Below are 72089 nucleotides of genomic sequence, written 5' to 3' on the forward strand. Positions count from 1 at the left end.
GCTTTGGGGGCGCTACGATGTTGGTATCAGAGCTCACTATTAGATCTTATGGGAAAAGATGCAATTAGCCAGTGCTAGTTAGTGAACTAAATTAGTTTAGAAATGGGTTGGGTTGTGAGATAAATATTAATCACTAAAAGATTAGTAATTAAAGATTTATTTGATTGATTGATTTGTTTGTTTTTTTGTATATGTAATGAAGTAAAAATTGTAGGGTACACCAATAACTTTAGCTAATAATGAGAGACTAATTAGTTTAAAATTATGAACACGTACACAATCCATTATTAGAAAAATAGTGAAATTAGTATTATTGATAAATCTTGAAAGTCACAAGAAACTTATTGAGCACCTTGACTTATACGTAGAGTCGACAATTTAAAATTACATAAATGTTAATAATATTTTTGGGATTCAATAATATTTGTAAAAGTAGTTAGATAATAGTTCAACCATGATTGTGAATAATAAAATATAATAATAATTAAAATGAAAATAATAATAATAATAATTTTAATAAAGTAATGTTAGCATTTATGAATTAGTACCAATAAAATTTCAATAAGGATATATAGCGATAAAAATAATAATTATGATTAATTAAATAGTTATTGAAATTAATAGCGTTTATCTACGGTTAAATTTTGTAAATTAAAAATGACAAATTAGAAATATATGTCGTGCGTTTAAACTAGATAGTTAATATGATGCTAATTAGGCGTTAGACGTAAAAATATGAGGACATAATGTATAAAATAAAAAAGAATCAACTTGTTAGTAATTTGTACCAAAATTATCTTTAGTAAACAATAGTCTAGTACATCTTTAAAATGAAACAAATATACACGAAGTTAATAATAGCATTCGAACTTAGTATAATATTCGAATTAAAAGAAAATAAATTCATATATTAATAGGATACTTCACATTAGTAGTAAAATCTAAAGATTGTTAGGATATTATAATTTTATGCAGACTCAAATTTATGTCATATTAAATTACCAATGCCAAAATTTAACAAGATATAGTATATGGATTCAATCGTATGGAAAAAAATCTGTTACATCAAGCTTTACGTGAATGTATAATTATATTTAAAAGATTAAGGTTTTAGTATACCAACTGGACTAGCAACTTAAAATAATGATAATATCACAGTTGATAATACTATTTGAGTAATTAAGCTAGTAGAAATCTGTAGTAATAGTATTTGGAAAATTTAGTTTATATATAGTATTACACTAAAATTAAATATTAGATATTATAAATTGACGTAAAATCGAATTGGGAATACTTATATTGATAAAACAAATAAATAAAAAATAAAATAAATAATTTTGATGATTAAATTGCTTAAAATGATGTGAAACTATTTATTATATATTTACGAAGTAATTTATCACAATTACACCAGTTAAGATAGAAGTTAAAGACTAATTAATTTTAATAAATTAATACTAGTTAATCCAGCACTGGGGATGTGAGGTTAGTAATTTGATGTGTTCGGGTGATACTTGTTACGTAGGAAGGCATTGTCAGGCGCGAACCAGACAGAAACTGCATCTTGTATCACTAGGCATTGAAGGGAGACTTACTTCTATTAGTGAACTGATAGATCCCAAATTTTATTTAGAAGCTTATAGAATATTTTCTCTCGTAATTAGAACCAGTGAACTTATTGAAATAGAAACTAGTCTTTTGAGCCTAGATCCAAAATTTAGTTGTAGAAAACTATATAGGTTGTTGCTTTGTTTCATGTTGATTGCGCTTAGTCAAGAGATGGAATTATTTATAAGGTGGGGAGTTTTCGAAGGCCAAAGGATGGTTTGATTTCAAAGAAAAATGTATAAGGTGGGGAGAATGTAAAGACCCTCAAGCTCGTCAATGCCATTAGACTAGTCAAGAGACGATTTAGGCGATAATAACTCGACTAATTTAACACGAACGTTAATTAATAGGAGTTAATCTAACAATGATCTAGATACGAAACTAGTGTCGTTATATAGGTCTCGAAAAGTTATGCGAGATGGACTACTCGAACGTATCATTCGGATATCGGACGAAAAGATATCACAGAATTGTTTGAAGGGGCAAATTAGTCTTTTTGCTAATACCGACTTGGGATTCCCTTATCAAAGCAAGTGGGTGTCCTAGTAATATTTTCCTTGGTATTATCTAAATTTGTATCGAAGATAAGACCATTCCTCCTTCTTTCTCTTTTCTTTTCTCTTCTTCTTTTTCTCGTATTTTCTGTTCTTCTTCTTCTGCTGCTTCTGTTCAAATCCTCCGGTAATTTTGTGCAACGATTCTTATGTCGAAATCGAATAGAAACTTAGGGAAAACTTTAAGGTTTGGTTATTGATGATGGGGTTGATGTTAGTTGAGCACGGAATGAAGAGGATAGTGTTGCTGTCATAATTGTTGTTAGGGTTTGGAGATTTAGGTTTGGTATTGATTAAAATTGATCAGTAATAGAGTTGTTAATAGTTAAGGGACGAAGGGTTTGATGTTTAATTGGAGTTGTAGAGTCGTTTGATGTTTAGGCATAAGATGGCTTGTGCTGTTGTTGTGTGTGTGTGTTACTGATTTGGGTTAGTTGAAAATATTGGTGAAGTGAGTTGTTGGATGTCGGTATGATAGATTACATGGGTTCTTGTGAGTAATTGATTAGATTACATCAATTGGATAAATGGATGTGTAACTAGGATTTAGTAGTGATTTGAATTACAGGGTTCTGTGTGAATTCATTTGGGTATGAAGTTGTGTTGGTATTGAATTATGGATTGTAGATGCTTATGGTTGAGAATGATATTGCAGCAAATAGAAATGATGTTTAGGCATAAGATGGCTTGTGCTGTTGTTGTGTGTGTGTGTTACTGATTTGGGTTAGTTGAAAATATTGGTGAAGTGAGTTGTTGGATGTCGGTATGATAGATTACATGGGTTCTTGTGAGTAATTGATTAGATTACATCAATTGGATAAATGGATGTGTAACTAGGATTTAGTAGTGATTTGAATTACAGGGTTCTGTGTGAATTCATTTGGGTATGAAGTTGTGTTGGTATTGAATTATGGATTGTAGATGCTTATGGTTGAGAATGATATTGCAGCAAATAGAAATGATGTTTAGGCATAAGATGGCTTGTGCTGTTGTTGTGTGTGTGTGTTACTGATTTGGGTTAGTTGAAAATATTGGTGAAGTGAGTTGTTGGATGTCGGTATGATAGATTACATGGGTTCTTGTGAGTATGGTGCTGAGGTCTGGTGGTGTAGATGTGTATGTATGAACTGTAAATGAATGGCATGAATTGGTAGTGGTGGTGTTGCAGTTCATGAAGTTTGCAGTGTCACTGAGGTGGGGATATGAACTATTGTAAGTGCAAGGAGAATGGAATTAGCAGGGTAATGAGGTTGATAGTATTAAAGATGAACCTGGAGGTGTTGTATGTGAAAATGAAGCTTGGGTTGAAAAAATAATTGAATCAAGTAGTGATGGAGTTGTTTGTGTTGCAGATTGAAGTTGAATTATGGTTGAGTGCATGTCTAATTTGAGAAGATCCAGAATAGTGAAGTTGTTGATTAATATCAGTGAAAACTGAGTTTGAGTTGCAATTGGAGCAACATTGGAATTGGTTATAGCACTTAGATTTTGTATATGCTAGCTGATAAAATGTGTAAGCTGAAGATGAGTGTAATGTTGTTTTGGCAGTGATCCTAGTGAAAGCCTGCAAGTGCAGATCAAGGTAATCTTAAAATATAATTGTATTAAACTATAGAATTCTGTTTAAATGAATAATTTGTGTAATGTTACATTTTTTAGAATTAAATTAGTAGAGGTTATGTAACTGTGATGAAACTTAGGCATGTTAGTCATCTCAGTTGGATGTCTGACCGGTTTGTTGTTTCCTGACTTAGTTAGTCTAACCGAGTTGAACCTGAGTTGACTCACCGATTCCCTATTTGACCCAATGGACCTTGACCGAGTTAACCTTTGACCGTGGACTGGACTTTGACCTTAGGCTGAGGTTTACCGTTAGTTGACTCAGCTGACCGTTAGAGACCGTTAGTTGACCAGTTGGATCAGGTCTTTGGTTAGTGGGTCTATTTAGTAAATTGGGGTTTAGAACCAGTTTTCCAATTGAACATGAGTTGGACCCTTAAGGTCCAAACTAGCGTCCAAACTAGCCTTTGGTCCCGTACATAGTTGTATGTCTTCTTAGGACTTAGCCATTGGACTATAGAACCAAGCTAATTGAATTAGTAAATCTTAGATATGCTTAATATGGACAATAAAAAGGTGTAAAGTCATAAACGGTCTTAGAACCATTAGATAGAATTGTATGATCCTTGTGTGAGCCATTTTGGCTAGATTCTTGGAGTTCTTGTGTGATTAATAGTTAGTCTATATTAACAACGATCGATTCAAAGGATGAACCAGTGGATCGTGGATCTCGAGGTAGGCGTGGATTGTCATCAACAGAGGTGGGAATACATTGAACTCTTTTGTAACCATTTATGTTTTCTTTTACAAAATTTTATGTTTAACAACTCATGCATTGTCTGTTTATGCATTCCAAGTTTTATTTAAATTGCATTACGATAATTCTGTTAATCTTTCCATGGTTTAGAAATGACTTGTAATGTTGTTTGTCATATGAATTGTTATGGGAAATAAGAATTTCCACGTGTGGTATATAGGATACGCTCCTTCACATTTATACCTACTTACCTTCTGTTTTTATACTATGGCTAGGGCGATACACCACAATATTATTATCTAGGTGTGGAACTGGTTGACACCATATTATATATTTTTTGAAGAAGGAGTTTGTCCTAATATATGTTTGTTTATTTTAGTGACTTGGTCACTTTTTAATATTTGGGAAAACATTATTGTTTTCCAAATCTTGCCATGATCACTTGAAAGTTAAATGTTGTTTCCACTGGGCATCCCTTTTAGGGATGATGTGCTCACCCTTTCCCACTTTCAGTTTCAGAGACAGATCAAAGTTGCGCAGTGGAAGCTTCGAGGAGTTGAGTCCGTTAGTAGGTTAACTACTGCTATGTTTATTATGTCGTATTTTTCTATTTGTAAACCGAATGACTATTGTATATGTATTATTTGAGAGCAGTTTTGTATATATGTTTTCCAGAGCGGGGCTAGTTTTTGGGTTAAGTTTTGTGGCAGATTTCTTAATTGAACGCTTAAGTATATGATTTAGATTCTTAGTGCCTCTATGTTTAGTTAATCTCTTAGATAATTCAGCTGCTAGCTTTGGGGGCGCTACAGTGAAGAAGTAGCGAACTACAACGACGACATCATCCTTCCACTTGAGGTTAGTAATATTGACTTGAACTATTTAATTCCTAACGTATCTTTCAAGTCGTGCTATATTGAAAATATAACTGTGAAGCTGTATATACTGTACATATTGAATAATACTCTAGGGATGTGACATTATCATAACAATATGATTATAGTATTAGGGAATTAGACTACGAAGTATAATGCTTATCTTTTGAACTTCGTAGATATGACATCGACATAATCTTGTATATATTGTTATGATTATGTGAATGGGTTATAGTGAAGATGCCATCCTAGGAAACAATGTTTTACATTTGTTTAAAGGAAGTACATTCATGAACTTTTTTTATAAATCGAAAGGTAATTCATTAGGCTTATTGGTCCGACTATTCATTGCAAATCTTTGGATGACCAATATGTGTGAGATGGTAGAACCGTTCTTAACTTATGTTATGTATCTTGGTATAACTAATCAGAATGCCTGACTTTTGATTTGGTATGACTAGTTTTTATTAATTGGTGTAAACGATCCTAAGTAATCACCATGTGATGGTAGGATCGATCCTTGTAATTGGTGTGACCGATCCTAGTAATTGGTGTTACCGATCCTAGAAATTGGTGTGATCGATCACGAGTGTTATGTGATTGATCCATGTAATTGGTAACCGGTCCTGGTAACTGGTGTGACCGATCCTGGTAACTGGTGTAACCGATCCTAGTGACTGGTGTGACTGGTTAAAAGTGTTTCCATATTTAGGTATAACCGATCCTAGTGATTGGTAGAACCGATTAAACCCATGTATGTGATTTGTTATTTGATCAATTACATAGTAGTATTGGAATACAGGAGAACCAATTCTAAACTTTTTTGAAAGTGTGGTATAACCGATTCCAAGAATGCAAATCCATGTAAATATGAAATAAGGATTTGCAGTGAAAAGATGTCAACATACTTTGAACACGAGCGGTAACTCTTATCATTTATTGTTCAAAGATATTCCTTAGTACTCAAGGTGATCCTCTGCCGAAATAAATTAAGAATCTTTTAATTTAGGTTTTTGATTTTATATACATTAATTACCAGCAATTAATGTGTAGCTCTAGAAAATAAAAATTGGTAATGTGCATTTACTAGTTGGAGATTTTCTATTGAGAGATTTCGGAAATATTGGACAAGCATTTATTGGAACTATGAAAACCGAATTTTTCCATTCATTGCATATCTTGAGAATATTTTCGATTTTGGAAATTCCTTGGTGTCCAAACATCCTTGATCTATAAATACCTAAGTTTGCATTTCTAGCAAACTCTCCTAAGATCCAGGCAAACTTCATTTCTTTTTGTTTCTGGTGGATCCGTCTATTCGGAGAAGAAAGTATCTTAATTAGGTGAAATCTCTTACGACCGCTCGTTTAAATACTTTTGTGGGATCAAGAAGATCTACGAGTACCGTTGGTGGGAAACTAGACAATTGCAGTGTTATTAGTTTTCGAATGATTTGATTGACTAACGGTTGTTGAAACTTTGATTGCACCTAGTTTTTTTATTCTTGAGAATCTTCTCTTCTGATATAAGATTCACTCAAACTAGATCGAAGTGTCGACGGGATCTTTAGAACTATTTGTAGATCTAAAGACATCATATGATAATCCATTGTTAACAGACTCCGTTCTGTGCGTGATTGATCACAAGAGATTCGTGGTGTTGTGCAGGTTATTGAAGATTAAAAAAGATTTGAAGACGGAAAAGATTTCTTATTGGTTTTTGTATCTTGTGAATTTATGTGCACAAACTTTGATCGGATGGGATCCAACAAGAATCGGTTTATTCTATTGATTAGTTATGTGAGATCGGCATTCTAAATATATCTCTTTGAGATTTATTTTGATTGAATGTGAATCTATACTTGACTATTTCGGTAGTCAGGGTTAGATTGATTAAACGGAAGATCCTTTGTCAAAGACTCATCTATATCTTGTAGCAAAGATTGATTAGAGTGGTTACCAAACAGATTCTTCCTTTGTTGTTTGGAATACGATCCAAAGGACTTGCTATTCACGTGTGTGACTCTAGAAGTCGAAAGCGCAGGGATATTGAGGGAACTAAGTAGCTAGGAGTAGTCTGCTTGGTCTCAACTATACAAAGTTGGTTTAGATTTTGTATAGCGGATTAATTATAAGAGTATTCAAACTAGACTAGGTCCCGGAGTTTTTCTGCATTTGCGGTTTCCTCGTTAACAAAATCTTGTTGTGTGATTTACTTTACTTTTCCGCAATTATATTTGTTTATACAATTTAAAGTAAATATACTTTTACGTTAACTCTGATATACTTGATAGTAGTCATATAGAGTTTGGATATTACCGAACCTATTATCAAGTATCACATTTTGATTGTCGTATCGTCTCGATCTTGTATCTATAGTCAATCACACAAGTTATCTTGTTGTCGTATTGTCTCGATCTCGTATCCATAGATGATCACACAAAGTCTAAATACCTAAGTTGTTGTATTGTATCGCCTTTTCCATAGACGATCACACTTGGTAAGAGGACTTATAGGTTGATAAATAAAAGATTGTGGTGTATTTCGGTACCCTCGTCTTTTCAATTATTACTGCAACTTCTTCTTTAACAAAACCATTGAATCGTTATGCTCAATCCAAGCCATCAATAACTGTACCTTCTTCTCAGCCTCAAAGGAATACCTTACCTCCAGGAGCTAAGCGTTTATCATGGTTAGAACAGAAGTACCAGCTTGAGAAAGGACTTTGTTTTAATTGTGATGAGTTATATAAACCTGGCCATCTCTGTGTGAAGTCCTGTCTATTATACTTGGAAGGCGCTAAAGGTGTTACTATTACAGAGCTTGACCATGATTATAGCGGTATAGCTGATACAATGGTGGTGACTGAACAGGGTAATGATGAACATGTTAAGGATGGTGTATTGCACATGGTGACTAAACATGCGAAGGACGGTGCAATTTCATTACATTCGCTCATGGATTCTCCTTCTCCAAAGACGATGTTCATTACTGGTTCTATAAAAGGGAAACCAATTACTATTCTCATTGATATGGTTTCCACTCATAACTTTCTACATCCTACAATTGCTAAATAATGTGGTTATCCCATTCACTCTAACGATGGGACAATGCGAGTTATGGTAGGGGATGGTGGATTTCTTGAAACTCGAGAATATTATGCCAATGTATCAATAAAGTTACAAAACTATAGTTTTTTGACTGACTTTTTCCTATGGAAATTAGTGGTTGTCAAGATGTGTTAGGGGTTCAGTTGCTCCAAAAATTGGGTACTATCAATTGGGATTTCACCAAATTACACATGAAGTTCAATATATCAGGTCATGAGTTCTTATTAATAGGTGACAATTCTCCATCCACTATGATCTTAGACACTACTTCTGTACAGTGTTTAATTGGTCGTGAGCAGCAAGGTATCTTCTTACAGTTATCACCAGTGTTAACTTCAAATATCACGACTCTTCCACAGGTACCTTCTCAAGTTGCAAACTTGTTAGTATAATTTTCTAACGTATTTGGCTCTTCGGCATCTTTACCACCAATACGTACTCATGATCACCGCATTCTTTTGGTTCCGAATTCTTCCCCGGTAAATGTTAGATACTATGGATACCCATATTTTCATAAGGTGGAAATTGAGAAGATGGTTTCGGAATTACAAGAGGCTGGTCTGATCCGTCCAAGCTCTAGTCCATTTTATTCACCAGTATTTTTAGTTCGTAAGAAAGATGGCTCTTGGCGAATGTGTATTGATTACAAAGAATTAAACAAGATTACTGTCAAAGACAGGTTTACTATTCCTGTAATGGACGAATTACTTGATGAGTTGCACGGCAAAAAAATCTTTTCCAAAATGGATATGCGTTCTGGGTATCACCAAATTCGTCTACATGATGCGGATATAGATAAAATAGCATTTCGGACGCACGATGGGCACTACGAATTTCTGGTAATACCATTTGGTCTCTCTAATGCCCATGCAATTTTTCAAAGTTCAAGGAATGATATATTTCGGCTTTTTCTTTGTAAGTTTGTCCTTGTTTTCTTTGACGACATATTGGTGTACAATAATTCTCTCTCGGAACATATTCAACATTTGAAACTTATTTTCGAGATATTATATTCTAACAATTTGTTCTTAAAAGAGTCAAAGTGTGAATTTTCTAAACCCACTATAGGCTATCTTGGACACATAATTTCAGCTGATGGGGTTTCCATGGACAGTGATAAGATTTACAGTATCATCAACTGGCCTATTCCGACTTCAATTAAAGATCTACGAGGGTTTTTAGGTTTGACTGGTTATTATCGTAAGTTTGTCAAGGATTATGGAAATATAAGTGATCCGCTTACTCAACTGCTGAAACTAAATGCTTTTATTTGGTCGAGTAGTTCTACTGAGGCTTTCAAATAACAACCACTCCTGTACTGGCGCTTCCTGACTTTTCAAAAGAGTTTGCATTGGAGTGTGATGCTTCAGGTAATGGATTATGAGTTGTTTTGGTACAAGTTGGTCGACCCATTTCTTATTTTAGAAAGTCATTATCAGGTAAGAATCTAAATCTTTCTATCTATGACAAAGAAACACTTGTTGTTGTGTCCGCAGTTCAAAAGTGGCGACCATACTTACTCGGTCGACATTTTAAGATTTATACGGATCACCGTAGTCTTAAATATTTCTTGGAACAAAGGTTTTCGTCAATTGAAAATCATAAATGGTTATCCAAACTCTTAGGTTACGATTATGAGATCATATATCGTTGTGGTACAAAAAACAAAGATGCAGATGCTCTATCTCGTGTTTCTGATTCTTAGTTTTTGGCTATTGCAACTCCTATATTTTTTTTGGCATCGAAGAAATTATTCAAGATTGCACAGTGAAAATGAGATAGCTGACATTATCAAGAAGTTGGGTCAAAATCCAGCATCTACACCAAATTATACGTATATTAATGAGTTTCTTCGTTATAAAGGTCACATAGTTGTAGTTTCAACTTCTCCATGGTGTTCTAAGCTTCTTCATGAGTTACATTCTACTACTATTGGTGGAAACTATGGTTTTCTACGCACTTGCAAGCGTCTTCAGCAACACTTTTATTGGAAGGTTATGAAAAGTTTGACTAAAGCCTATATTGCCCACTGTGATGTTTATCAACGTAGTAAATCTGAGGCTATTGTTCCTCCTGGACTTATCAAACCTTTACATATTCCTGATGATGCATGGCAAGATATTTCATATAGATGGGTTTCCCTCCTCTAATCGGAAAACTTCTATTATGGTTGTTGTGGATCGTCTAACGAAGTATGCTCACTTCATTGCTATTTCGCATCCTTATACTGCTAAAGTATTTGCTCGTGAAGTTGTGCGTCTTCATGGCATGCCAAAAAATATAGTAAGTAATCATGACCCTATATTTTTGAGTAATTTTTGGGAAACGTATTTCACCCTACAAGATACTTAATTATGTCGCAACTCATCATATCACCCTAAACTGATGGGAAAACTGAGGTTAGTAATCACACTTTAGAATTCTATCTACGATGTTTTGCTGGACTGAAACCCCATGAATTGTCTAAATGGTTCTCTTGGGCAGAATGGTGGTATAATACAACTTATCACTCAGCCATCAAAATGACTCCCTTCCAAGCTTTATACAGTCGTCCACCACCTAAGATTATTGCTTATATACCTGGTTTTACACCTGTCCACACTGTTGATGTTAGTTTACAAGCTCGAGACCACACTCTCCAGATCCTAATGTCACATCTACAAGATGCTCAAACCATAATGAATACTTATGTTGATGCTCATTGCACGGAACGCAGTTTTGAAGTAAATGATGAGGTATTTCTTCTTTTACGTCCATATCGTCATACTACCATATACAATCAATCATTCTCCAAACTTTCACCTTTGTTAGTACCTAAAAATTACTTTCACGTAAAACAAATGCACCGCTGTGGTACTTTCTTTTAGGTTCGAAAATCAAAATCTAATAGGACAAGCCTAAACCTCGATAGTAGCCATTCTGTCCTGCTTCAGTCACGATGGAGATGAAGATGGGTTGATCTTAGGTGAGGGAAGCAAAAAAGTTTGAGAAATTGATAATGGTATTGAATTGTATGTGTTGGGTATTGAAAACTAGGAACAATACAGAGCTTCTGGGTATGAAAGCTTGTTCTGTTTTCTGAATAGGCTAAGCCGCCTATTTATAGTAGTTTTTAGAATATGCAATGCCAATCTCATAAGTTGTGGAAGTCGTGGGTTATGGAGAAATGGAGATGATGGGATAGTGCGAGATAATTTAGGGAAGCTTATGGAAATCCCTTTTTATATTGGGCCCACTATCTCTCATAACTGCCATGACCGTGCCACTACTCTAACTTTTCACATGGATTTTTGCCACGCCGATGTTGTCGTAGACCACCAGACCAATACCCCATGAATAATCCCTCATGTGCGTATTTTTATGCTTTGTAGGTGTTTTTGATGAATCATAGATCTTACATTACTTAGGATAAATCGTAGCAGTTGATATGCCATATGAGCGTGTTAGATTAAAGTTGTTTTGAAAACAACTTAGCCAGAGACATACATGGAATTTGCGCGTGCTCGTGCCTTGTTGTGGCATACCATAATAGCTTGGCGTAGTGGCGGCTAGTTAATGTGTAATATTTAGTTTGGTATGCTAGTGGCATGGGTTCGAGCGTGTTTTATGCCACAACGAGAGAAATATTCCAGGCCGTAATTTGTGCGTCAGATAATTGAGTACTGAATTACCGCGTGGCCTTCGGTTGGCCTATTTTTATGGAGATAAAATAGCAAATGGCATAGTGGCCCAAGAATAGCGTGTGTTAGCGCCTGATCTAGTAAGTCGCGGTTTCCATGGTTTTGGCCGCGACTGTCAAATACCGAAAACAACGCTTGGTATCGTGTCATGGCCGATAATGGCACACGAGACCACGCCATGTCCTTGGCCAAAGCTTCCAAGGCCGAGAGTGGCGCACGAGATGACGCCACGGCCTTGGCCAAAGCTGCCAAGGCCGAGAATTAGGTGCAGGACCTTTCCATGGCCTTGGCCACATTTCCACGGCCGAAAATGGCGCTCGGAACCTCGTTGTGACCTTGGGAAAAGTTTCCAAAGCAGAGAGCGACACACGGGATCACGTTAAGGCCGATAATGACGCGCGAAACCACGCTGTGGCCTTGGCCAAGGCCGAGAGTGACGCGCTGGACCTTGCCATGGCCTTGGACACATTGCCAAGGCCGATAATGGAGTGCGGGGACACGTTGTGGCCTTGGCCACATTTCCAAGGCTGTGAACCATGCGCGGGATTGTGTCGCGGCCTTGGCCAAAGCTTCCAAGGCCGAGAATGACGCGCGGCTTATGCTGTGGCGCAGTGGCAGGCATGCCACAAGCCATATTTTGTCAAATTGTGGCACGTACTTAGCCAATATGTCTCAGTACTCACGATGTGATCATCATACAACTATATCCTATGGTTTGAGTTTACGGAAATATGCCAGGTCTAGATTTTGAGGCGTAGTGCTATTTTAGTATATATTTCGAATACGATAGTGATGCTATAGTATATTCAAGGAACTCGTTCGTGGGAGTTTGTGACTTGAGACGATACTGATATGACTATGTGCTAAATATTATACTCTCGATAGCATGTTAACCCGAGAATGACGTTCAATCTCATTCTGATTATGAATAATGCCATGTATATGGCATAAAAAGGTGTGTGTATTGGCGTACATGGAATAATAAGGATTCTGCTGGGGAATGCCCTGAAATTTGGCATGCATATACATTTTCAAAATAGATTTAGGACTACTGAGTTCGTTAATTGGATACGTGAAAAAGCGGGGGTCTAACAACCACACCCAATATTTCATTCGGCATTCTGTATGGACTAAATCCAATATAATACCAAGAAAATCAACTAGACAGTTAGATTCAATTAGGGAAATATATCCAAGAGTTATTTCTCAATTTCTCAATACAATCTGCAATCGAACATATTGAGATATGTGATCCTGATTGATATGAGAAATAACTTAAACGGTACCAAAGACCAATGTTCAAGTGTCAATCAATTTCAATCAACAATTAAAGGTTGGATTTACAAATTGATTGAACTACGCACAACCTGTGATATTTCAATTATATAAACAAATATAATGCGGAAAAGAAATAACACAGACACCGGAAGTTTTGTTAACGAGGAAACCGCAAATGCAGAAAAATCCCGGGACCTAGTCCAGATTTAAACACCGCACTGTATTAAGACGCTACAGACACTAGCCTACTACAAGTTAACTTCAGACTGGAATTTAGTTGAGCCCTAACCAAGTCTCACACCGATTAAGGTACAGTCGCGTTTCTTACGCCTATGAATCCTTGCGGGACTCTACACACTTGATTCCTTTAGCTGATCTCACACACAACTAAGAGTTGCTACGACCCAAAGTCGAAGCTACAGAAAAGTCTATTCTGATAGATAAATCAGTCACCCACTGAATACCTATGAAGTTTTGTTCCGTATTTTGATAAATCAAGGCGAACATGAACCAATTGTAATCCGGTCTTATATTCCCGAAGAACATCCTAAAAATATCAATCACCTCACAATAACTTAACTATATGGTAGTAGAACAAGTTATTGTGGAATCACAAAGAATGAGACGAAGAGCTTTGTGATTACTTTTTATATCTTACCTATCGGAGATAAATCTCAAGCAACTATTAGAGAAGATAGTACTCAATACGATAGAGCAAGTAAGATCAGAACACGCAACCACAGAGAAAATAGTTGGGTCTGGCTCCAGAATTCCAATGAAGTCTTTAAGTCGTTAACCTATAATGGTTTTAGGAAAAGCCTAGGTTAAAGGAGAATCGACTCTAGTCGCAACTAGTATCACACAGGAGGAGTGGGGATTAGGTTTTCCAATTGCTAGAGTTCTCCCTTATATAGGCTTCAAATCAGTTTGATAGGTTTGAAACAAAGCAATTAATATTCACGGTTAGATGAAAACCTGATTTAAGATTCAAGCTAAGTTTGCTTAAAACAAAGAAATATCTCTCCAATATTAGATGGTCTTAGCTTGTTACACACAAATGAAATATACCTTCATTTAGATATGGGTAACCATACCTAAACGTGTATGTTGAGTTGGCTCAAATACAGTTAACCGAAGTTATCCATATGAACACTTTTGTATTAACCACATTCATCTAACACTTCTAGATCAAATGATAATCAAATGAATCTAATTGTGTTACTTATAGAGTTGTTCAATTCTTTATATTCTCATAGAAGTATACAAGACACAACTAAAATAAAATCGGATTTGATTCAAGAGAATCAATTCATGAACATATATCCACGGTTTGTAAAGATTACATTCCTTAATATATAAATGTATTTGTTCATGAGTATGGACCGATTTTAGAACTTAAACCAACTAAGTCTGCAAACGGGTACACAAACTTAAGTTCCGGACTTTGGTCACGTTCGACTGTTCGTAAACCATTATGCATACTATCGTCCAAGGCCTAACTCAGGTGAAACCGTTCGCATACCGGTATGCAAACTTGGTTCCCGGACCTGAATCATACTACAATAGTTTGCATGCCGGTATGCATACTGTGCTATATCCAGACAATGGTTAATTGTTCTAAACTCCCATTTCAATCATTTAAACATCCTTAGAAGACGACAATATCTGTCTCACACAAACTATTAGCTTATGAGTAATTTTCAAGTGATCGAATGATCAATACGAAACATTCCGAGTCTATGTCAAATGACTGTCTCATACAAATCATGTAAGATGTTTCAAGGAAATTTTCACATGATCATCTTTTGACTCATTGTGTAGTTTATAACAAATAAATTGTTTCCAACTAAACTCGTCATAGCTAAAGCAAAAATATTTCTAACACATATTTCGAGAAAGATATAAGCGAGTTAAACTCATCTCGAAATATCAAATATGTATAATGTAAAAGTCGATATAGCTACACGACTTAGTCTCAATAGGAGATAGAATAGGATAGACTTCTGAGTGATAGATAAGTTTTAGTCTCCACATATATTTTGTTGATGAAGTTCCTCCAAGATCTCCTCAGTAGATCTTCGTCTTTAATTGATGAACGTCGTGAAGTCTAAAGCTCAACTACATATTTTATCCTAATCCTAGACATAGCTATAAGTAGACTAGAAATCAAGACTTATAGTTTTGATCACCTAAACTTGACAAACAAGCTTGAGATAACAACGCTTGCGAGTTCGACCGAGCAGTGCTCTAACAATACGCTTTATTAATTCACTTGCGGAATAAAAATTATATTCATACAGATTCAATAATCATGATGTAGGGTCAGGGATTATATTTATACAACTAGATCGAGGCTAATTTACTGCAAATGCCCTTGTCAAAAACTCACCATCAAAAACCTCGTATTTACGGACCTTTCCGTGTTCTTGAGAAGATATGACATGTTTCATATAAGATAGAATTTCCGTCTACAAGCCGTATCCACCATGTTTTCCATGTTTCTTCCTTGAAGTTAAAACTTGGAGCTACTATTGTGGTTGGCGCTAATCTACCAACTACTGTGGACTATGTTAAGTGGGAACCTGAAGCTATTTTAGAACGAGGAATGTACAAAAGACAAAATCATGCGACTAATCGTTCGCTTATCAGATGGAAAGATTACACTGCGAAGGAAGCTACTTGGGAGATGCTGATGAATTCCTTGCTCGTTTTCCAGAGTTTGATTTTTTTAAGGAGGGTGGGATGTTGGGAAACCGATATATTTCTGTGCACCAAATTATTTTCCTTATTACCTAAGTTTAGTGTTTCCTTTATGTAAGTTCTTATTTTTTTTTCAGTTATGTTATTGCCTTGTTTATCATGGTTATTCTTAGAAGTCAGTAGGTTATATATATCTTCTCTAGAATTTTGTTAAACACACAATTCAATTTCAATACAAATTTATTAGGTTTTACCTAATCTTGGTAGCTAATCCCCAATTCAAAGAATTTTATCATTAGGGTTCTTAGTTGTTTGGTGTTGAATCCTATCATTATCTTTCTCATACACTCGCTTTATAATTGTAATGTTTTTAATATCGGGCTATTATTACAGCCGTTATTTGTTTTCCATTATTAGTTAGGCTAATTAATTAAATACCTTTATAATTGAGGCCCAACAAATATACCCTCCACCAAAATAAATTACCCTCCCATAAAAAAATCCATTGTCAGATTACAGTTATACCCTTGTATATATATCAATATTATACTTTCATGGGCACATTTATTGTTCTGTCTGTTACTCATCATTTTCGTTTTCTCTCTCTCTTTTGCTTCTCTCTCGTTCTGTAACTGCATCTGAAAAAATTTGAATCAAAAATCAAAAGAAAAACCGTCGATCAAAACCGAAAAGAAAAATTGTCGATCTATATAAATCACAATAATCGACTTCATTAGAATCGTATTTAGTTTGAAGAATCAAAAAATCAGATAAGAATGATAGAAAACTAGGTTTACTGAGTTTGAAGATTCAAACACAAGATTCAAAAGGTAAACACGATTTTCATCTTCTATTTACTATCATCGGTGAGGATTTTGGTTTCGATTTTGAATTTTTAGGAATTTGATTTTGATTTCTTACGGTTTTGATTTTGAGTTTGATTTTTTTTTCTGAAAAAAATCGCTGCATGTATGATTTGTTGCCGATTATTGTTACTAATTTGTTTGATTTGGTTTGGTATCTAATTAGTTTCGTATTAATTGTTGTTGTTTGATTTTGATTTTGATTTTAGGTAGGTTTAGGTTGTTTTCAGAAATTGTCATTGCTAGAGGTAAGAAATGATTTCAAATTATTGTTCTGTGTGTGTGCTCTTCAGTATTTGCATGTTAATTATACAGTTGATGTTGAAAGTTCAGAATAATTCTGCAAGAAAAACATGTTTCAGTTGATGTTGATACTAGTGTTAAACAATAGATTGGGGTCAACAATAGGAGTTGATTCCTTAAAATGATTGATAAGCACGTAAGTGCGATACATTTTCACCCATAACTACATTAGTTGGGACTCATTTTATCGCTAATAAATTTGTTTTATGTCTTTCCTAGTACTCGAAAAGTTGTATTTGCACCCCAGGAGAGAATTACTCGAGGCACCCCGGAGGACAGTTGCTAAATGGACCCTAGTTTTGGATAAGGGGCACCTTCGTTACAATTTGCACCCCAGGGAAGAAAATGCTAACCGAAACCCATCACTGATTAAGGGGTAACCATCTTCTTCTCCGTTTGAATTATTTTTTGGCAGGAATTTTTGGCATGCGAAGAACAGAATTAGGGTTCATGGTTTGGGCGTGTTTTAAGGAGATTCGATGACTGAAACTGTTAGGGATGACTTGAATCAGATTAACAAGAGTGGTATGATCTTCAGAATCAACTGGATTTGGATGGATTTACAACTAATATTTTGAGAATCTCCCTTGGAAAAAAATAAGAGTCCATGTTTTTATTTATTGAGTTATAATTGTTAAAAGAATTAACATTTGAACTTTTTGTTATGAGTTTGGCGGAATCCTAAGTCCCAGCACCTCTCAGTACTTTGTATATGTTAATTTTATTAGTCTTAGAAAATAAATTTTTAAATTTAATCTTCACAAGTCTTAGAGTTCGAACCTTATTTACCTATAATCACATCAATGATTTTATACTATTGTTCTCTGTGTTTTTCTCTGAAATTATAATGATTATTGATTAATATGTTTCACCATGTTATTGTTCTCTGAGTTATTTATAATAGCATATTGATTCTATAGTTTATATTGAACGTTGATAATGATCTACAGATCAACAATATTACAGTTGTTGTTGATGTTAATGCTAATGTTACAACATAGATGGGATCAACAAATAGGAGTTGATCCCATTTTCTTTTTGTTTGGTGGATATGCAATTTTCTCTGTATATTTCATTATAACAATACAATAGAACCTCTCTATATTAATACTCTGGGGAATTTAAAAAATTATTAATATATGGAGGTTATTAATATAGAGAGGTACACATGGAGAATGTGAAATTTAAGTTCAGTGTATGTTCAATGTATTTATATTATACTAGATGATGTGCATACATTTTTATGCTATTTACACAAATAAATGTATGTACCTAGGAACTTGTTATGCTACTAAGGAATTATTGATGTTTTCGACAACTATAAAGTATTGTTATGCATAGTAGAATATAAATCTTCAATTTAGTTTCTTTCGAACAAATCAAAAAATGTCATCCGATGTTAGGAAAAGAACTAATATGACTGATGAAATTCGTGAAGGTGTTGGCTATTTATGACTTGTATCAGAACGTTGAACTGGATTGCATAATGTAAGCTATCAGTTCTGGGAATTTTTTGGATACGGTGTTAACCACAACTTGGTTTTCTCTGTTGTTTGAAAATAGGTTGAAGAACCTATTTATACAAGTCATTTGAGCGCAATCCTCATCTCGTAGGAAGTTGAGGAAGTTGAGTGATGGAGTAGTGGGGTCGTATAGGTGATTTTCACACGATCACGCCTTTGCCCACTTCCCTCATCACAGTTAATCGTCCACCTTTCCTGACACGTTCTCGTAATGGGCGCGTTGCACGCCGCACGCTGTAAACCGCCAGACCAATACCCCAGTAAGAATCCCCCAGTTTGTGACATGCTTAATGCCTCGAATGAGTGGGTCAAGTCGTGGAACCTGTCGTAAGAAATAGCATACGGTGCTACTAGGTTAAATAACTAAGTTATTTATGGAATTGATATTCATGAAATATCGTGCATGTTCATGCATCGTTTTTTAAGCAAGCAGCTCAAAACAATCGATATGCATGAAGCATCGTTGTTTTAAAGGTTGATTGAGTAAGTCGCAGATTAAGCGTCTTAACATAGAAGCACGTCCAACCATCTTCGAGGGATCGTTTAAAGGCCACATAGGCGGGCCATCATCTGGTCGATCACTCCCTGTGCCGCAAATCATTAGTTAGGGTTCAAAGATCGTGTGACCTATCACCTTTGGGGCGTGCGTTTCGAGGCACCGGGCCCTAGTCTGCATAGGCCGGCCGGTCACACGTAAAGGTGGGCCAACGGTGATCATGTTGACATCTTTGGGACCTCTTGACTCTATATATACACCGTCCGTTTTGACCGGCAAAGGTGGATGGTCACGATTAATTTACGACAGATGCATGTTGCCGCAAACCCTAATTATGGTTTTGAAACAGCCACGTCCACGTGATTTTGACCAAGCGGTTTGGCATGCCGTTGGCCTCCTTTGGGGATATCGATCACGTGGGGACAATGTTAGGCTGACGGTGAACTTATGTGCACCTTCCTGATGGTCCAAAATACGATATAAGCCATCCAAATAGGCTGGCTAGGTTGGATGGTCGTGATCGATTTAATTCTCTAGCGTATTTCCGCGACCCAATTTTAGGGATTGAAAGCATTACGCCTGTCATGGTTTGGGAAAACGTTTCACTGCTCAATGGCCCCACCATGGGCAAGTCGTTCGAACAAGGGGAAAGTGGGGCCGCCGGTGTGCATGTCAGCATTTCCCTAATTGCTCATGTGATCATCTAAACCGTCCAACCAAGCTGGCGAAGTTGGACGGTTGCGACGATTTTAAGACTATCTTGGACAGTTCAAATTCGTTCGAGCTTCTTCTTAATCAGCGACTACTCTACTTAGGGTTAGCGTTTTGAGAGCGCTGGGAGATGCATGGTGATGTTCGGACGGTTAGGGCATTAGTGGGCCCGCCAGTGGCCATCACGATGATTTCATATTCCTGCCAGGGTTTGGCTAGGCTTGTTAAATTGCGCTGCCAACTTGTGTGGCCGTGATCGTTTCTGAGACTGATATGGATAGTCTAGATATCCCTTAAGGAAATTAAGCATGCTCGATCGAGCTAACCAAATGCGCGTCGATACGAGATTCTCTTTGTTAGAGAGTGATGTAGCATGTGTGGGTATTTCATGCACATCTCAATATTGGCACTTTGGGAGATTCATGCTACTCTGCTGAGAGTGAACACTTAATCTTCATGTCATGTCAATGATGAGAGTTCGGTTGAGAACACAACACGGAAAATACCAGGCGAATAACGCTAATAAAATTCACAGAATATTTGGGATTGTTGTTGCACACACCATTCTGTGTGAACTTCATATATATATTGAATTGCTTCAAATAAGTAAAGCGAAGAGGTTTTCTGCACTCATCACATATTTAAACGTCTTTACAATTTTAGCCCTGAACTAAAAACCACCATCAACATTAAGTCCCCTGCTTAGCACGTAACGATGACATTGTTACGGGGTAAGCAATAGATAGTGACAGACGGAAATCAAATTCATGAGAATAAAAATGGACATTACCAGTAGAGAGGGTCGGCTTGGCCTTTCAGCAGGACATGTTTAATGAAACGCCGAGGCAAGTAGAAATTATCCTTCTGGTACATTGATGCCGAGAACACTAAAATAATGTAATTAAGTAGCGGAGCCTCGACTGATGAGTGTTAAGGAAGTTGATCCTTGAATACAAAGAAGACTGTTGAGGTGGTGAAGCCGTCAGCACTATGATGTGTTAAGGCACTGGCGCCTGTAAACACGAGTGAATGATGAGGAGATTGCGCGTCTCAACACTAAGATGAATATGTGTTGAAGCAATGATGCCTGACAACAAAATATTGATTGTTGAGCAATTTGCACTTCTCAACACCAAGAGGAAAACGTGTTGAGGCGTTACGCCTGCAATATAATATCGAGTGTTAAGGAATTTGCACGTCTCAACACTAAGGAGAAAGATGTGTTGAGGCAGTGTTCCTGGCAACACGGTTGTAAGTGTTGAGGAACCTGCACGTCTCAACACTAAGAGGAAAACGTGATGAGGCAGTATGCCTGGAAACACGGTTGTAAGTGTTGAGGAACTTGCACGTATCAACACTAAGAGGATAACGTGATGAGGCAGTATGCCTGGAAACACGGTTGTAAGTGTTGAGGAACTTGCACGTCTCAACACTAAGGGGAAAGTTTGATGAGGAAGTATGCCTGGAAACACGGTTGTAAGTGTTGAGGAACTTGCACGTCTCAACACTAAAGGGAAAGCGTGATGAGGCAGTATGTCTGGCAACACGGTTGTAAATGTTGAGGAACTTGCACGTCTCTACACTAAGGGGAAAGCCTGATGAGGCAGTATGCCTGGAAACACGGTTGTAAGTTTTGAGGAACTTGCACGTCTCAACACTAAGAGGAAAACGTGATGAGGCAGTATGCCTGGAAACACGGTTGTAATTTTTGAGGAACTTGCACGTCTCAATACTAAGAGAAAAACGTGATGAGGCAATATGCATGGCAACACGGTTGTAAGTGTTGAGGAACTTGCACGTCTCAACACCAAGATATTTAAAATTTATTTGATATGCCTAGTAAATATAAAACATTTAGTTTAAGGATAATTACTTAGTTCTGTCTCCGCTAGGCATGTCCTTCGCGCACGATTGGGCTTTGGGTGTATCAGGCTCTCCCGTGAGTAAGCAGCGTGACAAAAGTCCCCATGTGTAATTATCCTGAGCTTATTTTCTCGTGGAAGATGTTCCTTTATTGCATATGCTGGTAAGGCGGTGACTGCGTTTAAACTTCTAAACCTGAAGGAGGCTTCAGTCCCCAAGTGTAGCTTACTTTGATTGTTCCCCCTTGAATCCACGTCTTTGTGATTTGATACAATCTTATTGTACTCTGCTGAATGGGATGCTTGGAAAATCACATGGACGAAATATTCTTTGTAGTGGTCGTCGCCATGGTGAAGCTCTGGATGGTATCAACAAACGAGCAGCAGCTGTGATCAGAAGAGACTTGGCTGGCTGCGACCATAATCCTTGATAGGGAGAAGTGGCTACAGGAACGAATCTTGGCAGGAAGAGGTGGAAGATTCTGGAGAGAACGTTGAAGCGGAGCTGCAGGACTTCTTGTTTTTCCATCAAATCAGCAATGGTAATAGTGGGTTGGCTTCCTCTGACTCCTCCGATCTCTCGTCCTGATGCTGGAGAGGCAGTGGCTTTGGTGATGGTGGAGGAGCAAGATGTTGTATCTCGGTGGCTTTCCTCTTGCTGCTTTAGTGAAATTACTTACAAAAGGCTGAAGGTTGCATGAGATGTATGCTTCCACGAGTATCATGAGGCTCTTCATTCCTGGCAGGCCTGGTTCTTTCTAGCAGGGCAGATGTTGTTGTAGATGAGCGTTCAACAGCTTCACGAAGTCCATAGGATGACCAAAAGCGCGGATTCTCCAACATAGCACGATAGACATGCACCATCGTCTGACAGAGTGATTATCCCGGATTCTTTCTCTACATGATGCACGTAAATCGTTATCTTCTTGAGGTTGCTCCCTTAAGGCGTCGGCTCTAGTAGATCTGAAGATGTCCTGGGATTTCTATTGTTTGGGTTGATATTAGGTGAACCCTTATCATGATTCAAAGATGCGCCAAGCCTCCTTTGTTATTGTAGATGTACAAATCCTCATAATTACGCCACGTTCTGGATATTTTTGCGATCTATGCAGGTGTATTTCTAGGACTCCATTGGTGTTTTTTGCTGTGGACTATCTCCATACTGGAACAACGGCTCTGTGAATCTTCACCTTGTCTTTCTCGATGTGGACCCTTTGAGGCATTTCTGGCTTTCTCCATACAACACTTGTGGTGTTGCAGAAAAGGCGGTTGCTCCATCCGGATCTCGAGAGAAGCCGTTGCGCTCTTCTAAGTAGTGGTCGCGTCTCCTTGTATCCCCACGCAGCTTTCTGGTCCTTTCATCTGGGAGATTTAATGGTGTTCAACTATCGAAGGCATTTTCAGTAACATTGTTTGAAAAATCATTTTTGTGAAGCTTGTTAGTGAATGGAACACCGTAATTGAAATTGGTTGTTGAACTTTAATGATTGAATTGGATCTAAGATCTACCCTTTTGAAATTGAGAAAACTGGAATGAGTATTGAGAAACTGATTTTGCAACCGAGAGATCAATCTCCCACTATGGTCGCCAGTTGTTTATGGGTGAAAACTATTTCTGCTGGTTTTGGTAAATTTGGGTGTGTGTGGATGAGAAATGAATCTAAACGCTAAACAAATGCACTGCACGAGAGTACTTTAGATTCGAGAGATAAATCTGTACAATTCTGGCCTAAACCAAGAAATGGCTGTTCCAGACTTGCTTCGATCACAAAGTGAATGAGATGGGGTTTATCTTAGGGAGGGAAGCGAAGAAGGTGTTGAGATTGTGAAGGTGTTGGCTGTTTATGACTTGTATCAGAACGTTGAACTAGCTTGCATAATGTAAGCTATCAGTTCTGGGCATTTTCTGGATACGGTGTTAACCACAACTTGGTTTTCTCTGTTGTTTGAAAATAGGTTGAAGAACCTATTTATACAAGTCATTTGAGCACAATCCTCATCTCGTAGGAAGTGGAGGAAGTTGAGTGATTGAGTAGTGGGGTCGTGTAGGTAATTTTCACACGATCACGCCTTTGCCCACTTCCCTCATCACCGTTAACCGTCCACCTTTCCTGACACGTTGTCGTAATGGGCGCGTTGCACGCCGCACGCTGTAAACCTCCAGACCAATACCCTAGTAAGTATCCCCCAGTTTGTGACATGCTTAATGTCTCGAATGAGTGGGCCAAGTCGTGGGACCTGCCGCAAGAAATAGCATACGGTGCTACTAGGTTAAATAACTAAGTTATTTATGGAATTGATATTCATGAAATATCGTGCATGTTCGATGCATGTAATGCATCGTTTTTTAAGCAAGCAACTCAAAACAATCGATATGCATGAAGCATCGTTGTTTTAAAGTTTGATTGAGTAAGTCGCAGATTAAGCGTCTTAACATAGCAGCACGTCCAACCATCTTCGAGTGATCGTTTGGAGGCTGCATAGGAGGGCCATCATCTGGTCGATCACTCCCCGAGATAGAGTGGCAGACGGTGATCATTGAGGCACTTCATTGATCACCTAGTTTTTAATCCAAGCCGTCCGGCCAAGCTGGCAAAGTTGGACGAACGAGATGTTTTTACGGCACATGTTTTCTGCCGTTGAAAGAACTTAGGGTTTTTTATAGGTGCGCAAACATCCCCTCTTTAGCTGATCGAATCCAAACACCGGTGCTAATTTTGAACGGATCGACCAGGCATGCGTGGAGATGGCCCGCTGGCGTGCATGCCTACACCTCTCGGTCCCTCAAAGATTCAATCTAGGCCACTCAATTTGGCCGGCAAAGATGAGTGGTCGTGATCAATTTGCGACAGAAACATATTATCGCAAAGCATTAGTTAGGGTTCAAAGGACGTTTGACCTATCACCTTTGGGGCGTGCGTTTCGAGGCACCGAGCCCTAGTATGCATAGGCCGGCCGTTCACACGTAAAGGTGGGCCAATGGTGATCATGTTGACATCTTTGGGACCTCTTGAGTCTATATATACACCGTCCGTTTTGACCGACAAAGGTGGATGGTCACGATTAATTTACGACAGATGCATGTTGCCGCAAACCATAATTAGGGTTTTGAAACAGACACGTCTATGTGATTTTGACCAAGCGGTTTGGCATGCCGTTGGACTCCTTTGGGGAGATCGATCACGTGGGGACAATGTTGGGCTGACGGTGAACTTATGTGCACCTTCTTGTTGGTCCAAAATACGATCTAAGACATCCAAATAGGCTGGCTAAGTTGGATGGCCGTGATCGATTTAAGACTCTAGTGTATTTCCGCGACCCAATTTTAGGGATTGAAAGCATCACGCCTGCCATGGTTTGGGCGAACGTTTCACTGCTCGATGGCCCCACCATGGGCAAGTCGTTCGAACAAGGGGAAAGTGGGGTCGCCGGTGTGCATGTCAGCATTTACCTAATTTCTCATGTGATCATGTAACCCGTCCAACCAAGCTGGCGAAGTTGAACGGTTGCGACGATTTTAAGACTGTCTTGGACAGTTCAAATTCGTTCGAGTTTCTTCCTAATCAGCGCGACTACTCTACTTAGGGTTAGCGTTTTGATAGCGCTGGGAGATGCATGGTGATGTTTGGCCGGTTAGGGCATTAGTGGGCCCGCCGGTGGCCATCACGATGATTGCCTATTCCTTCCAAGGTTTGGCTAGGCTTGTTAAATTGCGCGGCCAACTTGTGTGGCCGTGATCGTTTCTGAGACTGATATGGACAGTCTAGATTTCCCTTAAGGAAATTAAGCATGCTCGATGGAGCTAAGCAAAAGCGCGTCGATACGAGATTCTCTTTGTTAGAAAGTGATGTAGCATGTGTAGGTATTTCATGCACATCTCAATATTGGCACTTTGGGAGATTCATGCTACTCTGCTGAGAGTGAACACTTAATCGTCATGTCATGTCAATAATGAGAGTTCGATTGAGAACACAGCACGGAAAATACCAGGCGAATCATGCATTAATTAATAATGCTAATAAAATTCACAGAATATTTGAGATTGTTGTTGCACACACCATTCTGAGTGAACTTCATATATATATTGAATTGCTTCAAATAACTAAAGCGAAGAGGTTTTCTGCACTCATCACTTATTTAAACGGCTTTACAATTTTAGCCCTGAACTAAAAACCACTATCAACAGGGATCAACAAAATTTATGGGATCCATAGAAATGAAATCTAGGGACATATCAGATTGTATAATGGTATCGACAACAAAACACTAGTATCAACAATCAAAGTTGAAACACTTAAAAAATGAATGGAGGAATAATTGAGTTTCGAATAAAAAAATGAAATCCACAGACACATTTCCAACTCTTTCAGAGTAAAACAATTCATGTATTGATTTCCAATTAATAATTAAAAAAGAGAAAAAATCATACCTTGGTTACCAGTTTTCCTGCAAGCAACCATAAGACCTCCCTTGAACTTCCCAGTGAGAAAAGTAGCATCAATAAATAACATCGGGCGACAGTAATTGTTCAAAGCAGTGATGGAATCTTCGAAAGCGACAAAAAAACTTTGGAACTGCCTCATTATACTATCATACTCAAACTTGACGACACTTCCAGGATTGTAACGTTCAATGGAATCTTTATACCAAACAAAGTATGAATATGACTTGATGTCATCACCCCAAAGAAACTCTTTGGTAAATTGTAAACCATTATATGCCTGACTATACGTGAGATCAACACCATATTCCATATGCAACAAATCTTTGACATCAGCTGTAGTCTTCTTCTTCTTTGATGCTCGGAAATCATCTATTAAGATATCCTTCAGAAAATACTTCGTCATTATGACTTTTTGCTGGATCAGAACAAGCTAAATCACATGAATGCTCTCCATGATACGTCTTGCACTTAAACACACCATTAGTTTTCGCAACGAGAGAGGCATGAAACCTCCAGCGAAAATTTTGACTTTCCTTGTGCTTACACTGCACTGTGTATCATGTCTGGTCACTCTTACATAAGAAATATTTGTAACCACTCTGAACTTCATACTTTTTAACAGTATCACGACAATCATCAACACTTTTAAACAACTTCCCTACTCCGGTTAAGATGTTGGCCCAAGCATCAAACTTCTTGTGGACCCTTTTGATCAAAATATGAATCATCCATCAAATCTTCTATAACAGCTACCTCATTGTTTGAAACACAACTTGATGATGACGAAGAAGGAGAAACTGAAGAAGAATGAGGAATAATGTCCACACAAACCCTTAACTGGATGTTAAACTTCAACACATCAATCCCTTTCGAGATGCAGTAGTGAAGAAAAACCTCAAACCCAAATCGTGATGAATGACATTTGAAATCCCTTCCACGGTATAACCAAACATTATGAGGTATTCAGGGACATAATGCCAGTATTGTTTTACCACACTAATCATCTCGCTGACAGTGATAATTCCGAAATAGCTTGCGAGGCATTAAAATTGCAAAATGTGAACTCTGCAGCAACCATCTGTGGCCTGCAACAACCATAACATATCAACAAAACTAATAAAATACTGAAAAAAATACTTGGATCAATGTACTTCACACAGTTATGGTTTAGGGGTCCTAGCCTTTACCACGTTGGGGAAACTTGGGGATGATATTTTGTGTTTTTTTAAGAGACTGAAGAATTGTCTAGTTAGTAATGATGTCAGTAGTGGTGTTGAGAAATTTCTTTTCTACAAACTAGGTGTTGCTATTCAGAAGGGAGTTGGTGCTCAGCTTGTTGCTAGGCTACCAATAAAAGTCATGTACAATTCTATCGATTGATTGTTCAACTATACAATATTTAGAAAATTTATATATTGTATAACAGTAAAATAAAAAATAAAAAAACAAAGAACAACGTTGTGTTCAGAATTGGGATCAACAAACCAATGTTGACACAATACTCTTTCAACAACCAATGTTGATCCAATTAAACATCTGCAATGAAATTTGATCCAATAAACCTGCATCAACAACTAATGTTGATACAAGAATCTGAATATTGTACAAATTTTCAATGTCAACAACCAAGATTTTGCTACAAAAAAACAGCATAAACAGTATCATATATGTTACTTCGCATCGGATTAGTATGCAATCGGTGCAAATGTTAACCTGCTACATGAAATACTATATGAATATACATGCTCCATGTTAAAAATTTCACTGCAAACCATAAGAAAACAACCTAAACCTAACATAAGCTACAAATTCAATTATGTCGAACGTTAGATATGTAAACTCATATATGTAAACTGAGTTTATCAACAAAAAGAATGGTTACATAACTTCTACCAGATATGTAAACTGAGTTTATCAACACTAACTTCTAACTTCTAATGGATTACACTAATTGATGCCAAAGTTGATTCATCAACACTTAGTAGTCTCCAAATAATTCATCAAAGATATAAACACACAAATCATGACGAGAACTGGTTCATAAAAACTATATTGAAGATGGAATCATGAATTATAAACTTAACATTGAATCATGAGCCGATCTAAGAAAAACAACTGAAATTCAAAATCAAAAACCGGAGATTGAAAAATTGAATAATACATGTTTAAGATATGAATCACGGTCTTGAATTCAAATAGTATGTAAATGAACCAATCAATCCAGTAGAATCAAACGCACAAAATCAAGCTTCCAAAACACGATCTCTGCAACAGAAAATAAGAATAAACTGAAATCAAAAATGAAGATTTATAGATCACAAATCGAACATGCAAATATCGTATACATATCTATTCATCTTCAATTATGAATCACCATTACCAATTTGTTTCAGAAAAACAGATCAAGCAGATTCTGTTGAATCTGTTTTTGATGAAGAAACTGCCCTCAGATCTCAGATTTAGGGATTCAATTGATTAAATTGATGAACAGAGATTCAGTAAAAGAAGAAGAAGATTTTCTGGTGATTGAAACACGAGATAACTCGGAGAAATTTTTTGAAATTTTCTTCTTCCGATTTTCAGCTGATGAAGATCGGCTTCTCTTTCTCTCTCTCTTTCTGTTTTTCTTTCCGTTAATAACTGATTTTTAGTTTAGATTAATAAATGTATATGAAGAGTATATTTTTAATGTTGCAGAATCATTAATAGACCCTTGACAGGCTTCGGATAGAGAGGGGTATATTTGTTGTGTCATAAGGGTATTTTTGAAGCCCATGAAAAGGAGGGACAATTATATAATTACCACTGTAGTTGTAAATATATATGAGGGTAAATTTGTAATGTTACGAAACCCTTAATAGACCCCTGATGGGATTTAGATTGAGAGAGGTGTATTTATTGTATGAAAAGAATATTTATAAAGCCCGTCAAAACAAGGGTCAATTTTATAATTACCACTTATTAGTTTTGTCTAGGAATATTACCGCTCCAGTTAAGATGTTGTCGTACCACTTACATTTTGTATGTGGTTCTTTTAATATTTTGTCATGTACTCAAATTAAATACCTGCTCCTCTAAATTCCTAGAATTACTTTACCCTTTTAAAAAAAAATAGAAAGTTAAAACAAAAAATAATTGTTTTGGGAAAAAAAAAATATGTGTCATTATATAAAGATGGGCCGCATACTTGAATTATATGGCCCGACTACGTCATAGCAACACCGAAATATCACAAGTGTATGGTAGTACTGAGTCCGGTTGTTTCTCACTGACTCTATCTATTTTTTTGTACTCTTCTCTTCTCGAGTAATGAAAGATAATCTTGAGTCTCTGAAAGTATCTATAACTATTATAAAGCCAACACCCCTTAGGCACTATTCATCCACAGTAATTGAAGCTGTAAAATTTGGAATTCCAAATTTGCCCCCGTTTCCATGTTTTAGGAGTTATTTAAAAAAAAATATTTGAGGCCAGCATGGTAAATTAAGCCTAAAATATACTTTAATCTTAAAAATCTGACCTTTCCCGTGATGGGGAGAAAACAAATAGTGATTACTTTGTTTTTCTCTTTACACATCAATTAGATGTATGAATGGTTCTCAGTACGCCACGTGGGATGTACAACCAACTTATTAGTTTGTTTTCATTTGTGCCAGGCCTTCACCACTAATTTAAGTTGGCACCTCTATACTGAATCACACCTATTCGGTCACGTGCAAAGCACGTGCGTTAGTTCTTGTAACTAGGAAAGCAAACCTGCTTCGTTTTTTCTTTTTTTTGCATATACCGCATTCCAGAAAGCATAGCTTTAAGTCAATAATTCTTAATTTTGGGATGCGCACATCTTATTCTTATACATATATATATATGTAATACATATTATTCTGTTCATACTGATCTATTGTGCGAGTCAGACAAACAGACATGTACAAATGAATGCCGTATTGCTGTTTAATATAGTTTTTCTTTTTTTTGTGTGCGTATGTGTAGTCAACTCATTAATGGAGGCCTACTGGAGCACTGGACCAACCAATAAACCACTATGTACATCAAATATACAACAAATATTTAATACCCGATCAAAGCTTGCCAAAAATATCCGTTTTTATACTATCAACAAACTAAAGTTTGGCTGGCCGTGTTTCCAATATCAACAGAAAACTCTCCTTCGCTGCAAAAGAAAACATATATGTGTATCAGCGTGAGCCGCGAGGGTGAGTCTTTTCTTTTCTGATAATTTTCATGTATGATTCTCCAGATTCAGTTAGAACACTGTATTCCTACCTTAAGCTTGAGTTGCATAGAAAATCACAATAACACTACTTGAACGTATCTAACAAATTCATAGAGTAGCTTATCCTGTAAACTAAGGTAGAAATCACTCGAAACATGAGGGACGTGTAACCTAAATAATTAACAAGACAACAGAGAAAGTACAGATATATGCTGCATTTCACCCTGGCCTGAGAGGTATTGACAGATCCATCGGAAGTAAGAACAAGATAAAGGTTTGGGGCCAACTAGCATACCCGGAATTTAGCTTCCTGTAGACTTTCCAGCTTGTTAGAAATCTCAACCTGCTTCAGCACCATCGATTGCAATACCTAAGAAACAAATAGTTCAGTTGGTAGTAATAAAATAGAATTCCATAGGTAGTAATAAAATATGACAATACTTATATTCAGTTTTAGAAAATGGAGTAGAAAGTCTAAACTGGCGTACATTCTTAGTCTTCTGAAGGTCGAGTTCCACGGTTTTGATACGGTCCAGCGATTGGACGAAAATTTCCTCCTTTTCAAGAGGAATATTCAGGGTTCTATTGCTAATCTCCTCGAATAATGACTCCAGCCTCCGGAGTTGCTGTAAACATGGCTGAGTACTGTTCTCTTCATTTGGAGGCTCTGAAGTAATTGAAGAGCTGTTTCTATTAGGACCTAATGTGTTGGGTGTGCAAATATTTCCTTGCCCCCACCCGAAGCGCAAATAACGAAACATTGCTATGAGTTTGACCATAAAAGCCACTACTACTCTCCCAAGAAACCAAAAATTTCTCCCCTCCGCCATAGTATTGAACCTATCGGTCAACAAAGTGCCTGAGATAAGCAAGAAAATTCAGTACTATTTTGATGAAAATAGCATAGAATATGCTTCGGAATGGGTCAAAAGTGGGACAACTTTTATGGTCAATGTTTCAGTCAACTGCTTATTATCAACCACAAACAACAAAAAACTGAACATTAAGACTTACACGAGCGTGTAATAAGAATTTCCTGACACACCAGATACAAGTAGCACAATGTAATACTATAAAGGGATACCTCTTGGTGTTGCAACTATAGAAGTGTTCTCATGATAATTAACTCGAAATGATTGCCCCTCAGGAAGTGCCTCCTCTCGAGTACAATCCAAAGCTTCAGAGTCACCAACAATACGGTCATTATCACTGCAATAAGCAACTGTATCTGATGACATGACCTGTTCAAATTGAAGACATTTTCTTATAGGGAATATTTGTTGGAACATTAGATCAATAATGCAGTTGACAAAAGAATTACAGTTTCTTCGGGAGATGTTAAAGATGAACAGACAAACAGGTAAAAAATATCTTGCAAGTTAACATTTTTGTTAATACTTTGGTCAGTGTTTGAATATAAATATATAATAAAGACACCCAAAAGATGCTAATTTTCTAGGGGGTAAATTTCAAAAAGAAGAAACAGAAATAGAAGAAAGACCAGTTTCTTTCTTCGAGTGTACCACAATTATCTCTATCTTCCACTGAGAAATAAAATTGTGGCTCCACAATTTGCATATGTATCCAAGTGTTTATATTGCATAAGGTTGACATACAAAAAGAATGGTCTCGGGTTTTCCTTCCTATTCTTGCTTTACACCGTCTAAGTTATTCATAATGTAGTTATGAAATAAAATTTCCCATAGAAAACCAGTTTTATTTAGAGCAATAAAAGAAAATCAGTTATAACTTTTCCTGACTGTCAAATTTATAGGTAACTGATCTATACTGAAAGCAGAGTATAATGAAAGGATCATCCAGCACAACACAAGAAATTCACACCAGTTTTCTAGAAGCATAAAAATGAAGGAAGATCATGCAGGGTAATGGTGCTACTCCTGCAGAACAGGTTGCGTCCAACTATATGTTGTCTCCTAGTTGGCAGTGATTCCCAGAACCTTCTATTCCAGGAACACTTTTGTTTTAGTTTTAGGTATACGTTCCAGTATAATTTATTTTCCTTTTATTTTTGCTTTCCTCTTCATTCTTGAGTAAAATCCTCCTTCAGGTATTGTAAAACAACACACCAACATAAAGGTTCATCCCGTAGCAAAGAGCAGAAACCTTATAAAGTAAGAACTTAATTTACGTAAGAATTAGTATGGACTTTAGAAGACCTAAACCTTGCCTTTCGTGATTGCATCTTACTACAGCCAATACTGCGCTCCTTGTCTGATATTGCCGTGGTCTGACTCACAAGTAATACCTCTGCGCTATGTACAAGCTGAAATGTGTTCACCAACATAATTTAACCCAAAATTAGCAACCATACTTAAAGAGTTTCAGATGCTGTGGACTGCGAAAAGTAAAGCAGCAGAGGATAAGCCGCAATTAACCTTACCTTAAGTATATCAGGATCTTTCCATGGACCGTAGTTAGACCGAAGACAGCCTCCTTCAGCTGCGCACATGCATGAGCCACCTAAAAAGTCAGGGAGTTGGCTGAAAAAGAAATTTTGAAAGAAACCTAACTTAGAGAAAGAAAAAGGAAAAGATAGAGATGAAGAAAAAGTTGAAGAATAAACACACAAACCTTGAGTCTATAACTTCAAGTAGTTTACCAAGGGAGTTAGGATCTAAGACCTGCAGTGGTTTGAGAAGTTTGTAATTAATGTACTTTTAGTGCTGCAGAGAACTAGAAACTGATTTGAGATTCAGAAAGCATGTCTCCTTTTACTTGTATCTTATTTATAGTTTTGGGGTCGATAAATCTCCTTGCAGCAGCAAAAACCATCTTGAAGCCAGATCCAGCATTTACAATGAACATTCTATTTAATGTCTGCAGGACGACGGTTAAGTTCAGTCAGAAGCCTATACATATGATGACCTATTCTTAAAGAGCTACCTCAGGGCAATAGATGCAATTTATCTTGAATTTATTCTTAAAGAGCTACCTCAGGGTAATAGCTGCAATCTATCTTAGCTACACTAGCCAGAAGTTCTGCTGCAGTCCTAGTGAAGTTCTTGATACCCTGCATCTCAAAACATACATAAACATTGAGCTAATTTCTTTGGGATGTTATTCACATAAAGTGCAGAAGTCTCAATGTATCCAAGTGCAGGACATAAGTTCCCCTAAAGTAAGAGTAAAAATTGAAACAGTTTCAGCAGTGAGGATTTAGCGAAGCTCGTTTAACCAAGGATCATTTCTCAAGCTAGGAAGAATATACATTTGACGCAAATTATAATGTAAAAATATCAGGAAGCTGATGATGGATAATAGTGGCAGCATACCAAGCCTTGCACATCTAGGATTGCTGTTGTTGAACCAATATATCTTTTTGATGCAATCGAACATGCTGGAAACCTCTCACTCATTGTTCTCTCAATCTCCTGCACATGGTACTTTACGTAGCGACTGATTGTGGTAATGCGTGGAATTCTATTTGGGTAAGCCTTTCCAAGCCTCTCAATATAAACAGGTCGTCCTTCTTTGTCAACACCATGGAATCCTTGAGGATAATACTGCGAAATTTCCTCCAGCTCCTCGAACTTGAAATCCTTCACAGTTAGATGATTTAAGCTTTTAAGTACATTGGCAGGTCAAAGAAAATATTATGAGAAAATACTTAGACCACCGACTTCACTTAAAATTAGATCTATTTAGCATACATGGGCCAAAAATGGCTTAGGCAAGTAAGTCACACCGTTCCTTGTACAGTTTCATCCAAACTTTTTGAGGTAGCTCATTTCCATCTTAACAACATGCAGGGTACACAATGGAAACAGGAATTTGTTTACTTTTTACCAGTATATTTGGTCATTATCCTCAAAATCCCCAGATACTGAGAAAGTATAACATCAACACTACAAGCAACCATTACTTCGAGGATTTATAAACAGTAGAACAATATTCCGAGTCCTGACCTCCAATATAGTATCTGTCCCATATACATCTCTCCACTGCAGCATATCTTCCCACATGAGGGTTGCCTTCTCAATGTTGAAGTCTCTAGCTTTCAAGAATCTGCACCACTATGTCAGATTCAGAAGAAAACAAAGGGATAAACAAAATAGAGACCTTTCTTCAAAGATAAGGGTATAGCAAACTAAATGAAAATAACATAGATATTTTGTGATCATTAATAAAAACTTTTGCTGTCAAAATTGTTTCAGTTATGCTTTAAGGTCCAAATACGTATGAAAGAGAGTGAACAGCCCAAATGCGAGTTGTGTCTAAGAAATCAATGATCAGATAAACATCTACAGAGTGGTTTTCAATTTTGTAAGTCCAAAGGAATTGAAAATATAATCACTCTCAGTAAGAAGGATTCTTTAGCACTATTTTAGGATCTATTCTGTATGGTGAAAAATGTAAACAGGGAGGTGTAGAGGAGTTCTTCATGTAAATTTTTGGAGGTGAAGTTCATTAAGTTGAATAACAGACTGACCTCAACAGCATGTGATATTTATCATGCCTAGGCAGCAGTGCATTAAGTTGGATGAGCTTTTGACGAAATTGATGGACTGCATCCTCCTGCTTTGCGTCTCGTACGTCCTCAATATAAATTGGAGGAATACTAGAATCAAGTTTCGTTTCCCTAGGTTTCTCCGGAGACTGTGAGAACTGGTTTGAAGGAGGTACCTCCGTAATACTCCCAAATTTTACCTTGCCTTTCTTGTCTCCATCTGATTTCAACATGTCTGATTGCCATTTATGAATGTCCAGTCCTTCTTGATCTAGGATATATGTACAACCCCATATTTGTTCAAACATCCATCTCAACATAAACAATTGAAGCGATAACATTCTGACTAATATATAGTACTAACCAAGTACCTATTCAGAGCTATTTCCTCCCAATATGTACAAATATACAGAATGTGGAAAACAAAAACATATGATGCCTATCTACAATGTTAATATGATAGTAAGGTTACTATCTCAACAATAACCACGGGTTCAGAAATATTAAGGTTTTAATCTTTTCAATTCTATAGGCTGTTTCAATGCTGCTTGTAGAGTCGCATAGTATGATGTATAAAACTAACGAGGCTTGATCTTATGGCAGCCATTTTCACGGAAATATTAGCAGCTTGTAATATCCTGACCTAGCAGCAAGTTAATCCCAAACAGATATGGAAACCAAAACACCGACTATATATATCAATCTTATTTTATATATATATAAATAGAGAGAGAGAGGACTTACCAGACATTTATGCCGAATTTGAAAATAGCAAGGCTTTGAGCTTTAATGAACTCACTCCGATTCCGCCATAAATTTGAAGTTATTTTCTGATCTAAGGCATAAAACAAATTTCTTAGAAGTAAATCTCCGTTAGAACTACATGGAAATCCAAATGAAAAACGAGATTAAAGGAAAAAAAAAACTCAAAAATAAAACAATGACAGTCTAACATAACCGAATAAAAGATATTATTCATTCAATTGATATCCAGATTTAATTTCAGAAGAATAATAATACTAACAAACGTTGATCAATCTTTCGAAGAAAAAAATAAAGATGAAATGAAGTAATTATCTGATAATCGTAAAAAGATGTAAGAAAATATCATAAGATAATAACAAAATTACCTCTCAAATTGTTTATGCAGATACTACTCAATTACAGAGATTAATCCAACCCAGATAGATTTTTGCTTGCGCTTTCAAAGGAAAAAAAAAACGAAAAAGTCAAAATGAGAGAATAAAAATGTTCCGAATTTTCAGGATTTCGATGATCTTTAGAAATGAGATTATCTTCTGTTGTACTCCAATTCAATGATCTTCGCGCGTTTCTTCCTTAAACTTTTTTGAGGAATTTTCTTTTCCAAACTTCAACGTACGTGTATCTTTAACAGCTTTCACCTGGTTTTCTTGATCAAAAATAACTGTGAAACCTAAGGAAGACTGACGTCCTTGGACTAGGACCAATCGATGATTGGAAATCGACTGCTTTAGATTATAGGCGTACGTTTCCACTCCTTTTTCGGCCTCCTCTAATAAAAAAAAATGAATAAACAGCTTAAGACAGAATCGGGACAGTAGACATTTCTGACTGATTGAAAAAAAGTCATGCCGACTATATATCGTGCAAAATCTATCTCGTGCCATAATGTATTTATATGTGGATCCCCTTCTTTGTCTTTTTTTCTTTTTATATAAGAACTATGATATGACCGCTGTCATAACGGCACGGGCTGTCATTCACGGTTGTTGTTGGTCACTCCTTAATGCCGCCTCTTTTCTTAATTAACATGCTGTATAAGGATGTAAGCTACTAATGAGTGACAAATGACCATCAATGTGGACACTTGGATATGTACAATGTAACGATAACGATAGTTTGTTCATCGATCCGTTTTAGGCCGTTGTTTGTTGTTGTTATTGGATAATCCTTAATTTGGTGTCTTTTTTTTCTTCCTTTTAAAAAATGTATCCATAAAATTACTTGCCATAATTTGAAACTACTATCTCTGGCATATTAAGTTTTACAAATTGAAAGCATTTATACTCTTTTCTTAAATATTAGGAGGTTCCAAGTTTTGGTATTATTATTTCTTGAAAGCAAACATTGTTTTAAGATTATAATAATTATATATACAATTAGGTTAGTGCATGTTGCAGTGGTTATAGGAGAGGAGTAACAAAACCAAAGTTGAAGGTTGTAATCAACTGGCTCAGAAAGATTGGAAGGAATATCTTGATGTATTTGGCACTGTAGGAGAGTACCCCCTTGAATGTCACTGTCATAAAAGATACTGGCAGTGCCAAGCAAGCTTCTCAGGTGTGTTTCAACGCTTACCATTTTCAAGGAGGACGTCAAGCCAATTATAGTAATAAATTAACGATGATACTTCTACAAGGCAATGTATAGTCGTACCCCCTCGACCTCCCCCGGGGGTGAGAAAAATGACCAATATTCAATTATATATAACTGAATTCGAACTTATTCATGCTTATTTAATATGGATTATTAATATCGGGTTTAATATATACCTTCTTTGCAGGGATATAGAGGTGGAAATAGTGGTAGAAGAATCATGAGTGTTTGTGGACGGGGTTGATGCAGGAACATATAGAGGAAGGTGCAAACAAAGTCTTGATCACAGCACCTGGTAAAGGTAACATTCCCACTTAACCTTATTGGTGTCAAGACTGAACTTTACATCTGAACTTTTCGTCAACCAATAATACATCCAAACTGGAAACCTTCCAAGTACCCTTAAAATCAACTTCGTGCCACTTACAGGAGAGTCATACTCACATATGCAATGATTTACCTTCATCGATTTCATAAATCTGGTTGATTGCCTTGTGCTTGAGGAGTGAGGACTGGGATTTTGATGGGAGAATTTTGCGGTTTTGAGATGTCATGGAAAAGTATTGCATCACTCACAGAAAGGAAGTCAGAACAATGAATGTCGACATCACCAGGTATTCCTCAAAAATGAATACTTAGTAACCAACCCACATGTATTCCGAAGTAACAGTTTACCACCACTCATCTAAGTTGAGTCAAAATGTAGTTCTCGGTAGATAGAACATAATAATTGAACTCTAGCTAAAGATTAAAATGACATATGTCTAACCACGTATACATATTCATGTAAGCATGCATTGAATTAAGGAATCCCACATCCTACCCAGAACCGAAAACATATTATCACCTTCTAAACAGTGAGTGCATTGAAATCAAACAACCCGTTTTTGGTGAGGGAAACCAACTAAACCTAAATATCATTCAGTTCACGAGCACGATTTCTAGATAATCAAGGATGGAGTCCCCGAATCAACGACACTTGGAACCACCTGAGCTCCTGTGTAGATTATGAAGGAAATGAATTAGCCATAGAAAGAGAAAAGAAAAAACGATGATTAGAGATAACGTAATAAAATATTATGTTTTAGACTATTAGTACTTATCAAGTTATGAGATATTTCTTTCTTCGTCTATCTAATTAGTTCTTTATATTTGTTTGCTTTTAACCGGTCAAAGAGTTCAAAACAACGGTTAGTAAGAGAAGTTTTACGAAATAGAACTTCAAGAAATTTGAGACCGTTCTTTGAGGCTTTTTGACCTGTTTTACCTTCCCAAGGGTAAGGATACTATTAAAACGGATGATTCCCAAATCATTGTACACCGCAATTCAATTTAGTTTGACGTAATCCTTCGTTCCCATCAACCTAAAGAAATTTGAGCTCATCTTGGTATATTGATACCAAGGTTCTGATATAAGGTTAACTCTGCAAATAGTCATATATCCATCATTGCATTTCAACTCAATTTAAAGTCTATTATTCCCCTAACAAACCCAATTACATTAAAAGATAAAACTTTTGTACAAAATAGATTGTTGACATCTTTGTTTAATCGAAGTTAATTGATCATAAGGATCTTATTTAATGGGCAGGACTAAAAGACATAAAGCAATAAAAAAATTGAGAATTCAAATTTCAGGACTAAAACAGAACACTTATGAACAACGTCACTTTAATAATCTCTGAAATGCAATAATTCAATAGCAAGAAAAAAAAACCAAATTTTAGAAACCCCGTAATAAATAGTTCAAGATTTAAAATATACCCCATTCTATCGATGTTCTTCCAAGGGTGGCATCCAAGATCCAACACCAACACACTCTCATACACAATCAAATCTTGGTGTACATTATTTAGGTAATTAACTCGGATATAAATATTTATGAGATTCTGCTGCAGAAATTCTTTGAAGTTACTCTTTTCCAAAACTGAGAGAACATATGTTAATCAAGAGGAGAATGAAATCAAGTTTGGAAAATACATCCAAACTCAACTAAAACTAAACCACCATTCGATAACCAACAGTAACATAATATGAGTGAAAAAGTAACAAACCTAATCCCAAAATCAAGAGGAGAACAAATTAATTTTGATTTAGTTGAGAATTTGGTGAAAGAAATAACAACCCTAATCAAAATTTATATTAATGACAACCACTTCAAGTCATGGAACCCAATTGATATTTACCTGACACAGATGGTGATTGGCAACAACAAAATCAATCATAGAAAAATGTTCTTGTAAAGTAACAAAATCAAAATAAATCAAATAAAAAAGCTCCTGGAATAACACCAAAGTCAGCAAAACTTACATGAATGAAATCTTGATAGAGAAAAAGGAGATGAGTATGGCACGGGTTAATAAGCACTGAGAACCTGTGCACTTTTTTTTTGAGGTTTCTCTGGTTGAACAGTTACAGAGATTACTAAGCTCAAATAATAGCGTTGTTAATGGGTATGGTATCATTTATTTTGGAAATTATCTTGGTAACGTATGAACAGGTGGAACATAATAAATAGGCGTTAATATTGGTCATTATCTTGGTACCATCGGCATCCACAACACATATTGGCTGATCAATCTTGACCCTTCTTTATATGGCTAAAGTGTAGATAACCGTCCATTGGTAAAAACAATGGACGGGCCGGTTATGACCCGTTCCGTAACGGCACCGGCTTTGGTTCGGAATGTTTGCTTCACTTGTTCGATTAGTTATATTATTGTAGATCATACTCCTTAGGAGTTCAATGTGGAATAAGACATCGTTAGTGTGACGATTTCGCAAGACTATGAATTTGTATCATGTATATTACTTTATAGCATTAGTTGTTAGTGTGATGGACCTGATGGTCGATCTATCAGCACTGAAACCTTTGTCCACCAATGTTTTTATGTTTCTGAAGTTGTAGAATCTGATGGTACTAGTGCTACACCGCCAAATTATCACTTACCATTTTTCTACCCATTTCAATCATTCGATGATGTCTGTGAATATGCGGTTCAATTACTTCGATATACTGTAATTTTTTTAGTATTCCTACTTAAAATTAAAGTGAATCTCCAACAATATTATTATTAATTCGCTTAGAGCGCCTATTCGTATACGTTAACCCAGAAAGCTCAACTACATCTGTCTCTCCCAGTAAAGAAATCCCGCGGTTGCTAATCTTTTCCCGTCATTCGATTTTAGGCTCCCTTTGTCATTGCTTGAATAATTTTATTAGTTTTTCCATTTGGGTTTATCAGTGTAACCTTCAAAGAGAATTAGTGTAGTATGTTAGTTTCTATTGGTATTGGACGGCTATTAAACCTAAAACGTGTTCCAATTATGGTAGAATTTTTAAATTCCTATCCCGTCGGCGGTCAACCTAGCTATAGAGAGGTAATGTATTTCCAGGATATTTTTTGGTATTCTTTTATGTTTTTAGTGTATGGAAATTTTCAATAAACTTTCATTAATCATAAATTTTGCAAGCGATACGTGAAAATCTGATTGATACCGTCAAATTTAAACCAAAGATTGTGAAGTAACACATGAGAGGGTGCTCTATTATCAATCTATTTTAAAATCCTACATGAAGGATGTGCCAATCAAATCCTCATATGGATATCAGTAGGCATAAGCTGATCAATCAATGGTTCTTCATGTTCTAATACAGTTTGTTTCATCCAATATAATTCAAAACCAATCACATCCTCTTGGAGTCTTATGAGCTAGGGTGGGAAAGTATGGATATTAAAAACGGTTTCTCTTCAGATTTCGTGTTAGTAAAACTTTTGCTTATTGTCAGATTCCTAGACAATAATGCTCTATAAATCTAATGCGAAGGCTTCTAACGATCTGCGCCATAACAGTATACCAAAAACCAAAATGGTTGTTCTCGGAAATGTATTTTTGTCTGACATTTCCCAAAAAATGAAAGCAAAAACTTTAAACATTTAAGATATGCCTGCACGCACCCTATGAAGAGATGTAATTTCAAGGTTCATATAATATAAAGAAAAAGAATATTAATCAGGAATCCCCAATCTATTGATACCAACATGTACATGACATAGTCCAAATAAGAGGCAGAAACTCTCCAGCAGAAGTAGCAATACAGTTAAAAATTCTAAAGGCAATAACAATGGAACCGGGGCTTTCTTCGTTAATTATTTTCACTCCATGAAAATCTTCTTGATTTTGGCCGAAGAAGTCAAATTTAAATTGGACAACGTAAAAAAATAAAAGATTAAATGATATGGGTATTAGGAAACCTAATATAAGAGTAAAAATGAATAAAGAACAATCATATTTGAATATCTTTGTACTGCAAACGAAGAAACAATATCTAGATCACAAAATACAATATTAATGAATAGAAACAAAAAGAAATCGAATTGCATATATGACAAAAAAAATTAGGCATGAGGCACCACAATTCTTTATATGCTAAAAATGTAGATTTTGATTATGAAAGGGATTAAGTTAAAAGAGAAGTTAATTTAGAATTAAAAAAATGGATTCACATTAAATTGGAAAAGTAACTCCCAAATAAATGACATTAAGAGGGTGCAATCTAAATTCAAAAACTTATTAAATATGTGGCACAATCTAGATCACTCTTTATATGCTAAAAATGTGGATTGAAAATCTTAAACCTAGGGCTCATCTCAACCCTTCTTTATATGATAAAAATGTAGATTGAAAAATTTAAATCTTGGCCGTCCTTTATGTGTCCCAAATGTAGTAACCGTCCATATGGAAAAACACCATTGTTCCTTATAATATAGATAACAAGAACGGAAGGTTGATAACCTAAGATCTAGCACTATGGAGGGGTTCATCCCCTTCCTATCCCTCAATATCCCTCAAAAACTCAAAAACCAAGTATTATGGTCTTCCAAATCCCTACATGTGTAGGGATATCCCTCCCCTTATCTACATGGAGGATCACATCTGATCCCGCTTGTAGGGAAGGGAAATCACACGGCTACTCAGTTGTAGATATTAATGGGGCTGCCGGTTAATTTCAGACGGGTGTGGGATGGGTTGGTGGGTTGAGTTGGTTTTGTGCAGCCTTATTAATATCTACAATTTCATCAAAATCAAATTCAATTGAAACCCTAACATTAGAATCATTCACCTTAGATGATTTTTTGGATGAAATTCGAAATTGAAGAATGGATTTGTTTCACATTGGAGTAATGATCAAACCCTTTTAATTTAAGCCATCGAATCGCAGTGAATCAATATGAAAATCCAAAGGGGGTAATAGGGGTTTGAAAGGGGTTTGGGAGGAGGAAAACATTGAGAAGAAGAAGAAATGGGGAGCCTGACCTCGCTTCTGAGGACTGTAACCTACGATACGACTACTGAGTTGCCGTATTGGTCAAGTCAACGAGTTGACTTATACGGCTACTTAGTTGTCGTGTGGCACTATGGATACGCCTACTCAGTAGCCGTGTAGTGTAGGGAAGGGATGAGACACCACCATAGCAAGCTTGCCTTCCATGTGCCATCCCTTCCATACATTTGAGGGATAGGGAAGGGATACCCTCCACCATAGCGCTAGCTCTAATAGTAAGAGCATCTCTTGTGGCACATCTTTAACTTCCTATTAACTAGGCCCAAACTGACTTCTAGAAGTCAAAAAGTTACTTCTGGATGTGTATCCAAACGCGCTATAAGCCCCACCCATAGATTACCCATAGAACCAAGCCCCTAATTAAAAGAGTTTTAAAATCAGGCCCGAATTAAATATAGTTTTGAAATGACTGGATTAACCTTGATTATATAATTGTACAATGAAAAAACTAATATAACCTCAATACTATATGGGTTCAACATAGGACTGTCAATGGATACCCATTACCCGGAACCAGACCCGGTATATTGTGATCCGGTTCCGGGTCCTAAATTTGGACCAAGTAACAACTTAAGACCCGGCGGGTGATTACCCGATTAGCCCCGTATCTAAACGGGTCCAAATGGGTACTCGCGGGTATCGGGTACCTGGTTATTCACTCTTTTATGCATGTTTTTAGCAAAATTACAAGTATTTTGCTAGTTTTGGCTTTGATTTTTTTTTCATTTTTTTTTACATTTAATCTTTATTTAGTACATTAATAAAAAAATAATAATAAATTTTTATAAAAATAATTTAGATCAATTTAAAAAAAAGAAAGATATTAAGTTTTTGAGGATTTTATAATTTTCTTAATACCCAATGGGTACCCGGGATTCTAAACAGGTCTCGTTCTGGGTCCACAAATTTAGGAACCGGATCTGAAACCGTTAGGAACCGGACCCGACCTTTATAAGTAGGGTCCGGGTCTAGTGATACCCGGAGGACCCGGACCCGTTGACATCCCTAGTTCAACAAATAGAAACCCTACAAAATGGATTCTTCTTTATCAACTCCATTCTTTCACATTCTAATATTGGGGCCATATTTTGAATTCTCCCAAATTTTTGACGTCATCAACTTTTTTAATAAATATTTTAATGGCAAAAATAACCTCCACATTTATAGTTTTTTTTAAACAGCAAAAGAAACAGAAAATCAGATTTTTTTTTGAACTCTCTATTCTCTCTGCTTTTGTTGATTTTTTCTTCGGAAACATATTTGAATTTTTCTTCACACAATCGTTGCATTGAAGAAAAACAATTCGTTAGTTTTCTGTGTTGAAGAAGAGAGGAAGAACAACACATTCTTTATTTCTCAATTTGTTGATTTTATTCACTGGTTTTCAGATCTGACGAGAGTGAGACGCTGCATTGAAGAACAACAAATAGGTTTGTATTAATTTATCTTTTCTGTTTGTATCAAATAGGTTTGATTCACTAGTTTTTTTGATCGATTTTTTGATTTTGATCTTCTACTGATTTTCGTTTTTTTTATTTGGATTTTGTTGAGTCTGAGAAGAGGAGGAACACAGGTTGGAATAGAGAAATCAACATAGGTGTGTTTTCGATCTAGTTATGAATTTTATTGATTTCGATTTTATGATTTGGATCTTTGTTATTTCGATTTTTATATTTTGATTTGGTTGATACTGAGAACATGATTGGTTGATATTGAGAAAAAGAAGAGAAATAACATTGTTTCAGAAAAAGGAAAACAACAAATCTAGGTACGAATTTTATTTTGGTTTGATTTCATAAAAAAAATTCAATTTTTTTTTTTGATTATTTGTTCTCGCATGTCCGATCAGAGAATTTGTTGTGAATTTGTTGTTGATACTGGGAAAAGGATGAAGAAACAATTTTGTCTTAGAAGAACAACTTCAAATTGATGTAGACATGTTGTTTTTTATAAAATGTGTAATTTGAGGTTACACATATATATCATGTTGTATTTTTAGCATGTGTAACTTGAAGTTACACATATATGTCATGTAACATGTGTATTTGTAAACAGTTATAGTAGTTGTATCTTTAAGACGCATTGTATCTATTGCTTTCCTTTTGTTGAGTATGTTGATTGCTCATTTTATATTTAGCTTGCCGTATATAATATATTTCTCACGAGGGGGCAACGCCCCGGAGTGAATTGCGCTCATTTGTTTTTTGATATTTTTATTGTATGTTTGTAATTTTCAGGTTGTCATGGCTGCTGTTAGTTGCATTGTTGTTGTTCGCTACTTTTCAGATTTCATTACCACTCGTGTTGATGTTGAAACCACACTTGATGAGTTTAAGGTCAAAGCTTGCAAGCATTGGCAGCAATTTACTCCACTTGGTATTTGTTTCTTCTTTCGAGAAGGTGGGAAATATCTTCCGGTTGACTGTGAGTATTTTCTTCAAGCTCTTACAAGCCCCGCACATAGTAAAAAGAAGACCAGTGTTGATATTTTCTTGCAAAATGTTACTCATGTAGCCTCCCCATCTAGCTCTAGGGCAGTTTCTTCTATTTGTAATGGTTCTAGCACGTCGTCGAGAAATAATTGTTCAGTTGGAATGTATTTGGAAGATAGGAGCAAGCCTGCAAAACCTTTGTTATCGGATGGTTGGCTTAAGGTCCTTGGTGAGATTGGTCATATGTTTATCGAAGGATTTAATCAAGTCAGGATTGCTTACGCCAAGAATCGTCTTCGCACAGGTTTCAACATGGTTGTAACACATAATGAGCGTTCTAGGTTCACGGCTAAGTGTGTAGTAAAAGAATGCGGCTGGAAATTTCTTGCAGCTTCTATTGATGAAAGGAATGAAATGTTTCATGTAGGTTTCTGGGTTTTGTTATCTTTGATTTGTTAGCATATGTAATGTTTTGTTACAATATGTGTAACTTTGGGTTACACATGATGTTTTTTGCACCAGATTGGTTTTTGGTTTGATTTGTTTATATTTTGTATGAACCTTTTCAGGTCAGCGCTTATAACCCTGAGCACACTTGTGGTGCTAGTGGCCGCAATTTGAATCAAAAATACTTAACCAGCTTCACGTGTAGTTTGATTGAGGAAGAAGTTCGGAAAAATCCTCACAAGAAGCCAAGGAAAATTGCTGATGATTTTCAGAGCAACTATAGAATTATTATGGAGTATTATCAGGCCTATGGTGGTAGGGAAAAGGTTTATGAGTCCATTTATGGTGACGATGTGAAGTCATACTCATACATGGTATGGTATATTGATGCTAAAGGGAAACAAACCCAGATAGTGTGATAGAATTTGAATATGATCATGCAAAGAAACAGTTCCAACGGATTTTCATCTCGTTTGATGCATGCATCAAAGGGTACCGGTTTTTTCGGGCAATGGTGTATTTGGATGCTACTTTCCTTACTGGTAGATTCATAGGTTGCTTGATGACAGCTACTGGGATCAATGGTGATAAAGGTATGTTTTCTATGTTTTCTGAACAACTATAAATGACAGATAACTGAGAGTTAAATATGTATAACTCTCAGTTACACATTGGTTTACTCAGTGTGTAACTCTTAGTTACACATTGGGGAATAACATCTGTAACTTTAAGCTACATATTTGTTTTAGGATATGTAACTTCTATTTAGACATTGTTTTCTGTTTTTGTGAAACTTATTGTTTTTTCATTTCTGCACACTTGTAGGATTTTTCCTCCTTGCTATGGCACTAGTCGATGCTGAGAATAACAACAACTAGGAGTGGTTTTTAAGAAACTTGACTCAAGTTATTGGTAACGGGAGGCCAATCACCTTCCTTTCGGATCGCCACGAAGGACTCTTGCGTGGTGTTTCACTTTTCTTTCCAGACTCACTACCATAGCTTTTGTTACTATCATTTGAAGACTAATCTTCCCACCAATGGATCGGATCCTAGGTACTCTCTTGTGATCGATCATTTCCAAGAAGCGACATACGCACTCTCATATGAAAACCATGCTAAGGCCATACAGAAAATTAGAGATTTGAATTGCGATTGGGTTGCTGATTACATACATACCATCCCACCTGAATCATATGTGAATACCTATTTCAAAGGTTGTAGGTATGGATACACATCTAGTACTCTTGGAGAATCATTCAATAGCTGGATTCTGGTTCACAAGAAGATGCCTACATCTGCTTTTCTTGATCAGGTTAGTAGAGTGTCTTTTTTCTGTTTTTTTGTTTTTGTTTCTTGTTTTGTCACTTTATACATTCATAAGCTTTTTTTCCAGATTAGGATGAAAGTAATGGTAATGATGGCAGATCGTCATGAAGATGGCGCTAATATGATGACTCCATTAACTCCCGAGTATGAGAAAAGGCTTGAGGCTCTTCAAGATGAAGGTTTAGATTCGCAAGTATTGGTGGCTAGTCCTACCGTGTTTGAAGTTTTTAGCGAAAGAACTCACATAGTGGACCTAGAACACTGGACTTGCACCTGTCAAAGGTCTTGTTTCTTATGCTTATTTTTTTGTGTTATTTTTTTGTTAGGATATAGAATGTGTAGCTTCAAGTTACACTATATATATGCATCTGAAACTAATAGTTACTCATCTTATTCTGCATCTGTAACTACAAGATACACTTCCTGTATATGCATGTTGTGACTGATTTTTGAGTGTTTTTATGATTTATGTTTTTGTTTATAATCTTGTTTTGTTTTTTTCGAAGGTGGTGCGTATATGGTTTCCCTTGTGCTCATGCTCTTGCAGCCATACGGGAGATTAAACGTGAAGCTATTTACTTCATTTCACCATATTTTACAAGTAACTATTTTAGGAAGACTTATTTGCATGTCATCCAACCGATCCCCAACTACAACAGGCCTGCTGATATTTGTAAAGATGACATCATCATTCCACCTATTGTAAATAAACAACCAGGTAGACCCCATGGTAAAAGGATTGAAAGTAAAGGTGAAAATAATGGAAAGGGGAAAGTTTGTTGCAGCAATTGCACGAAAGAAGGTCACAACATGACAGGTTGTCAGAAGCCTCCGAAGTATACACCCCCTCTTTATGCAGGTATTGATTTATGTGTGGTTTTTTATATCTTGGATTTTATTTTATTTTTAGTTTTATTCGTGGACCAAACTTTTATTTTATGCAATGAACTGATTGTGTACAAGGATAATTAATTCATATTGTATTTTTTAGGAAACACACAGTTGAAATAAAATTTTCCTTTTTTCATTCAGTGTGCATATTTTGAGAGCATGTGTAACTTTGGTTTACACTTGAAAAATATGGATGTGTAACCATATGTTACACATTGTAAATGCATATGTAACAATAAGTTACACAATATAGATGCATATGTAACCTTATATTACACATTCCACTATCATGTATACCTTTAAGTTATGTGACCTCTTTTTAACACATTATTTTGTAAGTCTAAATGCATGTCTAACTTTGGTTTACACTTGAAAAATATGGATGTGTAACCATATATTACACTTTGTAAATGCATATGTAAGTAGAAGTTACACATTATAGATGCATATGTAACCTCAGATTACATATTCCACTATCATGTGTACCTTTAAGTTATATTACCTTTTTACACATTATTTTGTAAGTCTAATAACAGCTTGTAGTTAACAAAAGTATAAAAGTTTTTAATCCAAAGAATTTTAATCTATAAGTATAGAAGTTTTCAATCCAAAAGTACAAAAGTTCTAACAAGCTAAGATCTAGTAACTGACGAGTTTAAAGTTCTAACAACATATTTGCAAGTCTAACAAAAGTATAAAAGTTTTTTGAATCCAAAGAACTGCTTTACATAACTCTGGATGGATTAGAAACAATCTTGTACAACATATTTTCTCTCATGCGGTTCACCTTGTTAGCCATTACCGTCACCATTGGTCTAGCTAATTTTTTGTCAAGTGGTTTATTCTTCATCTTGATCTTCATGTAATTGCATACAAATAGAAGATAGTCGGGAAATGAACCTTGTTTGGGAGAAAGGATATTTCTGGCAGTTGAACTCAACCTAAGAGGACAGCAAAGTGTCAGTTCTGTAGTTATTGCAGATGCATGGCTTGACTGAAGTGTTCTTTCCTGATGTTCTGAACGTCTTACGAGTTCATGTGGGACCAAGGTGCACTACTCCTCAAGTCATACTCCAGTAGTGTGTGTTGTTGTTACACATTGGTGCGAAAATTCTGACTGGGTTGTCGCACTCCTGATAGTCCTTAAGAAGCTTAGGAATCCAGAATTTCTTGAAATCACCGTCATTGTCCATATAAGATTTCTGCATAAACCATTTGGAATATCAAACACACATTTTAATTTTAAACCAAAAGTTACAATGCAGCGACGAATTTGTAACCAGAAGTTGGAATAAATTCTTGGGTTTACACTTGAAAAATATAGACGTGTAACCTCAGATTACACATTATAAATGCATATGTAAACTCAGGTGACACATTAAGCAAACCCAACATCACACATTCCACTATCATGTGTAACTTTAAGTTAGACAACCTTTTTTGAAGTTACATACAAGAAGATTTTAAATTTTTCGGCGAGAGAAATGTCACTTGATCATACTTGGGGTTTGAGTTCATCTTTCTCCTCAACCTGCTAATGTAGAAATCAATGAATTCCGACTCCAAGTAGGCTTCTTTCTTTGTAAGCTGAAACATTAGTTCTCCACTAATATCAAACAGCGGGCTACCATCATCTTTGAATTCTATCCAAGCAATGTCTCTACATTAGAAACAAGGAAACAATTAAACAAGATAACATAATCAAGTAGTAAGATACAATGTTTAATATCACTATCTACAATTAAACACTGAAAATGGGGGTACAACAACCTCACCCAATATTTCACTTAGCAATCTGTATGGACGAACTCCAATATACTTTTAAGAGAATCAACTAGACAGTCAGACTCAATCTTAATAAAAAGTATATCAAAGAGTTATATCTCAATTTCTTGATTCAATACTTACTCAGGAAAATAACAATTTGCGAGTCTAATTGAATACAAGAAAAATTAACTTGAACGGTACCAAAAACCAATGTTCAAGGATCAATCAATTTCAATCAACAACCAAAGGTTGGATTTACCAATTGATCGATTCAACGCACAACCTGTGATATTTCAATTATATAACAAAATATAATGCGGAAAAGAAATAACACAGACACCAGAAGTTTTGTTAACGAGGAAACCGCAAATGCAGAAAAACCCCGGGACCTAGTCCAGATTGAACACACATTGTATTAAGCCGCTACAAATACTATCCTACTACAAACTAACTTCGGTATAGACTGTAGTTGAACCCCAATCAATCTCATACTGATCCAAGGTAAAATTGTGCTCCTTACGTCTCTGATCCCAGCAGTATACTACGCACTTGATTCCCTTAGAAGATCTCAACCACAACTAAGAGTTGCTACGACCCAAAGTCGAAGACTTTAATAAATAAATATGTATCACACGGAAAAGTTCACAAGAATAGATAAATCTGTCTCCCACAGAAATACCTACGAGTTTTGTACCGTCTTTTGATAAATCAATGTGAACAGGAACCAGTTGATATACTAGACTTATATTCCCGAAGAACAGCCTAGAAATATCGATCACCTCAAAATAATCTTAATCGACTAACGAAACAAGATATTGTGGAATCACAAACGATGATACGAAGATGTTTGTGACTACTTTTTATCTTGCCTATCAGAGATATTAATCTCGACCCAATTATTCCAATTGCACTCAACACGATAGAAACAACAAGATCAGATCACGTAACTACAGAGAAAATAGTCGGGTCTGGCTTCACAATCCCAATGAAGTCTTCAAGTCGTTAACCTACGGGGTTTCGGTGGAAACCTAAGGTTAAAGGATAATCGACTCTATCTTATACAACTAGTATCACACAGGAGGTGTGGGGATTAGGTTTCCCAGTTGCTATAGTTCTCCTTTATATAGTCTTTCAAAACAAGGTTTTGAAAGCTAATATTCACCATTAGATGAAAACCAGATTAAATTCAAGCTAATATCTTTCAACCGTTAGACCCAACTTAGCTTGTTATACACAAATGAAATGCACGTTCATTTAGGTTTGTGTAACCGTACCTAAATGTGTACACCTAGTTGGTTCAACAGTAGTTAACCAAATGGTTAGCCATATGAGCACTTTCATATCAACCTTATTCATCTTCACCATAACTAGTTCAAATGACTCAAAAGAACTAGTTAGAGAGTTTTTCAATTGCTTAGATCTCATAGAAGTATATAAGACACAATCGGAGCAAAAACAATTTTCATTCACTTGAATCAATTCATGAACATTATAGCCACGGTTTGCAAATATGCATTCCTTAGTTTATATATGTCTTAGTTCACGAATAAACCGTTTTAAAAAATAACCCACTCAAGTATGCATACCGGTATGCATACTTAAGTACCCGGTTTTAGTTTGTTTTTAGTTTACAAACTCCGACAGAATATCACGGGATGTGAACTTCCGGCAGTACGCGGACTTAGCTTCCGGACTTCCTGAACCAGTGAAGTACGCGTACTTTAGTTCAAGGAATTTGGACTTACACAAGTATGAGTTTACATACAATTTTTATATCCATTCAAGGTTATATATTCTAAACTCTCATTTTAATCATTGAAACATTCTTAGAGGATGTCAAATAGAGGTTATTTACACATTATTTTTCATCAAAGCAATTTTCAAGGTATTGAAATAATCAACATGACTTTCTTCACTTGTAAAGATGAACTTGGCCAAAGCAAAAGCTTACCAACACATATTTCGAGAAATAGATAAGCGAGATAAACTCGGATCGAAATAACAAATGTGTATAATCGAAGTCTATATAGCAATACAACTTTTGTCTTAAGATAGGAGATAGAGTAGTTATACTTTTGAGTGATAGATAAGTTCAAGTCTCCTTATACCTTTTAGTCGATGAAGTTCCACCAGTTTCTTGAGTAGTTCTTCGTCTTTGTATGATGAACTCCGTGGAGTCTAGATCTCAACTACACTTTCTATCCTAGTCCGAGACTTAGCTATAAGTATACTAGAAATCAAGAGTTATAGTTTTGGCAATTAAACTTGACAAACAAGCTTGAGATAGTAACGCTTGCGAGTTCGACCGAGCAGTGCTCTAACAATCTCCCCCTTTGTCAATTTTAGTGACAAAACTATCAATACATATGGAATACAAAATAAATAAACTTTGCAGTCTCTCTTCCACATGCATGATCTCCTTGGTTCTTCAACATTACTCGAAATATTCGTCACTTCCAAGTACTCCAATGATTCCAAAGATATCCAATGCAGCATCATCGTTGTTGAAGATCCGTAGCCATAACAATGAGAAAACAAAAGCTCTCAATCATTGTTACAGAGTGTCACAGTATTATTACACATCATCAAAGTTCAATTGTATCACAACTTTGACAACAATACTATGGTGATATGTATCACTCCCCCTTAGTCAATACTTCATCTCACATGAAAACCACTCCCCCTTACGTAATGATCTGAAAACCATATGTATTTGTAGTGTAAACTACACATTAATTCTCCCCCTTTTTGTCAATAAAATTAGCAAAGGTACGAAAACTAGTGGGATCCTAATGAAATTTTCATTGAGACACTTCATGAAAAAAAGAAAGCACATATCAACTTTTTAGATGCAATCATATAGCCGAAGCTAAATGCATTCATTAAGGAGTTTATAAAGGTACAAGATAACCCCTATAATATTCCACGGCCGCACTTCCCACAAAGATTTGGCAATTAAGCACAAGTTCAATTAAGAACTCTCCCCCATAAAATGTCATTCCCGAAAGAACAACAAGAGCGACCTTACTTTCACAAGAAAAGAAGGGTTTCTTTGAACATAACAAATCACATGAAACATAAATTTGTATCCAAAAAATCAATTAAATCAACCATAAGAAAACCCTTGATTAATTTAATCGGAAATACTTAACATAAGAGAACTTAAGGAGCCGCACGGTATATACATAAAAATATGGATCATAGAAGATCAATACTGAGGAATAAACATAGATTCATATATCTTTCATCAATATTTGCACAATGACATATAATAGACTTAATCTTTGTAAACAAAAGCTCATCCTTTCTTCCATCAATATTTTCATAATGACATAAATGGCTAAACTTTTGTTTGTCAAAAGTTCATTTAATCTTTTATCAATACTTGCATATCGACATATGAAAGACTTAACTTTTGACCACGTATGGGACAATCATAGTTCACGGATGCAAACACACATATCACATAACAAATTGCAATATAAAATCATAAAGATTAATACTGCAAAATCATCTTCCAAACAAACTTTAGAATTTAAACAAATAAATCTAAAAACATTGAAGATGAAAATCATTGTACATAGCTATGTGTAATTACAATAATAGCTATTTCAAACTCTAGTTAGCCTTCTTAAAAACTCAAGAATAAAATTCTCATAAGAAGTTTTCCTAGACATTGTAGAGCTTTCTCAGAGCATCTACCAAGAATTCCTTCTCATTATTGAAAAACCCATTGATTATGGGATCGTTCAATTCCTCTAAATCTTCATAAATATCAGTCAACTCACTAAGTTATCTTTTTAGCTCACGCAAGGTATTCTTTGTTAGAGACAACATTTGTTTGTAGTGCGTTATCTTTTCTAAAGACGAATAAATTTGAGATTTTAAATCATTTCTTTTGCTGATGAAGTCTTTCACCATACCTCTAAAGTCCTTATGAAAATGACAAACTGACAAGAGGAAATTAGAGGAAGAACCTTCTCCATCATTTGTAGATCTCTCTTTCTTCTTCCTTGAGGAAGTAATTCCTTCACACAAATACACATTAACTGCTTCAACTGCATCCTTTTTTGTGGTACCTCTAGTTATAGGAGCCATGAAACTGTATCTTTCACGGGGAAAAGAGACCAAGGACTTGATCACAAATGATTATAAATAGACTTATGGACACCAAAACCCTAGAAGAACTCTGAAAAAGTCTTTCATGGTTTATTATCCATTATCTAAATTATTAGGAGAATATTTTCTTAAAAAAAATAAGAAGAGAATACACAAATATAAGGACTTGAGCCAATTTTGATGCAAGCCTCATTTTCTCAATCTAAAGATGAGGATGCGGACGTCATTGGTATTAGACAGTGACGGAGTGATCCGAATCTCATATCCTTTACCACCTAGTGGCTTATCAAGGTTTGTTGTATAAACAGATTTCTTACCTCGTCTGAATCTGGAATTTCTGGATTTTTTATGATAACCTTGTTGATCTTCCAACGCCATATTCATCTCTGCATGTTCTCCTGAAGTTTGGAAATTCTTTTGTTGTTCCTTTTGAATCTCCAACACATACTTTGAACATGATTTGCATTTCCACAAAACGAACAAATCAATAAAGATTTTTTGTTCTGTTGAATTTCCATCTGTTTATCACAACACTCAACGTACACTGTTCCAGCATTAATCGGAACAAGAGAGTTTTTTGTGTTTACAGTTTTGATTTTAAACCCCAAGCCATTTGTGTTTCCAAAAGACTTCTGACCGAATAACATTGCTGAGATTTTGTCAGAACTTCCAGATAACCTTTGCAGGTCATTCTTAAGAGTATTAATATCTTTTTCTTTAGAGACATGGTTCTGGTTAATTCATTATTAAGACAATCTATCTCAAGATTTTTCACCTGGAGCGATGATTCAAGTTTCTTCAACTAAGCCTTTAGTTGAAGATTTTCTTGGTGAATCTCTCTGCTTTTATTCAAGAATTCACAAATATATGTGTCAGACTCAAGCTCTGAATCAGAAATTGAGTAGGTGGAGGTTTCTGCTACAGGAGCTGAAAGTTCATTGCATACATCATATGCATCCAAGATGTTGACACCCAGGGAAAAATTTTCTTGTATTGAATCATCTGAAACATTAACTGACGAGAGACGTTTATCACATCTCTTGCTTCTTTTTACAAATTCTTTGATCTTTTCTGTTATCAGTGATTTATCAAAATCAAAATGATTGGAACAACATTCATCAGCCCAAGACAAGTTAGAAGCTTCACTTGTGTTGGTCACAACATTGAATGCAGTTGTTCTAACTGTGTTCTGATCAAGATCAAGGATTTTTAACTTTCCAACCAGAGTATTTCTGGAGAGAGTATCAAGTTTATTTCCCTCAAAGATGGCATGCTTCTTAGAATCGTATCTGGATGACAGAGATCTGAGAATCTTCATAACAACGTCCTTTTCAGGAATAGTCTTACCCAATGCAAAGGATGCATTAAAAATTTCAGACACTTTGTGATTAAACTCATCAAATGTTTCTTCATCTTCCATACGATGGTTTTCCCAATCAGAATTTAGGTTTTGAAGCCTAGCTTCTTTTTCACAGGTATTCCCTTTAAATACGGTTTCTAAGATATCCCAGGCATCTTTATACTTTAAGCACGTAGTCACATGATGCTGAAGATCTGGGGGTAATGGCATGTATGATAGCATTTAATCTGTCAGAATTTTGCTTTGCAACAAGGATTTCTTATAGAGTATATCTACCAATATCCTTAGGTCTAGACACATCGCCTTCTGTATCAACCAGAGCAGTATAGCCATTAACAACATGTACTCATGTTTGAAAATCACGAGCTTGAAGAAAAGCACGCATATCAATTTTCCACCACAAGTAGTTTGAGCCATCGAAGACTGGCGATACGTTTATGGAGATAGAATTTATGTCCATAGAGTCAGATCGCTACAAACACATACTTACGAGGTAGTTAAACGTGTTTGCCTGCTCTGATACCAATTGAAAAAGTGGGGGTACAACAACCTCACCCAATATTTCGCTTAGCAATCTGTATGGACTAACTCCAATATACTTTTAAGAGAATCAAGTAGACAGTCAGACTCAATCTTAATAAAAGTATATCAAAGAGTTATATCTCAATTTCTCGATTCAATACTTACTCAAGCAAATAACAATCTGCAAGTCTAATTGAATACGAGAGAAATTAACTTGAACGGTACCAAAGACCAATGTTCAAGAATCAATCAATTTCAATCAACAACCAAAGGTTGGATTTACCAATTGATCGATTCAACACACATCCTGTGATATTTCAATTATATAACAAAATATAATGCTGAAAAGAAATAACACATACACCAGAATATTTGTTAACGAGGAAACCGCAAATGCAGAAAAAATCCGGGACCTAGTCCAGATTGAACACACACTGTATTAAGCCGCTACAGACATTATCCTAATACAAACTAACTTCGATATGGACTGTAGTTGAACCATAATAAATCTCATACTGATCCAAGGTACAGTTGCGTTCCTTACGTCTCTGATCCCAGCTGGATACTACGCACTTGATTCCCTTAGCTGATCTCACCCGCAACTAAGAGTTGCTACGAACCAAAGTCGAATACCTTAATAAACAAATTTATATCACACATAAAAGTCTACAGGAATAGATAAATCTGTCTCCCACAGAAATACCTACGAGTTTTGTTCCGTCTTTTGATAAATCAAGGTGAGCAAGAACCAATTGATATACCAGACTTATATTTCCGAAGAACATCCTAGAAATATCAATCACCTCAAAATAATCTTAATCGACTAGCGAAACAAGATATTGTGGAATCACAAACGATGAGACGAAGATGTTTGTGACTATTTTTTATCTTGCCTATCGGAGATATTAATCTCGAGCCAATTATTCTAATTGCACTCAACATGATAGAAACAACAAGATCAGATCACACAACTACAGAAAATAGTTGGATCTGGCTTCACAATCCCAATGAAGTCTTTAAGTCGTTAACCTACGGGGTCTCGGTAGAAACCTAAGGTTAAAGGAGAATCGACTCTATCTTATACAACTAGTATCACACATGAGGTGTGGGGATTAGGTTTCCCAGTTGCTAGAGTTCTCCTTTATATAGTCTTTCAAATCAGGGTTTGCAATCAACGCTACCTTGGTAACAAAGCATTCAATATTCACCGTCAGAGGAAAACCTAATTAGATTCAAGCTAATATCTTTCAACCGTTAGATCGAACTTAGCTTGTTATACACAAATGAAATGCACGTTCATTTAGGTTTGTGTAACCATACCTAAACGTGTACACCTAGTTGGTTTAACAGTAGTTAACCAAATGGCTAGCCATATGAGCACTTTCATATCAACCTTATTCATCTTCACCATAACTAGTTCAAATGACTTGAAAGAACTAGTTAGAGAGTTGTTCAATTGCTTAGATCTCATATAAGTATATAAGACACAATCGAAGCAAAAACAGTTTTGATTCACTCGAATCAATTCATGAACATTATAGCCACGGTTTGCAAATATGCATTCCTTAGTTTATATATGTCTTAGTTCACGAATAAACTGTTTTTAGAAAATAACCCACTCAAGTATGCATACAGGTATGCATACTTAAGCACCCGGTTTGAGTTTGTTTTCAGTTCACAAACTCCAGCAGAAATTTACGGGATGTGAACTTCCGGCAGTGCGCGGACTTAGCTTCCGGACTTCCTAAACCAGTAAAGTACACTTACTTTAGTTCAAGGATTTTGGACTTACACAAGTATGAGTTCACATATAATGTTTATATCTATTCAAGGTTATATATTCTAAACTCTCATTTCACTCATTGAAACATTCTTAGAGGATGTTAATAGAGGTTATTCACACACTATTTTTGATCAAAACGATTTTCAAGATATTGAAATAATCAACATGACTTTCGTCACTTGTAAAGATGAACTTGGCCAAAGCGAAATCTTACCAACACATTTTTCGAGAAATATATAAGCGAGATAAACTCGGATCGAAATAGCAAATGTGTATGATCGAAGTCTATATAGCAATACGACTTTTGTCTCAAGATAGGAGATAGAGTAGATAGAATTTTGAGTGATAGATAAGTTCAAGTCTCCACATACCTTTTAGTCGATGAAGTTCCACCAGTTCCTTGAGTAGTTCTTCGTATTTGTATGATAAACGCCGTGGAGTCTAGAGCTCAACTACACTCTCTATCCTAGTCTGAGACTTAGCTATAAGTAGACTAGAAATCAAGATTTATAGTTTTGGCAACTAAACTTGACAAACAAGCTTGAGATAGCAACGCTTGTGAGTTCGACCGAGCAGTGCTCTAACAAACACCATAACAGAATCAAGCATGAGTTCTTTAGTTTCAGTTATAGCTACTTACGTTTTGGGATGAGTATTGAAATATTCAAGTACTTTCCTCTTTTGATCGCCATCCATCATTTCAATAAGTGGGGAACCTTTTACATCCTTGCTCATTGTCCCATCATCTTCTTCTGGGACTTCAGTCATTGTTTCTACTTGTTTTTCTTGGACTGCAGCCATTGTTTCTTCATTAGAAATCCCCTTAATCTTCTTTTCCTTTCTTTCAAACTGTTCCAGATATTGTTTTTCAATTATTCTATTCCTCAGCACGTATTGTTGTATGATTCCTGGTTGGCTTTGTCTTTGTTTATCCCCAACTTCCTTGAGTAGTTCTCCGAAGGGTTTTGAAGTTTTATATATGCCAAGGCTAAAATTGAATTGATCACTTCCAAGGTTTTGTTGAGTTTGAGTTGTGTAACAACAAAAATATGCAGAATCAAAAAAGTTTGCACATGATCAGCATGTGTAAAAGAAAGCTACATTTTGCATTACATAAGCTTTGTACTGTCTATAACTTAAAGTTACACAAGCCTATACAATATGTAACTTCAAGTTACACTTGCATTATAAACAACAAAGAAACATGGAATTAGTATAAAAAAAAATATTCAGATGAAGTTACACAAGGAAGATGGGTTACTACTAGAGGTAGGTTCTGGATTCTCCATCTCTGCAGGTCCATGTTCAGAAATTCCTTCACCTTGGTTAATGTCGCTGACAATCGCATCTATCATTTCACTTACTTCAACATTCGTCATATCACCTTGGTTAGGTCCTATTCGCACCAACCTGTAGGTCTCAGGATTGTCACCCTAAGTTTGCTGGGATGTAGCAGTTATCACCCAAAGTCATCAAACTGTGTTAGATGGGTTGAAGCAAAACTGTCATCAAAAGTTGCAGGTGTTGGCTGAGTTGCAGTATTCCCATCCAAACTGTCATCAACAGTTGCAGGTGTCTCTTCATCCGTGGGATTTTCTGTCAATGAGTCATCGACATTTGTAGTTACATCTTCACCTGCTAGTTTGTTTTCTTCACCTGCGTCTTTCTTGTGCGACTCAACCACAACACCACCTTCTGCAACTTTTTTCTGTAACTCATCAACATCTGCAGGAGTGGGCCTTTTCGTTGGAGTATTGAAATTTGTTACACTCTTCATACTGGAACTGTATGTTCTCAGAGGTGTTTTGTGCTCATCTGCAGCAGTTTGAGCTTGCATAATTGTGTGCATATTTCCAGCTGCAAGACCGATACATGGAACTGCAGAAGGATCGAAATGAGAAATAATATTACGGTTTTTTTTATTTAGGATGATGATGATGATGTTAAATTATTAAAAACGAACAAAGAACAACTACTTAGACTCTTCTTGGAAGGAAGTTTTCGCGTCATATTTTTCTTGCTCGGACTCTTCCTCGGATCCTTTAGTAGGATCAGTACGAGTTTCTTGATGCTCAGTCCCTCCATGTCCCTGTCCACCATCTTCTTGTTGCATATACTGTTCCTGGGTCACTGCGTAAGATTCAACACCCATTGCTTTCATAATCTCGTAACATATAATGTGCTTCTCGTATTTTTGTGTGTTGGAAATGTCCGTTTCTGTTATCCCTCCCCTGGAATTTTTTTGCAGTGCATCAAAAATTTCTTTGTTTGCTTGTAGTTTCTTTTTCAGTTTTCCATTCTCAATTGTTTTCTCTCGGAGCCACCCTTTCAGCTGGTCCTTGCTTGGTTCCACGGTTGATATACCAAGCTGCTTTCAAGCTGTGAAAACTCATCCACAAAGCTAGCAGTTAGCTGCAATTAACAGATGGAGAGTTTAAAAGTGATAGCAAAAATGCATGTGTAACTTAAAGTTACACAATCTAAATATGAAATTCAGTAGTATCCAGTGGTGACATCTGCATGTGTAACTTAAAGTTACACAAGCTCATCTATATGTGTAAGTTAAAGTTACACATGCCATATACACAACAAAACTGAATTCACTGGTAATATTTTGTATGTGTAAATATTAGTTACACAAGCTCTTTTAAAGTTAAACAAGATCTAAACCAAGTAATAGCAAACAGTTACCGAAAACTCTGTCATGTTTGCACCAACTATGAAATCTGAAATCACTTGCACGTCCCACCTTCCAACCCTCGGGAACTTTTGTTCGCTGTTTTGGACTTTTTGGATCCTGCTGGTGTGTGCTCAGCAAACAAGATCTGCAACATATAAATAATCAATCAATTTAATTAGTCGATCAGCAAAAAATGTCTACAACTCAGCAGTAAAACTACTTGAACAACAATCAAGTAAAAATATTTATCCTTACCAGTAGGTATGTCACACAAGCCTTTACATTTGAAGAACAAGCTACATTTATTAGTATTTGCTCAAACAAATGCTTGTGTACCAAATCGGGCCAGGAGACCTTGAGCACAGTTTCATAAGTTTCGACAATTGCAAGGCGCTAGCATTTTTGTCGCCGAAAAAGAGTACACAACACAAATAAAACCATATAAAACATACTACATGCTCATTACCAATTTTTGTTCTTCTCCTTTTGTTCATAACTTCTATTATTGTCTCCATAATCTTCTTCTTGCTCACTGCCGTTGAACGTGTTGTTTCTTTGATATCAGAAAATTACTTGTTGTATAATATGTTTTCATCCAATTTATTTATATTAAACCTTTCTATCAACTTCTTACTTCCAATCCTTTTCATTCCAATTATACCAGCAAACTTTGTCGGTGTAGACTCTATAAAGTTTTCTCCAAATTTAAATGAACGTGGTATCTCACAATTTCTACCAAAGCAATTTAAAATATTTACAACCCCGTGTTTGTTAGTAGTGATTTGTTTCGTTTTCTTTGGAGGAGTAACATCATATTCATCGTAATACAACATGACAAGATTACCGTAAGGTGCTTTCCTAAGATACCTTTCAGCTCTCTCAGATAGTCCTATCGGGTTTTTTTCTTTCACCAAATACTGAACTGCATTGATTGATTGTCTTAACTTTCCTGTACATATCACACAACAAAACATAATGAATAAGTAAGTTGTGTACTTATCAAATACACTCTTTTTAATTGCAAAATCAAAATCATGTTACAAAGAATGTGTATCTTCCAAGTACACAAACTGAATCATGTTATAATGTGTTGTGTAGCTTAATCTTAGACATTCTACAAGGTGTAACTTTAATTTACACATGCACATGAAGGTGTAACTTCAATTTACACAACCAATTTTGATGTGTAACTATTAGTTACACAAGCTAAACACAACCTAAGGCAAGTCAGTGGTAAGATTTTGAATGTGTAACTTATAGTTACATAGGCTCATTTGTATGTGTAACTTATAGTTATGCAATCAATATACAAACCACAATACAGTCAGTGGTGAGATTTTGAATGTATAACCTATGGTTACACAGGCCCTTGGAAAGTCAGTGGTGATATTTTGAATGTGTAACTTATAGTTACATAGGCTCATTTGTATGTGTAATTATAAGTTACACAATCAATATACAAACCACAATACAGTTAGTGGTGAGATTTTGAATGTGTAACTTATAGTTAGATAGGCCCTTGTTTGTATAGTTACACAAGAAAAATTCACAAGCATCACACGAGATCATAACATGAGATCATGAAAATCAAAATTCACAAAAGAATAACATGAGATCATAACAAAACATATACTTCAGTAGTAAATTTAATCTTAAGGGAAAATTAGTTTTCACATCTTAATACCTGTTAATGCAGGATCTTCTTCAGGGGGATTCTTTCTTCCTTTCACCATTTTAATTCACAAAAAAATCGAACCTGAATCTGCAGTTGAAATAGTAAGAAAATAAAATTAGTTGATTTTAATTCAACTTATAGTTGCTAGGGTTTGAAATAGTAACATCTTTCTTCCATTCTGTGAGAAAAAACAGAAATGAAATCCCTGAAATCTCACTGGAATTGAAAATAAATTAAACATTTCACGAATGAATCTCTACAAAAACAACAAAATACATATGATCTAACAAAAATAATATTAAAATACACGTAATAATCATTCACAAAATCAATAGCCTTACCAAAAGCTAAACCTAAATCATGAAATTTGATCAACAAAAGCACCGATAAACATAGGTGTGAAACCCTAATTTTCAAAAACAATTACAAAATCAAGAGATGAATGAAATCAAAACATCAATCATTATGAAGAGAAACATGTGAAAGCACAAATACAAACCTAAAACTAGAGAGGAAAAGAAGATAGAAAACTGACTTTTTTTCTTCTTCTTTCTTCGCAGCAAACAGATCGAAAAACTATTGTACCTTCTAGGGTTTTTGGATCTGGAACTTTTCGGTTTTTCGATTTGGATTTTTTTTGGGTTTTTCGATCTTGAATTTTTTTCTCTGCACTTCTCTCTCTCTCCGAAGTAGATCGAATGTGGTGGTTGTGAAGAAAAGGGTAGGTTAGGACTCATATATACTTGAGGTTAATTTAGTCATTTCAACTTTAATTAAATTTATTTTAATTCGGGGCCTGATTAAAATACTTTTAACTATGGCCTGATATTATGGGTTACCCATGGGTTAGGCCTTAGCCTAATTTTCCCTTGTACAAAACCTTTTCTCCCAGACAAACCGTTTCCTTTTACAAGTTTAGGAGAGAGAAATTAGATCTCATCTTCTCCAAAAACCATTCGAGAAAACTAGGAAAAAAACAAAATCGAAAACCAAAATCAAAATTCGATTGAAAGATGAAAAACCACAAGCAAATCAAAAACCGTAAACATAGAAGAAGCTTAGATTTTAAGGTTTCACAAAGAAAATAGTGAAGAACGAAGATTATAATTGAGAACAAAGAATAATATGTATTCATTAATTAATTTTAATTCGTTTTTTTGAAGTTCTAATCTTAATTGTTAGGTTCCGTAGAGTTCGTTGATTAATTTTAATCCATTAGTAAATCTTCAATCAAGATTCATCTGATTATAGTTTATCAATTTATTTTATTTTCGATGTAATCTATGTTTATTCAGTTGATTTGAAGCTAATTCATCAGGTAATGATTCTTCATTCTTATTTCTCTTTAGTTAATGTGATTTTTAGGTTTCAATATTTTTTGTTGAATCAATTGATTTTTACAGATCCAAGAAAAATAACAAAACGGGATTTGGTTTTGAATCAATCATATTTTTTCTTTGAATCTAGGTAATTTTGTGTATAAATTTGTTTTTAAGGTTTATTTACAATATAAAGTTCTGTGTTACTTAGTTTGTATTTTTGGTTATAGCACTCTGCTTACACTAGTGGTGGTGGTTACAAGGAGTATTGAAGCTGAGAAGTGGTGGTGATAGATCTAGTGAAAGTGAGACTGGAATGAAATCAGTTGTTTGTGTTAGATCACTGCTCGGTCGAACTCGCAAGCGTTGCTATCTCAAGCTTGTTTTCAAGTTTAGTTGCCCAAACTATAAGTCTTGATTTCTAGTCTACTTATAGCTAAGTCTCGGATTAGGATAGAATGTGTATTTGAGCATTAGACTTCACGACGTTCATCGATTGAAGACGGAGAACTACTAAGGGGAACTTGTGGAACTTCATAAACAAAAGGTATATGGAGAATTGAACTCATTTATCACTCAAAAGTCTATCTACTCTATCTCCTATTTGAGACAAAAGTCATATAGCTATATAGACTTCAATTATACACATTTTGATATTTCGAGATGAGTTTAACTCGCTTACATATTTCTCGAAATATGTGTTGGTAAGCTTTCGCTTTAACCAAGTTCATCTTATACTCTTGACGAAAGTCAAAAGATGACCATGTGAAAATCGCCTGGTAAGGTCTTACATGATTTGTGTGAGACAGTCATTTGATGTAGACTCGGAATGTCTAGTATTGATCATTCAATCACTTGAAAATTGCTTTGAAGCTAATAATTTGTGTGATACAGTTATTCCCGTCTTCCAAGAATGTTTCAATGGTTGAAATGAGAGTTTAGAACAATTGGATTTAAGCATAGTGTGCGTACTTGCATATATGTAATTCATGTCCAAGAATCGTGGTATGCATACCTGTATTCATACTGATTGGTTTGAGAATTCCGGGAACCTGGTATACGTACCGGTACGCGTACTGGCGTAAGGTTCAGGTCCGGAAATTTCTACTGAGTTTGGATGGTATGCGTAACAGTTCGCGTACTGGCGAAACCCAGACTTGGTCCAGCTACTTAGGTACACGTACCCGTATTCATACCTAAGTGAATGATGTTCTAAAATCGGTTTGTTCATGAACTAATACATTTATATAATAAGGAATGCAATCTTTTGCAAACCGTGGATATAATGTTCATGACTTCATTCGAGTGAATTAAAATCGATTTTGCTTCAATACTGTCTTGTATATTTCTATGAGAATATAAAAAATTGAAAAACTATAGAATTAGTTTCATTTGAATCATTTGAACTAGTTATGGTTAAGATGAATGAGGTTGATATGAAAGTGTTCATATGGCTAACTTCGGTTAACTATTATTGAGCCAACAAGGTGTACACATTTAGTTACGGTTACCCATATCTTAATAAAGGTACATTTCATTTGTGTGTAACAAGCTAAGTGCGATCTAATGGTTGAAAAATATTAGCTTGAGTCTAATCAGGTTTTCATCTAATGGTGAATATTGAATACTTTGTTACCAAGGTAACATTGATTGAAAACCCTGATTTGAAGGCTATATAAAGGAGAACTCTAGCAACTGGGAAACCTAATCCCCACACCTCATGTGTGATACTAGTTGCGACTAGAGTCGATTCTCCTTTAACTTTAGGTTTCTCACGAAACCCTGTAGGTTAACGACTTAAAGACTTCATTGGGATTGTGAAGCCAGACCCAATTATTTTCTATGTAGTTGCGTGATCTGATCTTGCATTTTCTATCGTATTGAGTAATATCTTCTCTAAGATTGGATCGAGATTTAATATCCGATAGGCAAGATAAAAAGTAGTCACAAACATCTTCGTCACATCGTTTGTGATTCCACAATATCTTATTTTGCTACCGTACGATTAAGATATTGTGAGGTGATTGATATTTCTAGGTTGTTCTTCGGGAATATAAGTCTGGTATATCAATTGGTTCCTGATCACCTTGATTTATCAAAAGACGGAACAAAACTCATAGGTTTATCTATGGGAGACAGATTTATCTATACAACAAACTTTTCTTTGTGAGACATATTTGTTTATCAAGTCTTCGACTTTGGGTCTATCAACTCTTAGTTGTGGGTGAGATCAGCTAAGGGAATCAAGTGCGTAGAGTCTTGCTGGGATTCAGAGACGTAAGGAGCGCAACTGTACCTTGATCAGTGTGAAATTGGTTAGGGCTCAACTACATTTCAATCCGAAGTTAACTTGGAGTAGGCTAATGTCTATAGCGGCTTAATACAGTGTGGTGTTCTAATATGGACTATGCGCCGGGGTTTTTCTGCATTTGCGGTTTCCTCGTTAACAATATTTATGGTGTTTGTGATATTTCTTTTCCGCATTATATTTTTTTATATAATAGAAATATCACAGGTTGTGCTTAGTTCAATCAATTAGAGAATCCAACCTTTGGTTTTTGATTATATTGATTGACACTTGAACATTAGTTTTTGGTACCATTCAAGTTGTTTCACATAATAATCAGGCTCACGGATTTCTATCTGTTTGATTTGCTGATTACACTATGAAACAGAGATACAACTCTTGGATATATTTCCATTGATTGAATCTGACTGTCTAGTTGATTCTCTTGGAATTATATTGGGGTTTGTCCATACAGATTGCTAAGCGAAATATTGGGTGTGGTTGTTAGATCCCCGCTTTTTCAATTGGTATCACAGCAGGCAAACACGTTTAAGACCTCATAAGTTTGTGTTTGTAGCTATCTGACTATATGGACAGAGGATCTATCTCTATAAACGTACCACCAGTCTTCGATGGCCCAAATTACTCATGGTGGAAAATTGTTATGCGTGCCTTTCTTCAAGCGCGTGATTTTCAAACATGGGTTTATGTTGTTAATGGCTATGATCCTCCAATAGTTATAGTAGATGGTGTATCTATCGCTAAGGATATTGGTAGATATGAACCTAACGAGATTCTCACTGCAAAGCAAAATTCTGATGGTTTAAACGCTATCATACATGCCATTACCCCAGATCTTCAGCTCCATGTGACTACGTGCACTAAGTCTAAAGATGTGTGGGATATCTTAAAAACTGTATTCGAAGGAAATTCCTCTGAGAAAGAAGTTAGGCTTCAAAACCTATGTTCTGATTGGGAAAACCTTCACATGGCTGATGAGGATTCATTTGATGAGTTTGATCACAAAGTTTCTGAAATTGTTAATGCATCTTTTGCATTGGGTAAGACTATTCCTGAAAAGGATGTTGTGATGGAAATTCTCAAATCGTTGCCAGCCAAATACGATTCTAAGAAGCATGACATCGTTAAAGGAAATAACCTTAACACTCTTTCTAGAAACACCTTGGTTTGGAAGTTAAAGATCTTTGATCATGAGCGTACATCCAAATATGGAAAGGATATTACTTTCAAGACACAAAAGAACACTAAATTACTTGATAAAAGTAAAAGTGTTGGCAACTCTGAAGATGATCCTTCTGAGAATGATTCATCAGATGAGGATCTTGACCAGTCAGTCTCTTTGATCACATGACAGTTTAGAGACCTTCTTTTGAAGAGAAGTAAACGGTTCACGAGAGACAAATCTAAGTCATCAGTTATACCTCATAATCGTGTTCCTCCTAAAAACAGGGATACTGATGATACTGATGACGAAGATATGCCATAGTGCTTCAAGTGTAAAAGCTTTGGTCATTTTCCAAATGAGTGTCCAAATCGTAAAAAGTACACTGGAAACAAAGGTCTTGCTGCAACTCTTGATGAAATGTCTGATCACTATGATTCTAATGAAGACGAAAAATCAAGTCTTGCACTCCTATGTGTAAATATTGATTTTGATAATTGTAGCAATACGTACACCAACCTCGATATTCTTCCGGGAGAGACTTCAACCACTTTGGAGGATAAAATGGATTTCTCATTGTCTACTGGAAATTCTTCTTCTTATGTTTCAGATTCTACCGTGTGTCTAGCAGCCTGCACATCCATGGCGTCTGAATCATCCTCCCTATGGACATGTTCTTATTTTACTCTCAAGGGTCATAAACTCTGATAAGTGCATAATTCATATGATTTTAGTGTCCATTCGATACTTACTTTAGCTATTATTCTCACATATTTTCGTATTATTACTTTGGTTTTCTCTTATTTGTCTCAATTAGGTGAATCATCCAAAAAGGATCTACAAAGTGCTGAAAAGAGCTAAGAAGAGAATTATCCCAAGTATCCAAGCACCCAAGTCCAAGAGAAGTGGAAGAAGTGCGACGAAAAGGAGCAAAACGCTCAAAATCAAGATTCAGGACAAAGACCGATCTTAACTCATTCATATTAAGGATTTCTCATCACCATCTTGAAGAGAATTGAAAGATAAAAATAATTCAAAATGAATGAGGTAATTCCGAGTTCGAATGAAGAAGTTGTGGCCAAAACAAGCTTTTATTGAAAATCGAAGACAGTGAAGTTCACGGACGGGTTTCATACTTTAATTCCGAAAATTTCTACTGGAATTTGAAGTTCGCGGACTGGGTTCGCGTACTTAGTGAAAAAGCGGGGGTACAACAACCACACCCAATATTTCGCTTAGCAATCTGTATGGACTAGCTCCAATATACTTTCTATAGAATCAACTAGACAGTCAGACTCAATCTAGATAACAGTATATCAAAGGAGTTAATATCTCAATCTCTCGATTTGATCTATACTCAAGCAAACAGAAATCTGAGAGTCTTTATCAAATAATAGAGAGATAACTTGGATGGTACCAAAGACCAATATCCAAGTGTCAATCAATTTAAATCAACAACCAAAGGTCGGATATTCTAATTGATTGAACTAACGCACAACATGTGATATTTTAATTATATAACAAAACATAATGCGGAATAGAAATAACACAGACATCAGAATTTTGTTAACGAGGAAACCGCAAATGCAAAAAAAACCCGAGACCTAGTCCAAATTGAATACACATTGTATTAAGCCGCTAAAGACACTAGACTACTACAAACTAACTTCGTTCTGGACTTTAGTTGAACCTCAATCAATCTCACACTGATCCAAGGTATAGTTATGCTCCTTACGTCTCTGATCCCAGCATGATACTACACACTTTATTCCCTTAGCTGGTCTCACCCACAATTAAGAGTTGTTACGACCCAAAGTCTAAGACTTAATAAACAAATTTGTATCACATAGAAAGTCTATAGGATTGAATAAATCTGTCTCCCACAGAAATACCCAAGAGTTTTTGTTCCGTCTTTCGATAAATCAAGGTGAACAGGAACCAATTGATAACCCAGACTTATATTCCCGAAGAACAACCTAGTATTATCAATCACCTCACAATAATGTTCATCAACGTGGCGAAAGAAGATATTGTGGAATCACAAACGATGAGATGAAGATGTTTGTGACTACTTTTATATCTTGCCTATCGGAGATATCAATCTCAAGCCAATCTTTGCGATTGTACTCGTACGATAGAAACAACAAGATCAGATCACACAATTACGAGAAAGTAGTATCGGTCTGGCTTCACAATTCCAATGAAGTCTTTAAGTCGTTAACCTGGTTTGATAAAAGAAAACCAAAGGTTAAAGGATAATCGACTCTAGCTTACAACTAGTACCACACGTAAGGTGTAGGGATTAGGTTTCCCAGTTGCTAGAGTTCTCCCTTATATAGTCTTTAAAATAAGGGTTTGCAATCAATGTTAGCTTAGTAACAAAGCATTCAATATTCTTAGAGGAGGTTATATAGTTGTTATTCACAAACTATTTTTCGTCAAAGCAATTTTCAAAGTGATTGAAACATAACATGACTTTCGTCACTAGGTAAAGATCAATTTGGCCAAAGCGAAAGCTTACCAACAAATATTTCGAGAAATAGATAGGCGAGATAAACTCGTCTCGAAATACCAAATGTGTATAATAATCAAAGTCTATATAGCAAAACGACTTTTGTCTCAAGATAGAAGATAGAGTAGATAGACTTTTGAGTGATAGATAAGTTCAAGTCTCCACATACCTTTTTGTCGATGAAGTTCCACCAGTTCCTTGAGTAGTTCTTCATCTTGTATGATGATCCGCAATGGAGTTCTTGAGATCAACTACACTTTCTATCCTAGTCCGAGACTTAGCTATAGTAGACTAGAAATCAAGACTTATAGTTTTGATCACTAACATTGACAAACATGCTTGATATAGCAACGCATGCGAGTTCGACCGAGCAATGCTCTAACACTTATAAAGTGGAAAACATGTATTAATACCTTGGAAAGCCTAAGGTCACGTTTAGGAGTCTTTACGTCGTATTTTCGGTTCGCGTTCTTGAACCGAACTAAATACTTGGAGACCAAGCAATGTAAACCTATAAAAAGGTATTAGGTTATGTAAAATAGGATCATTCAAGAGTCGAATCTCATATCACAAGTTCTACATCAAAACCTAAAGTTTACCCCTTTAGGGGGAAACCACCATTATTCTTCTTGTTTGTAATATGAGTAGCTAAATCCTTTGTTGATTAAGGATGAATTCAATGTTCCAATAGTGAAGCTTTATTAATAATACAAGTCTATTTGAGGTTTTAATCATCATCGTTTGTTTTCACTATATCTAAGTTTTATGATTGATTCTTAGATTGGTTTGGGTGCGCAACCAGATTAGTCTATTAATCATTATATTGCAGTGAGTTAAGCGATCTGTAATTGTTGTCCATCTCCTACACAAGTAGAAAACATGAGACCTTGCAGAGGGATTCCGTAAAGCAATCGTGTGTGGAAACAACACCAGTAAGTGAACCGAGCGTACTGAGTTTAACTGCCGGAATCAAACCTAAATTCACAAACCCTAAAGCGTTCGATTGAGTTACACCTTGTAAGCGTACCTCAAGGAGGCTCAGTTGAATAGAATCCGGTGACTAAGCGTACCTGTTATCCGGTGATACAATGAGTTTTGGGGATAGCAAAGGGTACCTGCTATTATACGGTTGGTGATAAATGGTTCTAATGGAAGATAGATAAGTATTTTAATCCAGTTATCGCTTGGTAACGACGAAGGATTCCTTGATCATCTCTTTCTTTTATTATTATCTTTTTATTTACTTTAATCAAAAAAAACCCCTTTTGTTATTTACTTTATCTTGATAATCAAATAACCTATCAATTTCACAACTCTCTGTGGGAACGATCTCTTACTACGGCTATATTACCAGTTAACTAATGAGAAATATATTATTAATTTTTTGTGCCCACGACATCCCAAAAAAAATTTGGCGCCGCTGCCGGGGAGCAGCTTAATTGATTTGTTATTTGTTTAGCTTGTTTTTGTTTTATTTTCTCTTTTACTCATGTGTGTCGTCATGTTTCCTTACGGAAATAACATGTACGGAGCACAAGATTACAAATACAACAGTAACAATCAATATGGTTTTCAATCTCATTCATACGATAACTACCAACCATCCTATGGGTATAATCAAAACCAATCTTTTGTCTGTGATCAATATTCCACGGAATCTTATGGATATGCATATACATATCAACAACCTTATGACGGGTATGTAGCGGACAATCAAAAGGATGGGAGGATGGTTACACTTCTAATAGTTTATCTACTAAACTTGAGCAGAAGTTTGATCAGATTATGCATTATTTAAAGGCCAGTATTTCCACAGTGGAGTCACTCAATGAGAAACTAAGCACGGAGAACAATATGTCAACCGAATCTTACTTCAATATATCTAACCGAATTCCTGATCGTTTTTATGATCATTCACCTATTCAAAAAGTGGATACTTGGTCTGGAAATAGTGTGGTGAGTGAAGGTTTTGGTTTTGATGAATGTCTTGACCAATTTCAAGCGATGGCACAACATCAACAAGGGCTCCATACAATTGAAGATGAACAATATGAGCAACTTCAGGAAATTCAAAGGCGTGCGGAGAACTTAAAAATACAAATTGATCAACTCAATGAGACAAGGAATGAAGAAGTTTGGTCTCAAAGCCAAACCGAATCCGAAATTCCTATGGATAACGAAGATTCCGATGAAGATGAGAAACCTTTTGAAAGTCCTTTCAACAATGATACGATTATTCCAACTCCGGATCATAATAACGATCATTCTCCTATTCAAAAGGAGGAGATTGGGTATGACATATCTATTGTTATAAATGGTGTAACGTACTCAAACGAAGAAATTTGGAGTTGCATCAATGAACTAGACGTTTTAGGAGAGGATTCCGGTTCGGATGACGAGGTTATTGAGGAAATTGAGATTGAAAATGAAACCAAATTGATTAAAGTCGTGGAAGACCCAATTGAGCTAGATAGCAATAGTTTGATGGAAGACCACGATATACTCGAGGTAAATAATTCACTGGAGATAACTAATGAGGATCCATTACAAGGTTTGTCTAATCCTTTGCATAATTCTATATCTATTGATCCTTTTCCTCTAATCGAATTAGCTTCTCAAAGAGTTGTTAACCCAACTTTTAAGAAAATACCTCACTTAGGATTGGAGTTGTGTGCTTCCAAAGTTTTAACGGATTATTTTGCTTGTAAGTATCCACCACTTGATGTGTTTGATTCGAGTATTGTGCAGGTTCACCAAGCTGAGGAACCTTTTGAAGTTCCATAATTTTATGTCCTCTATCCATTTCCGAGTGTAGAAAGGACTAAGTGTAGGAGAAACTTCAATAAAGTGATAGCTTCAATATTTATATTTTTTCTAATGTTTTTGTGAATCTGTTATTTGAATTGCAGATTGTTATTTGGAAGGATTACCAAATTTTCAGATTACTAGTGTACGGACGATAACAATAACGTCGGGCTGACGACATTAAACCAAGCGATGCGTGGGAGGCAACCCATCGGTTTTGTATCTCTATCCCTTTTGTTTTTAGTTTTC

General features: G+C 35.9%; 2 protein-coding genes across 3 annotated transcripts; one reads left to right on the forward strand and one right to left on the reverse strand.

The window, feature by feature from the left end:
- Positions 1–30126: 30126 nt before the first annotated feature.
- LOC113301236 (phosphatidylinositol/phosphatidylcholine transfer protein SFH13-like) lies at positions 30127–36491 on the reverse strand. 2 transcript variants are annotated; one of them, XM_026549996.1, is made up of 14 exons: positions 36156–36491; positions 35770–35855; positions 35008–35296; positions 34484–34583; positions 33851–34117; positions 33511–33588; positions 33294–33395; positions 33150–33199; positions 32959–33058; positions 32746–32841; positions 31642–31798; positions 31046–31416; positions 30853–30927; positions 30127–30494 (listed from the first exon to the last, which is right to left on the reverse strand). In XM_026549996.1, the coding sequence occupies exons 2-14, from the start codon at positions 35774–35776 to the stop codon at positions 30474–30476; spliced, it is 1713 nt and encodes a 570-aa protein (XP_026405781.1). In that variant the 5' UTR covers positions 35777–35855; positions 36156–36491; the 3' UTR covers positions 30127–30473. The 2 variants fall into 2 exon arrangements, with proteins under 2 accessions (XP_026405781.1, XP_026405780.1); XM_026549995.1 differs by having other exon boundaries at positions 35770–35860.
- Positions 36492–46120: 9629 nt separating this feature from the next.
- On the forward strand, positions 46121–47948 carry LOC113305577. Its single transcript, XM_026554599.1, has 7 exons — positions 46121–46202; positions 46359–46363; positions 46633–46923; positions 47005–47130; positions 47264–47340; positions 47444–47796; positions 47929–47948. The coding sequence occupies exons 1-7, from the start codon at positions 46121–46123 to the stop codon at positions 47946–47948; spliced, it is 954 nt and encodes a 317-aa protein (XP_026410384.1).
- The last annotated feature ends 24141 nt before the right edge of the window (positions 47949–72089 follow it).

The sequence above is a fragment of the Papaver somniferum genome, chromosome 8 (genome assembly GCF_003573695.1).
Source record: "Papaver somniferum cultivar HN1 chromosome 8, ASM357369v1, whole genome shotgun sequence".
NCBI lineage: Eukaryota > Viridiplantae > Streptophyta > Magnoliopsida > Ranunculales > Papaveraceae > Papaver > Papaver somniferum.

Excerpts from the sequence above, each read along its gene's own strand:
- LOC113301236 (XM_026549996.1), bottom strand. Across the intron at positions 31,799-32,745 it reads GTAAGATGCAATCACGAAAG|GTCATGTCATCAGATACAGT; the intron begins GCAAGGTTTAGG and ends CAATTTGAACAG. Across the intron at positions 30,495-30,852 it reads TACAGGAAGCTAAATTCCGG|CGAAGGAGAGTTTTCTGTTG; the intron begins GTATGCTAGTTG and ends TTTCTTTTGCAG.
- LOC113305577 (XM_026554599.1), top strand. The coding sequence starts at position 46,121 with ATGGTGTATTTGGATGCTACTTTCCTTACTGGTAGATTCATAGGTTGC. Across the intron at positions 47,131-47,263 it reads ATGAAGGTTTAGATTCGCAA|GATATAGAATGTGTAGCTTC; the intron begins GTATTGGTGGCT and ends TTTTTTTGTTAG. Across the intron at positions 47,341-47,443 it reads ACTCATCTTATTCTGCATCT|GTGGTGCGTATATGGTTTCC; the intron begins GTAACTACAAGA and ends TTTTTTTCGAAG.